The following is a 72089-nucleotide window of genomic DNA, read 5'->3' on the forward strand; positions in this document are numbered from 1 at the left end:
TTGGGACTCCAACAGTAGGCACTCTGGTGGTCAGGTGTCATGCAAGTTACAAAGGGTTAAATACAGAACAGAAACATTCTCTCTGTATCCACTCTATCAAAACCTTTCATGATTTTAAAGACCTCTATTAGGTCTCCCCTCATCCTTTTATCAAGAGAAAAGAGACCCAGCCTGTTCATCCTTTCCTGATATGTATACCCTCGCATTTCTGGTATCATCCTTGTAAATCTTCTCTGCACCCTCTCCAGTGCTTCTATATCCTTTTTATAATATGGCGACCAGAACTGTATGCAGTGCTCCAAGTGCGGTCTAACCAAGGTTCCATACTGGGTTAGCATAACTTCCATACTTTTCAATTCTTTCCCTCTAGAAATAAACCCTAGTTCTTGGTTTGCTTTTTTATGGCATTGCTAACCTGTGTCGCAACATTTAGTGATTTGTGTATTTGTATCCGAGATCCCTTTGTTCCTCTACCCGACCCAGACTCACACCCTCCCAGTAATGGAACCTCCCTATTCTTCCAACAAAATACTGTACAGGTACCTCACATTTACCTGTGTTGAACTTCATTTGCCCATTCTGCAAGTTTATTAATGTCCTCCTGTAATTTGTTGCAGTCCCCCTCAGTATCAACTATCCCACACCACCGCCTCCCCCTTCCGCAATTTGGTGTCATCCACGTATTTAGAAATTGTGTTTTTGATTGACAGTATTTTGTGTGCGATCCCCTCTGATTCGGGCTGAGTTGTTGTGTTTTTCCAGCATCTCCTGACTTTTGTTTCAGTTTGTTCAGCAACGAGCATTTCTCAACGCTACGTCTATCTCTCTGTACCATCCTGCGATCATCACAGTTTGTACGTTTTGGACCGCGGTTGTAAACCGCGATAAGACAGATCTCCGTACTGAAAGAATAAAACTACCATTTCAAGCCTCATGGAAACTTTGAGGGCTATTTTCAATGGCCTGCCGGGTGGGTCAGTACACGTACGCATAGCATGCCCGCCAGAAACAGCTGGTAGGCTACTTAACAAACAACAACAACTACAAAAGCCAGGAAGTTATACTAAACTTATATAAACCACTAGCAGGAGTATTGTGTCCAATTCTGGGCACCGCACTTTAGGAAGGATGTGAACGTTTTGGAGATTTCCAAAAGGCATTCGATAAGGTGCCACACAAAAGGTTACTGCAGAAGATAAAGGTACGCGGAGTCAGAGGAAATGTATTAGCATGGATAGAGAATTGGCTGGTGAACAGAAAGCAGAGAGTCGGGATAAATGGGTCCTTTTCGGGTTGGAAATCGGTGGTTAGTGGTGTGCCACAGGGATCGGTGCTGGGACCACAACTGTTTACAATATACATAGATGACCTGGAAGAGGGGACAGAGTGTAGTGTAACAACATTTGCAGATGACACAAAGATTAGTGGGAAAGTGGGTTGTGTAGAGGACACAGAGAGGTTGCAAAGAGATTTAGATAGGTTAAGCGAATGGGCTAAGGTTTGGCAGATGGAATACAATGTCGGAAAATGTGAGGTCATCCACCTTGGAAAAAAAACAGTAAAAGGGAATATTATTTGAATGGGGAGAAATTACAACATGCTGCGATGCAGAGGGACCTTGGGGTCCTTGTGCATGAATCCCAAAAAGTTAGTTTGCAGGTGCAGCAGGTAATCAGGAAGGCGAATGGAATGTTGGCCTTCATTGCGAGAGGGATGGAGTACAAAAGCAGGGAGGTCCTGCTGCAACTGTACAGGGTATGGGTGAGGCCGCACCTGGAGTACTGCGTGCAGTTTTGGTCACCTTACTTAAGGAAGGATATACTAGCTTTGGAGGGGGTACAGAGACGATTCACTAGGCTGATTCCGGAGATGAGGGTGTCACCTTATGATGATAGATTGAGTAGACTGGGTCTTTACTCGTTGGAGTTCAGAAGGATGAGGAGTGATCTTATAGAAACATTTAAAATATTGAAACGGCTAGACAAGATAGAGGCAGAGAGGTTGTTTCCACTGGTCGGGGAGACTAGAACTAGGGGGCACAGCCTCAAAATACGGGGGAACCAATTTAAAACCGAGTTGAGAAGGAATTTCTTCTCCCAGAGGGTTGTGAATCTGTGGAATTCTCTGCCCAGGGAAGCAGTTGAGGCTAGCTCATTGAATGTATTCAAATCACAGATAGATAGATTTTTAACCAATAAGGGAATTAAGGGTTATGGGGAGAGGGCGGGTAAGTGGAGCTGAGTCCACGGCCAGATCAGCCATGATCTTGTTGAATGGCGGAGCAGGCTCGAGGGGCTAGATGGCCTACTCCTGTTCCTAATTCTTATGTTCTTATGAGAGGGTGCAGAAGAAATTGACTAGAACGGTTCCAGGGATGAAGGATTACGGTTATGTGGAGAGACTGGAGAGGCTGGGGTTGTTCTCCTTGGAGCAGAGAAGGCTAAGCGGAGATTTAATAGAGGTGTTTAAAATTGTGAAGTGTTTAGATGGAGTAAATAAAGAGAAACGGTTTCCAATGGCGGAAGGGTCGTAACCAGAGGGCACAGATTGAAGGTGATTGGCCAAAGAACCCAAGGAGCGACATGAGGAAAAATGTTTTTAAGCAACGAGTGGTTAGGATTTAGACGGCACTGCCTGATAGGGTGATGGATACAGAGTTAGATGAGGAAAGATGGGAGGAGGCTCGAGTGGAGCATAAACACCGGCATGGACTGGTTGGGCCGAATGGCCTGTTTCTGTGCCGTATATCCGGTGTAATCCTATGTAGATTTATTAGTAGCCTTTAAAATCAAATTGGATAGCTATTTGAAGGAAAAAGAATTGCAGGATATGGGGAAAGAGCGGGGGAGTGGGACGGACTGGACTGCTCTTCGAAAGAGCACAGACTCAATGGGCCGAATGGCCTCCTGCACTGTACTCTTCTATGATTCTATGAACATGCATTTATATAGTGCCTTTAATGCAGTAAAAGCATCCCAAAGTGCTTTCCAGGAGCGTTGTAAAACAACATTTTACACTGAGCCACATAAGGAGATATCGGGGCATCTTGGTCAAAGAGGTTTTAAGGAGCGTCTTGAAGGAGGAAAGAGAGGTCGAGAGGCGGAGAGGTTTAGGGAGGGAGTTCCAGAGCTTGGGGCCCAGGCAACAGAAGGCACGGCCACCATACTTATGCACATAGACATCCTGCACTGCTTTTAGGGGTACAGTCGCATAGTGGTGATGTCACTGGACCAGTAATCCCGAGGCCTGGACTAATAGAAACATAGAAACATAGAAAATACGTGCAGGAGTAGGCCATTTGGCCCTTCGAATGAGTTCATGGCTGAACATGCAACTTCAGTACCCCATTCCTGCTTTCTTGCCATACCCCTTGATCCCCCTAGTAGTAAGGACTACATCTAACTCCTTTTTGAATATATTTAGTGAATTGGCCTCAACAACTTTCTGTGGTAGAGAATTCCACAGGTTCACCACTCTCTGGGTGAAGAAGTTTCTCCTCATCTCGGTCCTAAATGGCTTACCCCTTATCCTTAGACTGTGACCCCTGGTTCTGGACTTCCCCGACATTGGGAACATTCTTCCTGGAATAAATCTGGAATTAAAAAGCTAGTGTCTGTAATGGTGCCCATGAAACTACCGGATTGGCGGAAAAACCCAACTGGTTCAATAATGCCCTTTAGGGAAGGAAATCTGCCGCCCTTACCCGGTCTGGCCTATATGTGACTCCAGACCCACAGCACTGTGGTTGACTCTTAACGGCCCTGTGAAATGGCCCAGCGAGACACCAAACCGCTGTGACAAAGTCCGCACTGTGGGAGCACCGTCACCACACGGACTGCAGCGGTTCAAGAAGGCGGCTCAACACCTTCTCAAGGGGCAATTAGGGATGGGCAATAAATACCGGCCTTGCCAGCGACGCCCACATCCCAAGAATGAATTTTAATAAAAGAAACTTGCAATTATCAAGTACAAATTGGTTGTGCATATTATGCGCGAGCTCTTCCCGCTTGCTCATGGGCATTGAGCAGCTGAACAAGCAGTCCTTAACAGGTCACTCGTGCCAATTCCAGAAATGGCCTGCAATTTTTTTTGGGGGGAGATGTTTGTGGGTGCAGGGTGAGTGGAAAGTCTCCTGTCGGCCTCCCGAGACTATTGTGGCTCACTGCAAGTTGCCGGGCAGGTTCCCGTGCACCATAAACGTCAGCCTTGGCAGCGATGTCCACATCCCACCAATGTATTGGTACAAAGGATCCATGGAATTTTCTGCCCCTTTGTGTGACAAGCTGGATTGCACCCTCACCTCTGAGTCTGAAGGTTGTGGGTTCAAATCTCACTCCAGAGACTTGAGCACAAAAAAATCTAGGCTGACACTCCCAGTGCAGTGTTGAGGGAGTGCTGCACTGTCGGAGGTGCCGTCTTTTGGAAGAGACGTTAAACCCAGTCCCCGTCTGCTCTCTCAGGTGGACGTAAAAGATCCCACGGCACTATTTCGAAGAAGAGCAGGGGAGTTATCCTCAGTGTATATTTATCTCATAATCAACATCACTAAAAACAGATTATCTGGTCATTATCACATTGCTGTTTGTGGGAGCTTGCTGTGCGCAAATTGGCTGCCGCGTTTCCCACATTACATCAGTGACTACATTCCAAAAGTATTTCATTGGAAGTAAAGTGATTTGAGACATCTAGTGGTCGTGAAAGGTGCTATATAAATGCAAGTCTTTCTTTATTTTATGTTTTATAATGTATATCAGAATAGTATCAGGTTGCCTGTTTTCTGATGGGGAGAGTTATCGTGTTCTTTGCTGTTAGAGCTCCCTCGCCTTGATGTATGATGTAGTTGGTATTGGAGGAGCGCTAATTGTGATGCTTTTCCTGGAATTTTATGGACAAACAATTAATTACCAGAGGATAAATGCAGTAAGTGCTATGTGGAGAATTGAGACACTTTTCAGTGAAACACAACATAATTAATAGGACCAGCTAACACCATCAACCAAGCGAATGAGGCTCTCGTCATCTGACCTCTGAGACTGGGGCAGTTTCTTCATCTCACTCAGATGCAGTGGGTGTTATTTATGTTACTTGAGTGTTACATAATTCACTGCAGAAAAACTTAATTGCTGCATTCACCATGAAGTCAGTTAGCTCATACTTTCCCACTGGATACAGAGGGGACAATGTGCACACAGTCAGGCCTCACATGTCCATTCTGGAGGCACAATGAGCCACAATTGTCATCGAATCGCAGGCGGAGAAATTGGGGTCAATTGCGCCTTCTGTTTCCATGGGCTGCAAATGACTTTATGGCGTCGCTAACGAGAGGAGAGGAGATTTGATCGAGGTGTTCAAAATCATGAGGGGTCTGGACAGAGTAGATCGAGAGAAACTGTTCCCATTGGTGGAAGGGTCGAGAACCAGAGGATTTAAGGCGATTGGCAGAAAGAACCAAAGGCGACATGAGGAAAAACATTTTTACGCAGCGAGTGGTTAGGATCTGGAATGCGCTGCCTGAGAGGGTGGTGGAGGCAGACTCAATTGCGGCTTTCAAAAGGGATTTGATTAAGTACCTGAAAGATAAAATGTTGCAGGGCTACAGAGGAGTGGGACTGGCTGAGATGCTCTTGCAGAGAGCCGGCACAGGCTCGACGGGCCAAATGGCCTCCTTCTGTGCTGTAACCGTTCTGTGATTCTATGATACTACCATCATCATAGCAGTCCCTTCCACTCTAAAAGTGATTTCTCAGGTGACTGAACAGTCCAATACGGGAATTACAGTCTCTGGCACAGGTGGGACAGAGTTGAAGGAAAGGGTGGGTGGGGAGTCTGGTTTGCCGCACGCACCTTCCGCTGCCTGCGCTTGGTTTCTGCATGCTCTCGGCGACGAGACTCGAGGTGCTCAGCGCCCTCCCGGATGCTCTTCCTCCACTTAGGGCGGTCTTGGGCCAGGGACTTCCAGGTGTCGGTGGGGATGTTGCATTTTATCAAAGAGGCTTTGAGGGTGTCCTTGTAACGTTTCCCCTGCCCACCTGGGGCTCGCTTGCCGTGTAGGAGTTCCGAGTAGAATGCTTGCTTTGGGAGTCTTGTGTCGGGCATGTGGACAATGTGGCCCGCCCAGCTGAGCTGGTCGAGTGTGGTCAGTGCTTCGATACTGGGGATGTTGGTCTGGTCGAGGACACTAACGTTGGTGCGTCTGTCCTCCCAGGGGATTTGTAGGATCTTGCGGAGACATCGTTGGTGGTATTTCTCTAGCGATTTGAGGGGTCTGCTATCACTTCCTAGTGGGCAAGAAGCTTCTAGAGCCCTACTATTGTTGCGAGGTAACTCCTGAAAGGTTGTACAACAGCAACTCATGTGATATTTCCTGTGAGAAGCCACCTAACCTTCACTCAACTGAATTTGGGATTTCTGTGTTTAGAAATTGGAAGCTTGACCTCCCAAACGGGATGGATCAATTGTGATCAAAATTAAATTGCTGAATGATTCTGCTTCTTTAACGGGACATATAACACGGTTGAATTAGGATTTGCATGGTTATTGGGCACAGGGTGTGAACAGTGCATAAATACAGTTCCTTCAGAGATAAACATCGCACCCACTCGATTGCCACAATTATCAAATGTGTTCAGATTTTTAAAAAATGGTGATGCCCTTATCCATTGTTTGGCAGAGGATATTATAATACAGATAGAAGGAGTTTCCTTTAATGTGTATGCTGTATACTAAAATATGTCATATACCCTGTAAAATCTGCTGCACATCAATGTTTCCTCGAATTTGTTTGGGGGGTGCAGGCCCATTCAAATTTCTGCGTATGTGCAATTGTTCCCGTGTTTCTTTCATTTTTTTTTCCATTTGTTACCGCTAGACTTGACTACTCCAACGCACTCCTGGCTGGCCTCCCACATTCCATACTACGTAAACTTGAGGTGATCCAAAACCCGCTGTCCGTGTCCTAACTCACACCAAGTCCCGCTCACCCATCACCCCTGTGCTTTCTGGCCTACATTGGCTCCAGGTTAAACAACGCCTCGATTTAAAAATTCTCATCCTGGTTTACAAATCCCTCCATAGCCTCGTCCCTCCCTATCTCTGTAATCTTTTTCAGCCTCACAACCCAACAAGATGTCTGCACTCCTCAAATTCTGGCCTCTTGAACATCCCTGTTATTTAACTGCTCAACCATCGGTGGCCTTGCCTTCAGCTGCCTGGGCCCCAAGCTCTGGAACTCCCTCCCTAAACCTCTCTACCTCTCTGCCTCTCTCTCCCCCTTTAAGTCGCTCCTTAAAACTTACCTCTTTAAACAAGCTTTTGGCCATCTGCCTTAATTTCTTCTTTTGTGGCTCGGTGTCCGATTTATCTGTTTTGTCTGTAACACTGTTGTGAAGCGCCTTGGAACAGTTTACTACGTTAAAGGCGCTATATAAATACAAGTTGTTATTATTATTAAAAAGCCGGTGAGCAGCCTTCGCAGGCCCTCCAGAGCCCTACATGGCCACACAGGCACTCAGATTAACGGGAACATTGACGCAAATTATGTTCCCAGCTCAGTTCCTTAACTTTATAAATGCCAGGTGTGCGTTGTGTGACAGACTGCTTTCTAATTAACACACAATACGCTAACGCTTTTATGTGATACCCAGAATCGTTATGCTTTAATTAGTGTAAATGTTGCACAAACTATATTCTATCATCTGGACAATCCTTTCAGTCTAAATCTGTACCAAAGTTCTGGGTGTTGTGTAGGAAATAGCTCCTCTGTGTCGCTTGATCAGATGAAAAGCTTGCTCAGTACAAATATGGAAAAATGTACAATTCACTCACCAGCACATTTCACAGGCACTTAACAACCAAATTCATTCAGTTTGACACAGCTGAATATATTTAAAAGGAATTGATGAGATCAATTCCATCCCTACACAGTGTTAATCCCTGGCACTTTGATGGAAGGTATACCATCAACTTTAATTAAGTGAAAGTCTGTCATGTTTGGACAGAGCAGGTAGTACTTAAAGTTCGTAATTCTGCACCCCTATCCGAGGGACATGGGGATCTTCTGATTGATTATATTATTGATTAAAGAATACAATTACTCTCTCTACCAATTCATTTCTATGAAACACTTTTATGTTAACTGCAAAATAATAAGGAAAATACCTCTTTAAGGCTAGAGTTTCACAGGCAGTGCATACAATCCTTGAATGGCAGATTAATGACCCTATTCTCAGAGCGTGCCAAGGCTCTCCCAGTTGCTGGGCAAAAGAAGTAGTGGTTCTCACAAATCTAAAGCCTGCAGCATGCTTCAGTGCAAAATTGAGCCATTCATCTCTTTATCCATACACATTAATAGAAAAGGACAGACTTAGGGTCAAATTAGCTGCTAGGATTAAATATTGACTAAGTAATGGAGATATACAAGAACCCAGATGTGGAGTGACTGCCAGAGTACAGTAATGTTTGCACAACCAATTCTATTTAGTCCAACCGTATATTTTAATATCATTCTATATATTATTAATTAACCAATTTATACTATCTGTTATGATATGAAATTGGTTCATAACAAGCTAGTTAAAAACCATTAGATATAATAAGTAATATAATGACATCTCTTTACTCCAGCCTTACTAAAACATTTGTTTATTGTTAGCTTTAAGTTCCAATGAAGAATTTATACCTCAAGGGTTTACTTTTTGTCTTTACAAAGAAAGACTTACATTTCTATAGCGCCTTTCACAACCACCGGATGTCTCAAAGCGCTTTACAGCCAATGAAGTACTTCTGGAGTGTAGTCACTGTTGTAATGTGGGAAACACAGCAGCCAATTTGCGCACAGCAAGTTCCCACACACAGCCACGTGATAATGACCGAATAATCTGTTTGTGATATTGATTTAATATTGGCCCCAGGACACCAGGAAGAACTCCCCCTGCTCTTCTTTGAAATAGTGCAGTGGGATCTTTTCCATCCACCTGAGAGTGCAGAGAGGGCCTGGGTTTAACGTCTCATCCGAAAGACGGCACCTCCAACAGTGCAGCACTCCCTCAGCACTGCACTGGGAGTGTCAGCTTAGATTTATGTGCTCAGGGCCCTGGAGTGGGACTTGAACCCACAACCTTCAGGTGCAGACTGACTTGCTGTGTATTTCAAACATATGGTCTGGATTTTCGGATTGTTGCCACCTCTGTTAGCGCCCCGGAGAGGTGGCAATGACGGCGATGAGCTTTCCCGGGCGGGCGGCCAGCTCCCAACGCCCCGCCGGGGTTTTCGGGACCGGTTTTGGCGGGGCGTGGAGCGTTACCGCCCGGGAGAGGCGAGCCGGTGTACAACGGCCCCTGGTTGTGACACCGGATCGATTTTTGGCTCCGGCCTGAACCGTAGCGCCCCGTAGCGCCCTCTGCTGGGACCACCTGCGAAAGCAGGCGGCTCAGGCTGTAGCGGCCGCAGTGAGGTCAGTAATGTCCACCTCGGGTCAGTGTGGCTGGTTTTAATTTTATTTTTTGCGAATTATGTCGTGGTGGTGGGAGTTATTTATTGGGAATGTTTTTGGTGTTTTTTCCAGGTTTTTCCCCCCCAGGCCTCTCTCAGGGCGCTCCGAGGCCTGCTGTTTAGCTCGGGATTGTCCCATGCTCAGCCGACCTAGCGCCCTGAGAGAGGTGTGTAACCCCTCCCCTAGTGCCCCGCCCCGCACTCAGGGCCCCGCCCCACACTCAGGGCCCCGCCCACACTCAGGGCCCCGCCCCACACTCAGGGACCCGCCCACACTCAGGGCCCCGCCCCACACTCAGGGACCCGCCCACATTCAGAGCCCCGCCCCTGCCCCACACTCAGGGCCCCGCCCCACACTCAGGGACCCGCCCACACTCAGGGCCCCGCCCCACACTCAGGGACCCGCCCACATTCAGAGCCCCGCCCCTGACCCACACTCAGGGCCCCGCCCCACACTCAGGGCCCCGCCCACGCTCAGGGACCCAAAGGGTAATAGGCGATTCTTGATATTTTCCTTTGTGCCTTATTTCAAAAAATCCATAAATCCGTCGTCATGAATGAATTTGTTAAGATATATATGGATAAAGAAGGTGAAATGAATAAGATAAATGGTTTCAAGTAGACGAGTTAGATCGAAACTCTTAGCCCTGTTGTGCATTGTTCATAGAATTATCCAGCACAATACCAGAGGCCATTCAACCCATTGGTGTCTGTGATAGCTCTTTGAAAGAGTTAAAAAGAAAGAAAGACTTGCATTTATATAGCGACTTTCACAACCACTGGACATCTCAAAACGTTTACAGCCAATGAAGTATTTTTGGAGTGTAGTCATTGTTATAATGTGCGAAATGCGGCAGCCAATTTGCGCACAGCAAGCTCCCACAAACAGTGATAATGACCGGATAATCTGTTTCAGTGATGTTGATTGAGGGATAAATATTGGCCCCAGGACACCGGCGATAACTCCCCCGCTCTTCTTAGAATTAATCCAATTGGTCCCACTCCCCAGACTCTTTCCCCAGTGTCCTGCAATCAAATCAAATTGTCTTCTTGAGCCAAGTTGGCTTTTTATGTTTCTAAAAGTTCTTATGTAAATTAAAATTCTTCAACTAATTTAAAAACATGAAGTATTGCTTTGCACTTTGGAATTTATGCAGATTCTTTTTCTTAAAAGATGAAAAGCATCAGTGTATGAGAGTGGGAGATAATAGGACATACTTCAAATTTGACTTAAATAAGCCACGATTAACTCCCCCTCAAAGATATAAGAACACGCTTCCAGTCTTGTTATTCAAATGAGATCCACCCCTTAATAATTTGCTTTAATTGGTGTTTTAGACTGATGGCACTGTTCATTTTCAATATAAGTGGATGTCACAGTATGGCAGCTATCAAAGGTAATACCTATCTTGCTGTGCCACTATCACCGTAAAAATGTTACCGCATACAGTACGGTGCAATAATATTTATCTCCACAAAAACATCAGAAAAATAATCAACCAAAATTTATAAACAGCTCCATAATTGCAACTACATGAATTACATTTGTATTTCTCCCGAGATGTGGGCTTCCAATACTTCACAAAGTACTTCATTGGCTGTAAAGCGCTTTGGGACATCCGGTGGTCGTGAAAGGTGCTATATAAATGCAAGTCTTTCTTTCTTTCGTTCTCACTGGCTAACACTACGGTGCAGCTCTGCATCCATTGGAAAGTACAACAAATTGCTTCAAATATACAAACTCCAAGCGGGGTCTGGGAGCTAATTGCCTTTTGATTAAGTACGTCACCATCCATTACTCTCTCCCATTCACACTAGGGCTCTATATAACAATAAACTGTACAGCAATCATCTCCCTGCTCCAAGGTCGCAAACACCGGGAGACCAGCTATAAATTCCTGTCTACGTTTTCATCTTGGCCTTTACCCTTTGCAAATCCAAAATTCATAATCCGAAGGCCATCTCTGTTTAAAAGTAGCAAACAAGATATCTATTTTCAAAAATAGTTTCACAGGATATGTTTGAAAAGATATTTTTATCATAAATAGGATTTATTTTATCCTCTACTCATCATCATAGGCAGTCCCTCGAATCGAGGATGACTTGCTTCCACATCAAAAAGTTCACAGATGTTTCAATGAAGGACCTAATATTCCAGATCCCGAACTACATGTCGAAGTGTGGAAGATGCCTGTGTGTGGATTTTTTTAACGTGGGGTGGCCGTTGCACACCAGCCACCACACGGGCTTGACAGAGCGAGGTCTTTATCCAGTGGCAAGGATTAACCAGGACGACTGGAGACCAGCTCTGCTGCATGGACCTAGTGCGCACACATATCGCAGTGTGGGCTGGGCCCGTGCTGCCCCTGGGCCCTCTCCTCTCCTGGGACCCGGTCACTTCCCTGCACAGTCTCTCGCCGCTCCTTTGCCCCGACCTCGCCGCTCCTGCTGTACCTGCCCACACTCCAATCACCGACCTGGATCTTGGTGATGTCACTCTTCGCTGCCGTTGCTCTCCTGCTCCAGCATGTGCTGCCCCCTGGAGTGGTACACCGCCACACTGCTCCTTCCACTCCCCGGCCTGCTCCGATGGTGCTCCCAGGCCAGGGGCCGCTCAGCCTGCTGGACTAGGCCACCACGCTGCTCCTCCCACGCCCCCTACAAACAAGTTAATCCATCTGGGTGTGACATAGCTGCCAGAACTGTGAACCAGATAGCTGTTCTTTTTTTCTTATTTATTCAATTCCTGGGATGTGGGTGTCGCTGCCAAGGCCGGCATTTATTGCCCCTCCCTAATTGCCCCTTGAGAAGGTGGTGGTGAGCCGCCTTCTTGAACCGCTGCAGTCCGTGTGGTGAAGGTGCTCCCACAGTGCTGTTAGGGAGGGAGTTCCAGGATTGTGACCCAGCGACGATGAAGGAACGGCCGATATATTTCCAAGTCAGGATGGTGTGTGACTGGGAGGGGAACGTGGAGGTGGTGGTGTTCCCATGCGCCTGCTGCCCTTGTCCTTCTAGGTGGTAGAGGTCGCGGGTTTGGGAGGTGCTGCTGAAGAAGCCTTGGCGAGTTGCTGCAGTGCATCTTGTAGATGGTACACACTGCAGCATCTAGTAGCACCACTTAAGTATTTACTAAGAAAAAAAGAAAGACAGACTTGGATTTATATAGCGCCTTTCACAACCACGAGATGGTTGAAAGTGCTTTACAGCCAATGAAGTATTTTTTGAAGTGTAGTACGGGAAACATGGTAGCCAAAAGGACTGAATGAGCACATTGGAGGACGAACAAACTGACTGCCAGTGGGAGAGAATATTTAGCTCTGCACCCTGTCACCTGTTAAAGAAAGAAAGCTTTCTAATACCTTGCAACGCCCAACACATGCCTGTAATTGCTAACTTTATTATGTGCTTAATCATACAAAGAAAAGGGTCACATTCAAGCAAGGATTTGCAACATCTGGAAGTTAAATGAGTTAATAAGAGCCTTTACACATAATGGTCAAGTGAAGAGGTTAATGCACCTTGAGCGACTGGTGCTCAAACTCATTGCCATAAAATTGACTTGAGGTCAGCAACAGAAATATGGAACAAAAGCTTGGATGGGTTTATCAGTATCTTTGCTTCATGTCACTAAGCCAGGAAAATCAGACACCAGAAAACCCGTGTCCTGCTGCTATCCACAGTACTTCTGCACTCAAAAAAGCTCCTTCCACGCCAGTAAACTGGAAACTAGTGGTTAATGCTGAACTGAGCAGATATACTGGGCCAAAGATTGTGGTTGGAGGCTTCCCGCGGGCGGATACCCGGAGGAAGGAAAACTTGCGCTCCCAGGCCTTGGTACACAGCCCAGCGCAGGGGCCCACGTATCCCGGGAACGTACGGGCGTCCTGGGATCACATGGGCCGGACCACCAATCACAGTGTAGTATTCCCATTGATCGAAATGGCAGCTCCGAGCTCCGAGATCCCATTACTATCAATGAGAATAACCCCAAAACACAGAAACACAATAAATAAATTAAAAACTCACATATTTAAAATGAATTGAAATTGAATTAAATTAAATGTTTTAGGAAAATGTTTTTAAAATGTTTTAATAGGGTTAACAATAAACTTATCTTCATGGACAGGGTTTTAATATAAAAAAATTAGCGATACAATTTAATTTTTCTATCTGTTAAAACTCTTACGCTGGTAAACGCAGTCCTTACGCTTGCTTTTATCAGACGTAAGAGTTTGAAGGACATTCGCTGGGCAGGAGTTGGGAAAATAGCCCAAATCCCCACCCACAGAGGCCCTTCCCCCGCAGATATGCGCGATCTGTCACAAGACATTTTGCCAGTTCGCAAGTGCCGGGTTTAGGCACATGCACTTTACGGCCGAACCCCGGAACTTGCGGGGCTTCTTCGGGTGTACGCACATCGTACCCTCCCCGAGACGCCACAATTTATGGCCCAATACTGTCAGCTGCATCCCTCTGTGCCCAATGATGGGCCATTATTAGGAGCAGGCTCCCCCTTTTCCTCGGCATAACCTCCCTAACAGTCGCCGTGTGACTCACCTGACCACGGATGCCATTGGAGAAATGTCAATGGTTATTCATTTGGAGTGAGACTGAGGCCAGTCTGAGGATTTAATGTGATTGGCAAAAGCACCAAAGGCTTCTGCTACGCAGCGAGTGGTTAGGATCTGGAATGCGCTGCCTGAGAGGGTGATGGAGGCAGACTCAATCGTGGTTTTCCAAAGGGAGTTGGATAAGTACCCGAAGGAAAACAATTTTCAGGTCTACGGGGAAAGGGCGGGGGAGTGGCTGAGGGGCTCTTGCAGAGAGCCGGCACAGGTTCGACGGGCCGAATGGCCTCCTTCCGTGCTGTAACCGTTCGTGATTCATTAACTTCAACATACAAATGGAACCTATCTTGATGTGTCTCACTAGATTTACAATCTGTCCTGCTGCTTTGGATAATAAATCGCATCCTAACTTTACCAGCAATGACAACTGAACCTCTCCAAGAGATTAATAAAAAGGATGATTGGAGGCATTTCTGCAAAGAAGTTGGCGTCTCTAAATTATGCATTTTTTTTTCTCACAGCAAAGTGCCTCAGCTTCAATCTTTTCCAGCTATACGGGTGCCAAAAGGGCACTTTGCTAAACATAAGAAGGTAATTGTAAAATATTAAACCGATTCAGTCGGGTGAACAGTTAACTCACGAGCATCATTTTAAAAGCTAGCAAATAGCTGTACCTGGTCAATCACGCTTCTGTGATCAGAGAGCAGCCTGGGAATCACTTACAGGCAGCTGTGTGATGGAACCAAACTTCATTATCAAACAAGAAGGGAGGATGTTTCCTCTGGCTGGGGAATCTAGAACCAGGGCTCACAGTCTCAGGATAAGAGGTTGACCATTTAGGACTGAGATGAGGTGAAACTTCTTCACTCAGAGGGTGGTGAATCTTTGGAATTCTCTACCCCAGGGGGCTGTGGAGGCTCAGTCTCTGAGTATATTCAAGGCTGAGATCGATAGATCTTTTGATATTAAAGGAATCAAAGGATATGGGGATCAGGCGGGAAAGTGGAGTTGAGGTCGAAATTCAGCCATGATCTTATTGAATGGTGGAGCAGGCTCGAGGGGCTGAATGGCCTGCTCCTGCTCCTAATTCTTATGTTCTTATGTTAAGAAGCTAATGGATAAATTCACCAACCATACGCTTGCAATGGAGAGCCACATTCAGAGAGAGCCCCGATTGGAGAACTGGTACCAGACTGTCATGGTCATGTGTCTGGCTTATGCTACCCTCGAGTATGGTTCCCCACTCGGCCAGTTCACCATTAGTGCAGCCAACCTGTAAAGTTACAAGGAAAAGCAACTAAAACTCTATCCAGAGAAACATGCGATCAGCAGCAATTAAAAATAAATACATCCATTTTTATTCATTCCTAGGATGTGAGCATCGCTGACAAGACCGGCATTTATTGCCCATCCCTAATTGCCCCTTGAGAAGATGGTGGTGAGCCATCTTCTTGAACCGCTGCAGTCCGTGTGGTGAAGGTGCTCCCACAGCGCTGACTTTGTCACAGCGGTTTGGTACAACGGAGTGTCTCAATGAGTGTCTCGCTGGGCCATTTCAGGGGGCAGTGAAGAGTCAACCCCATTGCTGTGGGTCTGGAGTCACATATCGGCCAGACCGGGTAAGGGCGGCAGATTTCCTACCCTAAAGGACATTATTGAACCAGTTGGATTTTTTGGACAACCCGATAGTTTCATGGTCACCGTTACTGACACTGGCTTTTTATTCCAGATTTATTTAATTAACTGAATTTAAATTCCCCAGCTGCCATGGTGGGATTTGAACCCATGTCTCCAGATCATTAGTCCAGGACTCGGGATTACTAGCCCAGTAACACAGCCACGATGGTACAAATAATTTTTTTAATATTTTAAAACCGTAGAGGATTTGTTAACCCTTTGACTGCCAACAACATTGGAGGCCTGGTCTTCTTGGAAAACCTGTTAAAGTCTTGTGTTCGCGCACTGTGATGCCCAAACACACCAAGTGTACCATCGGTGGAAGCGTAACCTTCAACCCATCAGTTTCCTGACATTGCTTCGAGAACTAATGACCCTGGATTTCCTTTTCTAATAGGAATTTGTTCAGTCCTGTGTAACATGCATGGTTTTGAATCCCACCATCTCATAGAAACATAGAAACATAGAAAATAGGTGCAGGAGTAGGCCATTCGGCCCTTCTAGCCTGCACCGCCATTCAATGAGTTCATGGCTGAACATGAAACTTCAGTACCCCCTTCCTGCTTTCTCGCCATACCCCTTGATCCCCCGAGTAGTAAGGACTTCATCTAACTCCCTTTTGAATATATTTAGTGAATTGGCCTCAACTACTTTCTGTGGTAGAGAGTTCCACAGGTTCACCACTCTCTGGGTGAAGAAGTTTCTCCTCATCTCGGTCCTAAATGGCTTACCCCTTATCCTTAGACTGTGACCCCTGGTTCTGGACTTCCCCAACATCGGGAACATTCTTCCTGCATCTAACCTGTCTAACCCCGTCAGAATTTTAAACGTTTCTATGAGGTCCCCTCTCATTCTTCTGAACTCCAGTGAATACAAGCCCAGTTGATCTCCCCTCGGTTAACCTGATCCATAATTCTATCAGCTTCTTACTAAAATATGTTGTCTAAATTTGCTGTTTTCCTTTGCCACCCTTGACTTTAAATTGTGTTTCATGGTCCTCGAATCCTGTGTCCACTAAAAGAACTTCCGGGATCTAAATTATCCAGAATATTTTTAGTGTGCCATTTGTAATGTATTTGCTTCATGGGTTCTCTGCTTAAGAATTCATAGCAACACATTACTATTAAGAACTAGTTGGTTTATTAGCAAAGGTTTAACAACCACACGACACATTACCAGTTCATCCACCAGGCTCACAACCACCTGTCTCATCGTGGATCCCCCGAACCCAACCGGCTGGGGTTTTATTGAGTCTTGCGAACATCACGTGACTGGCTAAGCCACTTCCAACTCAACAGCTCCACAAATCTGTGAGCCTGCTCGGGGGCATACATTACAACATTCATCAAAAATGAAACCGATTTAAACATTTCTGTTGCTCTGTCTTCTCTTTCCTGCATTTTTTTCTTTCTCTCTCTCCTTTGATTGGCTGTAAAGCAGCTTGCAAGATTTAGTTTTCAGACAATTCAGACACAACTAGATCAGCTTTGATGTGATCAGCTCTGAAGGTTCAAGCCCTTCCCCAGAATCTGAGCAGGTAGTTTACGCTGACACTGCGAGAGATGCTGGACTTTCCGATGAGGCGTTAAACTGTTTGGGTGGATGCGAAGGATCCCATGGCACTATTCGAAGAAGAGAAGGACAGCTTCCCCCTGTATCCTGACTAACATTTATCAACAGCTCCACCAAAACAGATTAACTCGACATGTATTTGTCACTTGTCTGCAGGACTTTGCTGCGTGAAAGTTGGTTTCTGCTTTTAGCTACATAACAGTAACTATAATAAAAGCAATTCATTGGCTGTGAAGTACTTTGAGATGTCCTGAAGGAAAGAAAGGTGCTATATAAATGCCAGTTTGTTCTTTCTCCAGGGACTTGAGAAAATTCTAGGCCACAGTAAATGGGTAAGCCATTTAGGACCGAGATGCGGAGGAACTTCTTCACCCAGAGAGTGGTGCACCTGTGGAATTCTCTACCACAGAAAGTTGTTGAGGCCAATTCACTAAATATATTCACTAAATATATTCAAAAAGGAGTTAGATGAGGTCCTTACTACTAGGGGGATCAAGGGGTATGGCGAGAAAGCAGGAAGGGGGTACTGAAGTTGAATGTTCAGCCATGAACTCATTGAATGGTGGTGCAGGCTAGAAGGGCCGAATGGCCTACTCCTGCACCTATTTTCTATGTTTCTATGTTTCTATGACTCTCTAGTGCAATGCTGAGGGAGGGCCGCACTGTCAGAAGGGTAGTGCTGAGGGAGCGCTGCATTGTCGGAGGTGCCGTCTTCCGGATGAGACGTTAAACGGAGGTCCCGTCTGCTCTCTCAAGTGGACATAAAAGATCCCACGGCACTATTTCGAAGAAGAGCAGGGGAGCTCTCCCTGGTGTGCCGGCCAATATTTATCCCTCAATCATCACAACCAAAACAGATTATCTGGTCATTATCATATTGCTGTTTGTGAGAGAACATAAGAACACAAGAACATAAGAAGTAGGAGCAGGAGTCGGCCATTCGGCCCCTTGAGCCTGCTCCACCATTCAATGAGATCATGGCTGATCATTGACCTCAACTCCACTTTCCTGCCTGATTTCCATATCCCTCGATTCCCCGAGACTCCAAAAATCTATCGATCTCAGCCTTGAATATATTCAGAGACTCAGCATGCACAGCCCTCTGGGAGAGAATTCCAAAGATTCACAACCCTCTGAGTGAAGAAATTCCTCCTCATCTCAGTCTTAAATGGGAGTTTGCTGTGCGCAAATTGGCTGCTGTGCTTCCTGCATTACAACAGTGACTACACGCCAAAAGTTCTTCATTGGTTGTAAAGCACTGTGAGACATTCTGAGCTTGTGAAAAGCGCAAAATAAATGCAAGTTTTCTTTCTTTTCCCATGGTTCCCAATACTGCAAAATGAGTGTCTACTAAGTGACTAAAGAATGACCCAGAATTAGCTCCCATTCAAACTCCTTCCCATTCTTCACGTGGGAAAAGTACATGGGCCCCCACTCCGCATCCCATCGGGGTGAGAGAGGTAACTTCAACAATAATGGTTGAAAATATAAAATAACCTTTGGCCCTGAAGCACAAAATATTGAGAACAATCACAAGTACGGGAAATCTGACATAAAAACTGATAACATTGGCAATGCAAAGTGGATCGTTCAAATGGTCTGAAAGTTAAGTTGACGTTTCATCACAGGCCTCACCGGAAACTTTAATCTGTCCCTTCTCTTTCAGATGTTGATTGACTTGCTGTGCATTTTCAGAATTTTCTGTTTTTATTTAAGAAAGTATGAATAACACCAAAAAAATGTAATCTAATTTTAATGATAAAAATTTGCGGTAGCTTCAAGATATGGATAAATAAAATGACTCCCTGTGAAAGCCGGAATAATGAATTTGTTTAGTAAGCTCGAGGAACATCTTACTCATCATTGGATTAGGCACTATACAGCCTTCCGGACTCAACATTGAGTTCAACAACTTCAGATCATAATGCTCCTATTTTATTGGACAGCAGTTGTTGCTAATTCTGCTGTTCTTATTTACACCCGCGCTAGACTCATCTTTTGTTTATTCACTTGTCCCAATTCATCTCCTTTTGCCTTGGCCCATCATCCCTTTTGTCTCTAATCTCTCCTGCCTCCCACCCAATCACAGACCTTCCCTTTTGTTCATCCCTCCCCTCCCCCTCCCCCCGCCCCCCCACCCCCGACACTTGCTTAAATCCTGTTACATCTCTAACTTTTTCCAGTTCTGACGAAGGGTCATCGACCTGAAACGTTAACTGTGTTTCTCTCTCCAAAGATGCTGCCTGACCCGCTGAGTATTTCCAGCATTTTCTGTTTTTATTATTAATGAGTTTATTTCCCTGGTTGAAAAAGCCCCCCACTGATCTGTCACTTGCGATGGGTGTAGGAGCATAGGAACAGGAGTAAGCCCTCACGTCTGATCCACCATTCAGTTAGATTACGGCGGATCTGTATCTCAACTCCACCGACCTGCCTTTGCTCCTTAACTCTTGATACTTCATGCTAAGAGAATATAGTTATTTGTCTTTTGCAAATCCAAAGTGGATAACTTCACACTTCCCCACATTATTAAAAATGGTGAAAAGCTCAGGCCCCAGCTCAGACCCCCGTGGAACACCACCCTTCAATCAGAGAATGAACCCTTTATCCCTACTCTCTGTCTCCTCTCTCCCAACCAATTCTTGACCCTTGTCACAAGATTACCTCCTATTCTGTGTGCTCTCACTTTTGTTAATAATCTCTTGTACCGAACGTTACTGAATACCTTCTGGCCATCCATATAGACATCAATATATACTGCACTGTCCACCATGCTAGTGACCTCCTCTAAAAATACAACTAAATTAGTCAGACATGACTTGCTCTCCATAATCCCATGCTGACTCTCTTTGATCATTTCTTGTCTAAGTGCTCAGTTATTCTGTTTCTGATGATGTATTCCAGTAACTTCTCCACAATTGATGTTAAGCTAACAGGTCTGTAGTTACCCGGGGCTGGATTTTGCAGAGGTGTCGGGGGGCGTGAGGGCCCGGGGAGTGGGGGGATCAGCCAGCACAATCGACGGTGGGTCGGGTGGGAAAGTGTTTCTCCCCCAGCGGGTCAGGATCCCGCTGTGAACCCCACCGCCATGCGCCTGTACCAAATGTTGGGTTTGTCAGCGCTGAGCAGACCTGACACGCAGCAGTGGGGAGGCAATTAAAATCATGAGGGGCTTGTTTACAGCCACTTATCAATGGCTTTTCCCCCCAGCTTTTTGGATTTGACAGGTCGCCCACAGATTTACCGCCAGTGCCTGGACCTCATCAATGAAGCTGAGGCGGGAGATCAGTGGCCATTGTATCAGCTGGTGAGTTGACAGCTTCAAATGTGAAGTCAAAGCTCACAGCTGATTCAGAGCAAATTCATTTCAGAGGCCGGGATGGAGCCAGCAGCGGGGTCAGGAATCACCACCAACATCGCCCGCCACGGACCTGCCCAGGTTCATAAAATCGCGGTGCTGCTCTCTGTCTCCCTCCCTTATTATGGAGCGACATTTGCAATTTTCCATCTATAGGACACAATTCCTCAATCCAGTGAGCTTTGGAGAATTGTGAGTAATGCATGTGCAATTTACTCATCTATTTATTTTAATACCTTGGAGGTGGCAACCATCAGGTCCTGCAGATTTGTATATCTTCAGTCCCATTATTTTCTGATGTGCAGAAACCATCCATTCTGGGCTACACTATAACTGATTACCATCATTCTAGGTGACAACTACATTACAATAGTTTAAGCTACTTTATTTGTCAAGTCTTTATTCCTTTGTGTTGTTGCTGAAAGGCATTTAGTTCACTCACCTCTCATCTAATTAAGGTAAAAAGAGATTTATGCTGTGTTTTATACCAAGCCAAACTGAGAAAGGCATTGCTAATTGGCTTCTCCTTCCCTCATACCACTCGTGCTTTGATATTCAGTCAGAAAGCCTCCTCATCTATCAAATTTGAACCAAAATCCTATTAATGCAAACCATGTGTCTATAATAGTACAAAGCTCGGCATTGAAACCTTCAGCAACAGAGGTTTCATTCTCAGTCTGTTCCCTCTGTGCTGTGGGCTTCCTCAGAACCTCAGGCAATGGATATTAATTAGATCAATGTGATGAATTTGCTGCATTTGTGATCTTTCCAATGTTCACAAGAGGTGTAGTGATTGGGGATAGCAAGAGACATATTTGTCAATTGAAAGAATTACCCAGGTGCTCAATAAATAAGGAACATAACTCAAAGACCAAATAGTAAATGCAGCACTTAACCCAGAAGGTTTAGAGTTGACCACCAGCCTTTGTATGGAGTACATTTACATTTTTCCGTATTCACGCGAGAAGTTTCCTCATAAAACGCCCAGCCTCGCCTTGGTAACAGTTTGAGGCTAAACAATTAACGTTATATTTTTGGGGCGGGTTCACAATGTGCTGGAGAATTCAACAAAATGTTCCAAGCTTTTTTTTTCTGTTAAGTTAGTAATTAAATTAATAGTTAAATTTAAAATAAGTGAATCAACGACCTGTCTGAGGTAAATTGCTTTTGCAAACGGTGCACACCCTTCAATAAAAAGCAGAGAAGAGGCCCATATATTGTTAGAGGTAATTCTGGAGTATTTTATGAGGGGATAAAGATGATTTGGAAATATCATTACAAGAATGCTTGACAAAATTATGGAATTTAAAAAAATTTAACTCATAAGACAGATCTACATATCTAAGGCACAAGTCAGGAGTGTGATGGAATACTCTCCACTTGCCTGGATGAGTGCAGCTCCAACATCACTCGAGAAGCTTGACACCATCCAGGACAAAGCAGCCGCTTGATCAGCTCCCCATCCACCACCTTCAACATTCACTCCCTCCACCACCGGCGCACCGTGGCTGCAGTGTGTACCATCTACAAGATGCACTGCAGCAACTCGCCAAGGCTTCTTCAGCAGCACCTCCCAAACCCGCGACCTCTACCACCTAGAAGGACAAGGGCAGCAGGTCCATGGGAACACCACCACCTCCACATTCCCCTCCCAGTCACACACCATCCTGACTGGGAAATATATCGGCCGTTCCTTCATCGTCGCTGGGTCACAATCCTGGAACTCCCTCCCTAACAGCACTGTGGGAGCACCTTCACCACACGGACTGCAGCGGTTCAAGAAGGCGGCTCACCATCACCTTCTCAAGGGGCAATTAGGAATGGGCAATAAATGCCGGCCTTGCCAGCGACGCCCACATCCCAGGAACAAATTTTAAAAACTCACTTGTAACTTAGTCACCTGTGAGTATTGAACCACGCCTCAATCAAGTAATAAATACATTACCCATTCCCAACAAACTTTATACATCTGAAAATTCAATTGATCAATATGAAACATACATTAAGAATACTTTAAGTTACATTTTTTCTCCCCCTTTTACTGTGGGGTTCGGGAGGAATATTTGACCATATTGTGGCATGTTAGCCATGATAAGAAAGAAAGAAAGACTTGCATTTATATAGCGCCTTTCACGACCACCGGACCGACCCAATGCACTTTACAGCCAATAAAGTACTTTTGGAGTGTAGACACTTGTAATGTGGGAAACACAGAAGCCAATTTGTGCACAGCAAGCTCCCACACACAGCAATGTGATAATGATCCAGATAATCTGTTTTTTCGTGATGTTGATCGAGGGATAAATATTGGTCCCAGGAGACCGGGGATAACTCCCCTGCTTTTCTTTGAAATAGCACCTTGGGATCTTTTACACCATCTGAGAGAGCAGACGGGGCCTCGTTTTAACGTCTCATCCGAAAGGCGGCACCTCCAACAGTGCGGCGCTCTGTCAGCACTGCACTGGGAGTGTCAGCCCGGATTTTTGTGTTCAAGTCCCTGGAGTGAGACCTGAACCCACAACCTTCTGACTGAGAGACGTGCAGTGTGAGATGCGTTGTCTTAGCTTGGCAGATGGTTAATTTCTTCTTTGGTCAGATGCCAGTGCAATAACATCCAAGGACAAGAAACTAACAGGTAGGTAAATGTATAAGACAAAGCTGTAGTATTGCAGTGACAGAATGAAATAACTGCTTTGAGGGCGAGATCAGAACGGGTTGTGTAGGGCCCAAGAGGAGCAGAAATACTAGCCGGCTGTGCTTTCAGGTTGCCTGGATCGGGGCCGGTGAGTGGCAGAGCATGTCCTCGGGGTGTCCAGCTCACCGGCAGCACAGTATTGAAGCTCAGCCCTCGGCATAACTTGGACCTCGCTCCAACTGGACCAGAAAAGCCTGCCCATTCCATGCCTGGAGTCAAAGTCGATACCCTATAGGATCTGTATTACATCATTACCAATTGTAGCATTAGGAAAACCTTACATCAATCGTGACATTTGGTGACGTGCTACATGCCAATCTACAGTAGGACATCATTTTATCCAAATAAAAATACTGAAACACCCATGCTGGAAAAGAATGTCTGAAGTTATTACGGCTCTACAATTGTTCAGTTCTATCCATGTGGTGTGAACGTTTGACCCTCTGTAAATTGAGGTGATCCAAAACTTGTCTGCCCCGTGTCCTAACTCGCACCAAGTCCCGCTCACCCATCACCCCCTGTGCTCGCTGACCTACATTGGCTCTCGGTTAAGCAACATCTCGATTTCAAAATTCTCATCCTTGTTTTCAAATCCCTCCATGGCCCTCGCCCCTCCCTATCTCTGTAATCTCCTCCAGCCCCAAAACCCCCCGAGATGTGTGCGCTCCACTAATTCTGCCCTCCTGAGCAACCCTGATTATAATCACTCAACCATCGGTGGCCGTGCCTTCTGTTGCCTGGGCTCCAAGCTCTGGAACTCCCTCCCTAAACCTCTCTACCTCTCTCCTCCTTCAAGACGCTCCTTAAAACCTACCTTATTGACCAAACTTTTGGTCACTTGCGCTAATTTTTCCTTTATATGGCTTGGTGTCAATTTTTTATTTTATAACGCTCCTGTGAAGCATCTTTTACTTTGTTAAAGGCACTATATAGCTCGTAGGGTACAGTAGCACAATGGTTATGTTACTGGGCTAATAATCCCAAGCCCCGGACTAACAACCCAGAAACATGAATTCAAATCCCACCGCGGCAATTTTCAAGTTTAAATTCAAGTCAATTCAAAAGCTAGTCTCAGTAATGGTGACCTTTGCCGGTGTTCAGAGGCTGGGATTGGAGCTGGACCAGCTATGAAATTTGAAATGATTGGCAGTGGGTTGGGACCCTGCTGTCAACCCACCTCCATGTTACTTTCCCAGGTGTCGAGTCTGTCAATGCTGAAATAGACGCGACACGCAGCGACGGGGGAGAATATTTAGGTGCTTAAGACCTTGCTAAGAGGTAATAATGTAAATTTTAAGCTGAACTTAGCATTTTTCCAGGTTTTTCATGAGATTCCTACTGCACGGAAATCACGTCAGATAAGAACATCGAGAATTGTGTGACCATGAATTCATTTCTATACTTGACGCAGCAAATGTCCTATAAACTCTCCCATCTCACAGCTGTTTACTTTACAAGACCAGAAGACCTTGCTTATTGCTTTTGAAAGGCACATTGAGCTATATGGAGGCTGCAAGTGTTTGGAGCAAACTCTCTATCCAGTGTTACCTCATTGGAACAACCTCTCTCACCATTGACAGATCGCTTCTGTCATCTCAAGTTCACCTGTCACCTATTCCATCAGCATCGGTGCCCTTGAAACTATCTCACCTTGGTCCTCAGAATCCCACCATGATCAGCCTCAACACCAGCAGCACCAGGCACACCAGCAGCACCAACAACCACACCAACCTTCTCCGCAATCACCTGATGCTGCACAGGACACAGGGCATCAGCACCTGACCACGTTGCTGCCCGGGACGCCAGGGAAGGCCTCACCATGGCCACATTTACTTCACGTTACGCTGTACACCCTGGCTGCCACGTGATATGTCAGGTTGGCACCACTCCACATCAGCATCATAAAGCATTCCAACAATGCCCAACCCATTCCTTTCACACTCATGACCATTGCGGGGGGGGGGTAACGTTACGTTTCACCATTCACTGCAACTCACTAAGTCACTTCCAAAGGTGCACACAGATCTGTCCAAGAGCGCAAAGTGTTGAAAATAAAGGTTTGAATGTTTGACACCACAGTAACAGAAACTTTACATGAACATTGCAGAAAACACCCAAGTGCCTACCCTTGTGTGCTGTTAGTTAGTATGCTTGCACTAGGATGATGGTGAGTGTGAGGGGTGACTCATGAGATTGGGAAATGATAATATAGATGGAGAGGGATGGGGGAGGTGCAAGGTAAGTTGGTGTGAGTAAGGATGTGCAGGAGTCGGGTAGGGAAGGCAGAGTGATGGGGATGTGATGAGTGGCACAGCAGGATGAGGTTGAGTGTGGCTTTGCAGTAATGTTTTGTGATCTACTGAGATCATTGAAAGGTTTGAGTCACTGCAGCCTGGTCCTCCTGACTACATCCCTGCTTGTGTCCTCCTGAGCAATGTGCAACCAGGCTGCGTTGGTCTCCTGGGGAGGTCTCTTCCGCCCATTGGAAGAGAAGAGAACCTCCCTGCTTGCTGTGACTCCCTCCATAAGTTGATGGAGGGAGTGATGGGAGAGCCTGGGTGCAGCTGTGCCCCTCTGTGCCGTGATTGGCAGTGTTTGCAGCACCTCAATGTTGTAGAACACTGACAGCACGACTGTCAAAATCAATGTGGCCACAGTCCCTTTAAGGAAACCAACTGATGACATGCCATCAAACGATGTCATCAGACCCACTTCATTTTAAGTTGCCGGGAAACGTGCTGGGCCCATATGGAGCCAGCAGCGGGTTCCACCCCGCTATTGATGTCGCTCGCCTCACCCCGCCTCACCACCCGCCTCGGTAGGCGAAATCGCAGCCCATTGTTGTAAAAACCCATCTGGTTCATTAGTGTTCTTTAGGGAAGGAAATCTGCCGCCCTTACCCGGTCTGGGCCTATATGTGACTCCAGACCCACAGCAATGGGGTTGACTCTTAACTGCCCCCTGAAATGGCCCAGCGAGACACTCATTGTATTCAAGAAGGTGGCTCACCACCACCTTCTCGAGGGATGGGCAATAAATGCCCACGTCCCGCGAATGAATTTTTAAAACGCTGTTGTATTTAGCAAACGTATACATCTCCCTGTGTACAGCTGCCCGAGTGATTACATAAGTTCTGTAGCACGAAGTCTAGTGATATACATACCACAATCTATAGACAAGTATAGAACACGGGGCTGGATTTTGGGCGTTGATGATTTCGGGGCGGTAATGGCGGCGGGGCGGTAAAGTTAGCGCCCGGGAACAGTTAGGGCCTCAGTGGGTAAGTTTGGGCAGCTGGGCCCTGAGTCAGGGGGCGCAGCGCTAAGGGAGGCGTTGTACCCCTCTCTCGGGGCGCTAGGATGGGAAACTCCCGAGCTAAAGAGCCGGGCCGGGAGCGCTCCCGGAGACGCCTGGGGGGGCGGCTGGTGGGGGGGGGGGGGGAACATAAACATTCCCAAAACATTGCCCACGCCTCCACAACACAAATCGTAAAATAAAATTAAAAGAAAAAACAAGCACATTTACCTCAGGAGTCCATCACTCACCTCTTCGCCGACAGGATGGTGGGATCGCCCTGGTTTCCCAGGCGGTCACTGCAGGGCAGGACGGACGGGTCGGGCAGGAGCTCAAAGCCCACACTGGTGTCGCAATCGGCTCTTCTGAGCCACGCCGCAAAACCGGACCCGCAGTTCGCCGCGGGGCACTGGAGGCTGGCCACCTGTCCAGAACGTCTCACCGCCGCCATTGCCGCCACTCCGGGGCGAAACACGGAGCGCAGAGGAGACGGAAAATCTAGCCCCCAATGTCTTGAGGAATTCAGGCAACGTGGTTACATTTGTCGAATTATTGGGTGAGTACTGGAGCAGCAACTCGTGGTATATTGTAGCAAGAGGCTGTGAGCAACTGGTATTGCTTTTCTCTGCTGTCTCAGAATTATAGAGTAAGTGGGACACTGCTTGAGGCAATCTTCTGATTTACTGCTCTATATCCACTCTTATTGTTTTCACAGAAAAGTGACAGATTTAGGTGCCTTATAATAGGCCGTTGACCAATGCGACAGATTTATGACGCAGGTTAAGCAAGGTCCTCCAGCAGTTGGCTCAGGACTTAAAAAAACGTCCGTCTCCTGGTCTATTGAAGTGGGGCAGCACACACGTTTTCAATTGCTGGAGCTTTTTCTTGCATACTTTTTTTGCGCGATCTGGTGCTTGCTGAAACTGCAGCACAAGACACCTGCGGGCGTTTTCCACAGGCTAATTCAAAAGGACTTAATCGAGGAATTAATTGGCTGCCGCTCTGCTCTGGGAGGCCACCGTGAATTCGCCCAAGCCTATTTTGTAATCCATGGTTTTTTTGACTGCAGCCGTATACAATGTTCCCGTTAAATTGCTTGGAGATGCATGGTCCCTTTAAGGGTCAGCGCAGCCCATTCAAAATACTGCGCGTCCGTGGTTTGTCCGATTTAGAAGCCGGTGAGCTGTAGCGTGCTCTGTGGCCGTGCAGCGTACAACAACAACAACTTGTATTTATATAGCGCCTTTAACACAGTAAAATGTCCCAAGGCGCTTCACAGCAGTGATATAAGATAAAACAGATACATTTGACACCAAGCCACTTAAAGGAGAAATTAGCGCAGGTGACCAAAAGCTTGGTCAAAGAGGGAGGTTTTAAGGAGCATCTTAAAGGAGGAGAGAGAGGCAGAGAGACGGAGAGGTTTAGGGAGGGAGTTCCAGAGCTTGGGGCCCAGGCAGCTGAAGGCACGGCCACCAATGGTGGAGCGATTATAATCAAGGATGCTCAAGGGGACAGAATTAGAGGAGCACAGACATCTTGGGGGGTTGTGGGGCTGGAGGAGATTACAGAGATAGGGAGGGACGAGGCCATGGAGGAATTTGAAAGCAAGGATGAGAATTTTGAAATCGAGGCGTTGCTTAACCGGGAGCCAATGTAGGTCAGTGAGCACAGGGGGTGATGGGTGAACGGGACTCGGTGCGAGTTAGGACACAGACAGCCGAGTTTTGGATCACCTCTAGTTTATGTTGGGTAGAATGTGGGAGGCCGGCCAGGAGTGCGTTGGAATAGTCAAGTCTGGAGATAACAAAGGCAGGGATGAGGGCTTCAGCAGCAGATGAGCTGAGGCAGGGGCGGAGACGCGCGATGTTACAGAGGTGGAAATTGGCAGTCTTAGTTATGCTGCGGATATGTGGCCAGAAGCTCATTTCTGGGTCAAATATGATGCCAAGGTTGTGAACAGTCTGGTTCAGCCTCGGACAGGAGTTGGGGAGAGGGATGGAGTCAGTGGCCAGGGAACGCAGTTTATGGCGTGCTCCGAAAACAATAGCTTCAGTCTTCCCAATATTCAACTGGAGAAAATCTCCGGGGAGAAACTTAAGGGGAACCCACTGGCCAAGTGGCCATTCCCACGTCACAGCCATGTACTGTACTGCCATCGCAAATAAACCTTTTAAAGATTAGAGGGCTGATCTTAACTGTCGGATGTGGCAGGGAACAGGATACAGTAGATCGGTCGTTTGTTACACACCCTGACTGATTTTCCTTGTTACTGACTTCAGTGGAGGTTGGACAGGATGTATAACGGACAGCTGATCTTCTACCGCCTGGTTTTTGTCACCGCGGAAAGCTGAAATCAAAGAGACGAAAATCGAATGGGTTCTACGATGGTCGGATCATCAGTTCTACCAGATTACCAGCCAGGCAGTGAAGGTGAAAATTACCCCCTACGTCACTCTCCTTCACTGTGGCTGTCTCTTTCTATCTGTCTTCCTCTGTCTTTGTCTGAATGTCTGTCGCTGTCTCCTCCTCCTTTGACCCTCTGTCTCTACCTGGGAGGATAGATGCACCAACATTAGCATCCTCGATCAGGCCAACATTCCCGGCATCGAAGCCCTGACCACACTCGACCAGCTCCGCTGGGCGGGCCACATTGTTCGCATGTCCCGACACAAGACTCCCAAAGCAAGCGCTCTACTCGGAACTCCTGCATGGCAAGTGAGCCCCAGGTGGGCAGAGGAAACGTTTCAAGGACACCCTCAAAGCCTCCCTGATAAAGTGCGACATCCCCACCGACACCTGGAAGTCCCTGGCCAAAGACCGCCCTAAGTGGAGGAAGTGCATCCGGGAGGGCATTGAGCACTTTGAGTCTCATCGCCGAGAGCATGCAGAAACCAAGCGCAGGCAGCGGAAGGAGCGTGCGGCAAACCAGACTCCCCACCCACCCTTTCCTCCAACCACTGTCTGTCCCACCTGTGACAGAGACTGTAATTCCCATATTGGACTGTTCAGTCACCTGAGAACTCACTTTTAGAGTGGAAGCAAGTCTTCCTTGATCTCGAGGGACTGCCTATGATGATGATGATGACCTCTGCCCCTCTCACCTTCTCACAATCCTCCTCGCCCTCAGACAAGTGTGTGCCCACTCGCTCCCTGTGTCCCAGTTTCCCTCTCTGAAATAAAAATAAGAGCTTGAAGATACTTTAGCTTCTTCGAAAGCCATTTTATACACTGAAGTTAAGTCGCCTCATCTGACAGAGTGCTTGATACCAAAAGAATATCAATCCAACCTTAGACTTTTTGTAGATGCTGTAAGAATAAAAGTGTTTATTAATGATAAAATTGATTCTGTGTATATATAAATGTTAAAAAATGAGATTATATGAAAAGACAATTTTGAAAGAGACAAAATGGATGCTCATAGGCTTCCAGCATGTTCTGTGTGTATATTGTCTTCTGCTGGACAGAGCTTAAAGGTGTGTATTGGAAAGCCATTCCTAATCAAGGAATGGCACTGCCCCTCCAGACAGGCACATGTGTGAGGAGAGCCATTAAGGAACTGCCCTGGAACCAAGATCCAATCCTGAAACTTTTGGTGGAACAATGGACTTAAGGGATACAAAAACCCAAGCACAGACTGCTCTATCTCTCCTTCTCTCCTGGGCACACGGCAAAACGCCCGCTCAAAAACCAGCCGAAACAGCAGACCGTATGCTCAGCCAGCCAGCCAGAGGAAAGTGACGTTAACATTTTCATAAATCATTATTGTAACATTGTAAAAGTTGTAACGAAGTAGATCTGTAGGATAGCTGACGACTGCTGATAAATGTGCATGTGTGTCCCTTTAATAAACTATTCTGAAAAAACGAATCAGCCTTGCTGTTAATTTAATGCCAGAGATTTAGAATTCTTACAATGCTGAAGCCTCCAAATTAAATGGTAATGAAGTATTTTGGTAATAAAAATATTTGTTTATTGGTAAGTTGATTGATGTTAATATGAAATATTGGGCCTGAAATCCCGGGGCTGGGCTTCCCGCGGGCTCTCGCCTGAAAATAGGGAAAAAGATGCGCACCTACCCTTAGCTCCTGCGCCCTGCAGCGATCCCGGTCGGAGGCTCCTCTCCCCGCGCATCGGAGCGTGTTCACATCCTGGAGAGGCGCAGGGAGAAGCTGCAGTCACATGGCACTGGACAGCCAATCAAGGTACAGTATTCTCGTTCATAATAATGGGAACTCCGTAAGTAGGAAATCCCATTATTATCAATGAGAAACCCCCCCCCCACAAACACCCAAACACAACACAAAAATAAAAACACCTCACATATTTAACATTAATTGAAATTAAAGTTAATGAAATGTTTTAGAAAAAATATATATTTTTTGGATTTTTCTTTTTTTTCTAAGTGCTTTAATTAGGGTTTAAAATTAACTTACCTTAGTGGACAGGATTTTTTAACATAAAAATGTTTTTTAAATTTTATTGTTATATGTTTTAAAACTCTTACGCTGGTAAAAGTAGGCTATGCGCTTGCTTTTACCAGGCGCAAGAGCTTTAAGGACACTTGTTGGGCAAGAGTTGGGCAAATAGAGCAATCTCGCCCGTGTGAAGGTCCTGGCTGTGGAGATGCGGAAGATCTGTCAAACTAAAACTTGACAGATCGGAAAAGCTGGTATTTGGCGCATGCGCATTGCGCGCTGAAAACCGGCTTCTGCGGGGCCTGGCCGGGTCCTTATCTATTCCCTATAGACCCGGGGAGGCCGGAATTCTAGCCCCAAAGCCTTTCCACCATCTACAAGGCACAAGTCAGCAGTGTGATGAAATACTCTCCACTTGCCTGGATGGGTGCAACTCCAACAACACTCGAGAAGCTCGACACCATCCAGGACAAAGCAGCCGCTTGATCGGCTCCCCATCCACCACCTTCAACATTCACTCCCTCCACCACCGGCGCACCGTGGCTGCAGTGTGCACCATCTACAAGATGCACTGCAGCAACTCGCCAAGGCTTCTTCGGCAGCACCTCCCAAACCCACGACCTCTACCGCCTAGAAGGACAAGGGCAGCAGGCCCATGGGAACACCACCACCTCCATGTTCCCCTCCCAGTCACACACCATCCCGACTTGGAAATATATCATCTGTTCCTTCATCATCGCTGGGTCACAATCCTGGAACTCCCTCCCTAACAGCACTGTGGGAGCACCTTCACCACACGGACTGCAGCGGTTCAAGAAGGCGGCTCACCACCACCTTCTCAAGGGGCAATTAGGGATGGGCAATAAATGCCGGATGTTCGGCCTTTTGGCTAAGATCATGCGTAACTGACCTGACAGGGGAGTAACCATGACCCCAAAGTGGTTCTCCCTGGATCAGGAAGGTGGTTCTCCTATGCTTTTTGGAAATAGGAGGTGGGTGGGGTGGCTTGACCCATCCACCTCCATGGCACGAACCTGGTATTGCAGTACTTCCAGGAACGGTGCAGTGGCTCTCGGCCTTTTGGCTAAGAGTATTGGCGCAGAGTGATCCTTGATGTGTGCAAGGTGACCTCTGGCGTTTGTGATTTGACAAAGAATTGGAAAGATTGGCAACGAAAATTTTTTTTAAAAAAATTTTAAAAATTAAAAAATAAATGCCGGATGTTTTGGAGTTCATTGGTTTATGATGTCATTTGAAGCTCTCAATGAGATTTCTATCTCACGTCCAGATATTCATTATCTATATAGTTTTTCAAATCTAAAGACTGAATACACTTACCCATCGCTGCTATTTCGAGGTCCTTGTAAGGGTTAGACTGGAGAAGCTACACAATGATATCTATTTCTGCCTAGCTGTTGAATTATACATTTTAGTGCTGTTAATGCACATTGAAGCATGATTGACAGTTACTAATACATTAAATGCATGAAATAAAATGTTATTTTTGCAGCTTGTAGTAACTTGTGAGGCAAGATACTTAGCAATTAGCCACAGTGGGAATGTGCTATTCTACCCCACATCAGAATAGTATGCTGCACTAGCTAATGTTTTTATTATTTGTTCCTGGGATGTGGGAGTCGCTGGCAAGGCCGGCATTTATTGCCCATCCCTAATTGCCCCTTGAGAAGGTGGTGGTGAGCCGCCTTCTTGAACCGCTGCAGTCCGTGTGGTGAAGGTGCTCCCACAGTGCTGTTAGGGAGGGAGTGCCAGGATTGTGACCCAGCGACGATGAAGGAACGGCCGATATATTTCCCAGTCAGGATGGTGTGTGACTGGGAGGGGAACGTGGAGGTGGTGGTGTTCCCATGCGCCTGCTGCCCTTGTCCTTGTTACATCAGGTATAATTTTTTTTTTAATTACAAAATACAACAACAACTTGTATTTATATAGTGCCTTAATGTAGTAAAACGTCCCGAGGCGCTTCACTGGAGCATTAAGAGACAATAAATTGGACACCGAGCCAAATAAGGAGAAATTACGGCAGATGACCAAAAGCTGGGTTAAAGAGGTAGGTTTTAATGAGTGTCTTAAAGGAGGAAAGGGAGGTGGAGAGGCAGAGAGGTTTAGGGAGGGAGTTCCAGAGCTTGTGGCCCAGGCAACAGAAGGCACGGCCACCGATGGTGGAGCGATTATAATCAGAGATGCTCAGGACGGCAGAATTAGAGCAGCGCAGATATCTCGGGGGGTTGTGGGGCTGGAGGAGATTACAGAGATAGGGAGGGGCGAGGGCCATGGAGGGATTTGAAAACAAGGATGAGAGTTTTCAAATCGAGGCGTTGCTCAATTGGGAGCTAGTGTAGGTCAGTGAGTACAGGGGTGGTGGGTGAGTGGGACTTGGTGCGAGTTAGGACACGGGCAGCTGAGTTTTGGATGAGCTCAAGTTTAAGTTGGGTAGAATGTGGGAGGCCGGCCAGGAGTGCGTTGGAATAGTCAAGTCTAGAGGCGTATAACTGAAGCAGGCAACATTATAAAAAGACAGAATAAGATTTTGATGTAGCCAACTCAGATTCCGAACATGAGTGATGAATTTTATTGAACGGGGAATCACTGGAACATGTAATGACAGTGCTCAGCAACCCTAGAAACTGCTGCTCACATATATCATCATGTCTTTAACTAGATGTTGGCTGATGAAACGTCACATCTGATGTGATGCAAGGTTTGGCAAAAGAGGTGAGATCGTGTGGTGGGGGAGGATAAGGACAAATGGCTAATGCAAAGTGACAGGTGACAACGAGCACAGATTGACCCCTGGTGATCCACCCAACTGATCCACAGGAAGAACGCATGACAAAACACATCGGGCAGGGAGGCTCAGGATTTGCTAGCTGAGCCAGCTGAATCAGAAGATCGTGGGGTCAAGTCCCACTCCAGAGACTTGAGCACAAAAAGCCAGGCTGTCACTCCCAGAGCAATGCTGAGGGAGTGCTGCACTGTCGGAGGTGCCAGCTTTTGGATGAGACGTTAAACCGAGGCCCCGTCTGCTCTCTCAGGAGGACGTAAAAGATCCCATGGCACTATTTTTAAGAAGAGTCCACTGGGCACTTTGTGAGGGCCCAGTGATCTGGGTGAATATTAACACACTCATTCACACACAAACAGGGGAGTTCTCCTGGGGCCAATATTTATCTCTCAATCAGCATCACTAAAACAGATTATCCGGTCATTCTCACATTGCTTTCTGTGGGAGCTTGCTCTGCGCAAATTGGCTGTTGCATTTCTTATATTACAACCGTGACTACACTTAAAAATAAAAAGTACTTCATTGGCTGTAAAGCGCTTTGGGACGTCTGGTGGTCTGGAAAAGTGCTGTAGAAATGTATTTCTTCAGGGCCATCCACAGTCGTCCCGAATATCACCTCACTCATCTGCTGCAGTTTCTAACATCAATTAAAAGGAGACTGAGAGGAACCACAGCCATACTTCAAACATACAAGATTCTGAGAGGGATTGACAGGGTAGATGCTGAGAGGATGTTTCCCCCGGGCTGGAGAGTCTAGAACCAGGGGTCACAGTCTCAGGATAAGGGGTCGGCCATTTAGGACTGAGATTAGGAGAAACTTCTTCACTCAGAGGGTGGTGAATCTTTGGAATTCTCTGCCCCAGAGGAATGTGGAGGCTCAGTCGTTGGGTATTTTCAAGGCCGAGATCAATAGATTTTTGGACTCTCGGGGAATCGAGGGATATGGGGATCAGGCGAGAAAGTGGAGTTGAGGTCGAAGATCAGCCATGATCTTATTGAATGGCGGAGCAGGCTCGAGGGGCCAAATGGCTGACTCCTGCTCCTAATTCTTCTGTTCATCTATTCATCAAAGACCCAAGTACATAAATATTCCTGTCAGCAGTACATTTCATTTCACAACTTAAATCCTGTAGACAAGGCTAGGCAGATGTTTTTATTCTTGTCCCGAACACACAGGAGGAGGCAGTGACTTCATGAAGTACCAGTGTCCATCGAGACATTTGTTTGATGACCACATGCAGCAAAGCCAACCCAAATATGGGGGCAGTCAGTGCTCTGCAAATTCAGCTGGAAATATTGTTGACAATAACATAGCACGATTAAAGCAAATTAAAGGCTTGGAAAAATGGGCAGTTGTCATTCACAGAGTGGGAGTTTAGGGAGGAAGTTTGAGACATCAAGGATGAGCTCATACAGTGGAAGGAAAGGGGAGATAAAGCGGGTGAATTACATCAATGCCAGCAGGAGATATCTGGATGACCCAGCGAGCTCGGTCATGATGGAATTACAGAGAATTTTACAGTGCAGAAACAGGCCATTCAGCCAGTGTTTATGCTCCATATGAACCTCCTCCCACCTTACGTCGTCGAACCCAATCAACATATCCTCCTATTCCTTTCCCCCTGATGTGTTTATGTTAAGCCGTGGCTCAGTGGGCAGCACTCTCTCCCGCCTCTGAGTCAGAAGGTTGTGGGTTCAAGTCCCACTCCAGGGACTTGAGCACAAAAATCTAGGCTGACACTCCCAGTGCAGTGCTGAGGGAGTGCTGCACTGTCGGAGGTGCCGTCTTTCGGATGAGACGTTAAACCGAGGCCCCGCCTGCTCTCTCAGGTGGACGTAAAAGATCCCACGGCACTATTTTGAAGAAGAACAGGGGAGTTATCCCCGTTGTCCTGGGGCCAATATTTATCCCTCAATCAACATCACTAAAACAGCTTATCTGGGTCATTATCGCATTGCTGTGTGTGGGAGCTTGCTGTGCGCACATTGACTACCACGGTTCCCACAATACAACAGTGACTACACTCCAAAAGTACTTCATTGGCCGTAAAGTGTTTTGAGATGTCCAGTCCTGGTAAAAGGCGCTATATAAATGCAAGTCTTTCTTTATTTAGCTCGCCCTTAGATGCATCTATGCTATTGACCTTTGAACTGACCATTACTAGTCTTAACCAGAAGTGAGTTTGTATCAAGTTTCTTCATTATTGTGATGAAGAATTGTGGAACAGTGGAGTTGAGGTCGAAGATCAGCCATGATCTTATTGAATGGCGGAGCAGGCTCGAGGGGCCGAATGGAAAACTCCTGCTCCTAATTCTCAAATGACAAAAGATAAGATGGTGCGAGGCGAAAGGAGATGGTAATGGGACGAGTCAAGAAACAGAAGATGGGTCTAGAGGAGGCGCAAATGCGACTATCAGAATCATTAGCGACAGCTACCGTCCGAAAACATGAGGGTGGAGGTTATAATCTGAGATTGTTGAATTCAATGTTGAGCCTGGAAGGCTTTAAAGTGCCTAATAGAAAGATGAGGAGCCCGAAATTGGTGAAGGCCCCCGCCCGCCCAAGTGCAGCCGAGGATGGAGTTGGGCCCACGGAGGGTCGAAGACCTGCAAAGAAAAATCATCAGCAAAAAAAAAAACCATCGGAAAACCTTCAGGGGACCCCACTGAAGCCATTGTGAAACAAGAAAAAAATGTTCACTTACCTTTTTACGGGATCTCCAGACACACCGTCGGGGACAGACCAGCCTCCAGCCAGCGGCCCGCCCCCGTTCTACCTCCGAATCCCGCCGACTCCCGCCCGCCCGCAGGAATCTGGGAGCTCGGCGGGCGGGAGCTCAGTTGCGCCACTCGGCCGTCCGCTGACGTCAGCGGGCGCTTCCCGGCGGCTCTCCGCTCCCGCCCGCTCCAGGCCACCCCGAACGTGGCACTGGGCGGGTCTTCAGGAGCAATGTCAGCGGCAGTCCATCAATTTCAGGCCCAAGGTGCCTATCCTCGAGCTTACGCTGAGCTTCATTGGAAAGGTGTAGGAGACCACGGCATTTGTATTTTGTGTCACATGCACCAGGTAATTAAAGTAGCTGCAAACCTTCTTCGGGCTATATTGTGTTCTGCCACCTGTAAATTATAAACAAGAATGAATTTTCTGGATCCCAAGTGTACATTCTATTCGAATAGAAGTGTCTCCTTCCTATTTGATGGTCTTATTTTGAAGATTTGGCATTGGAGTCACAAGCCATGGATGCAGACTATACCCCAAGAGAGAAAGAATGGCATAAAAATATTGAAGCAATGCTCAGACATCCCCAAGGCAATTATTCATCTTGGAGCTAGCCGCCTCTCAGTTCTCCTTCCTGAATACCCCAGTTTTCTCATCATTTGTGAAGGTTTGTGAGTCATGGTTGCAACCACTGCACTTGGTGTAAACATTGGTGATGACTTTCCGAGAAGGAATCATCTGCCATCTGTGTCTTTATGAAGTGAAGTGTTTTGATACTTGTCTACCTGCAATAGACGCGTGTGGAGTTAATAACCGCAGGGACACTGGGAAACTGCCCAAGCAGAGGAAAGCTGTTTGATTGGCAGTTGCTGAGAAGTGGATGTACTGAGTGAGCCCCGTAACAGCAACCTGAAAAATCACTTTGCGCATTGTTGACTGATCGTAGCGTTTCCAAATGGGATGTGACCAAATATCGAGACGGGTGAGGCCAATGGGGGGAATTGCAGTCAGAGACTTCCGTCGGGCCAACACCTCCGACAAGAATTTATTTTAACGAAAATACCTGGTGATCCCGGAGAAAGGTAGGATTGCGGTCGGAGGCCTCCATTCACAGCCCAGCACACGGGAACATGTCTTCCAGGAGCGTATTCGTATCCTGGGATCTCGTGGGCCGGGACCACCAATCGCCATGCAGTATTGATAATAATGGGGACTCTGTTACGATCAATGAGAAAACCCCCTAAAACACCCAAACACAGCACAATAAATAAATAAAACACCTCACATATTTAAAATTAATTAAGATTGAATGTAATTAAATGTTTTAGAAAAAACATTATCTTTTTAAAAAATTTTTTAAAGGGTTAAAAAATATTAGTGATTAAATTTAATTTTTCTATGTTTTAAAACTCTTACACTGGTAAAAGTAAGCTATATGCCTGCTTTTTTTTAACCAGGCGTAAGAGTTTGAAGGACATTCTCTGGGCAGGAGTTGGGCAAATAGCCCAAATCCCCGCCCCACGGATGTCCTTCTCCCGGGGATGCGTGTGATTTGTTTTACAGATCGCAAAAGCCGGTTCTCAGCACACGTGCATCGCACCAAGAGCCCACATCTGCGAGGTCTTCTCGGGTGAGTGCGCACATCGTAAACGTGGAGAGGCCGCAATTTTCGACCCATTGTCTTTGGTCCCTGCTACAAACTCTGTTTGCTGGCCACCGTTTCCATCCCTGGCGACTGTCTGAAGCTGAGCCAGACTGTTCACAACCTCGGTGTCGGGTTTGGTGCCGAGATAAACTTCCGACCACATATCCGCTCCATCACCAAGACCATTTGCTTCCACCTCGGTAACATCGCCTGACTCCGCCCCCTGCCTCATCTCATCTGCTGCTGAAACCCTCATCCATGCCTTTGTTACCTCTTGACTGAACTATTCCAATGCTCTCCTGGCCGGCCTCCGATCTTCCACCCTGCATAAATTTGTGCTCATCCAAAACTCTGCTGTCTGTATCTTAACTCGCTCCAGGTCTTGTTCACCCATCACCCACTGTGCTCGCTGGCCTACATTGGCTCCCGGTCCGACAATGCCTCAGTTTTAAAATTCTCACCCTTGTTTCCAAATCCCTCCATGGCCTCACCCCTCCTTATGTTTGTAATCTCCTCCAGCCCCACAAGCATTCGAGATCTCTGCGCTCCTCCAATTCTGCCCCCCTGAGCATCCCCAATTTTAATCGCTCAACCATTGTGGTTGTACCTTCAACTGCCTGTGCCCCAAGCTCTAGAATTCCCTCCCTAAACCTCTCCGCCTCTCTCTCCTTTAAGACCTACCTCTTTGACCAAAGGTTTGGTCATCTGTTCTAATAATTCGTTCTGTTGCTCGGTCACAGAATGTTTTTGTTGATATAGCTCTTGTTAAGCGTCTTGGGACGTTTTACTATGTTAAATGCACAATGTAAGTTGCGATTGTTGTGACATTGGCAGTGTATAATTCATGGGAGCAGAAAGGCACCAAATCCTTTCACCACTCCCCAGTCAGTGCCTGTTTGGTGAATCTGAATATTTAAAGCCAGTATGTGCCAGACTAATCAATAAAGCTTATCTGACATGTGTAGGCCCTGAGCCTTTCTTGGCATGACCACGATGGTACCACCAGTACCATTCTCCATTTTGCGACTTTCAACGCAGTATGCACAGAAGATCATAAGAAATAGGAGCAGGAGTCAGCCATCTGGCCCCTCGAGCCTGCTCCGCCATTCAATAAGATCCTGGCCTCAACTTCACTTCCCTGCCCGCTCCCCATAACCTTTGACTCCCTTATCATTCAAAAATCTGTCTATCCCCACCTTAACTACATTCAATGAACATGACCTGTGCTTATACAGCTGGTGAAATTGGGCAATTAGCATCTGCAAATAATTGAATAAAACAATTTAAAAAAAAGAATGCTCATTGCAACTCCTTTGCATAAATGCACATTATCATAAAAATGCACTCATCGAGCAGACAAAGCATGGAAATGACAACATTAAGGTTCAAATTATGGCACAATATTCACAATACGATGATGCATAATTGAATCAAATCAAGCTCACACAAGTAATAATCCAGTCCATGCTTCCATTAATTGTGAGGTGTGCAAAAGTTCAGATATAGACGGGACTGTTTCAGATTTATTACTGTTGGTCATCACACTCCACATTGGGCTTTCCCAGAGCCAAGTTTGAGCATCGATTATTCAAATTGAAATTTATATTGTCTGAAAAGCCAACATTATAATAATCCTGAGGAATCAAATTATCAGACATCTGGCAATTTCTACATTTTTGAATCAATTTTATTTTATTCATTGGATCACAAGTTTTTAATTACATATTTTTTGCCCTTTCGATGGAAAAACGCCTGTTTACTCCTTTGATGCAGGAAGCCAGAACGAAATAGCGGACGTGGTTTGGTCATTTTCCGTTGTGCTTTTGTAAAATCTACATTTCTTTTGTGTACATTTTGCTCTATGCGTAACACGTTCTTTAAACTAGAAGGGTAAAGCTAGTTGTGTACGCAGAACTGTAGACCAATCCTTGCCCTCATTGCTCTTTGTTCAATCCTCAGTAAAGGTTTGTGTCCCTGCAAGAGTTCATTGCAATTGTAATGAGAATTTTTATTTTAGCTAGAGGATTACATGTGGCATCCCATGAGATTCTGCACAAATATCTTCATCCAATGAGTAATGCAACTAGTTTACAGCCAACTGTAAGCCTTGGCTCAGTGGTAGCCATCTCACATCTAAATCGGAACATAAGAACATAAGAAATAGGAGCAGGAGTCGGCCATTTGGCCTCTCGAGCCTGCTCTGCCATTCAATAAGATCATGGCTGATCTGATCATGGACTCAGCTCCACTTCCCTGCCCGCTCCCCATAACCCTTTACTCCCTTATCGCTCAAAAATCTGTCTATCCCAGCCTTAAATATATTCAATGAGCCAGCCTCCACAACTCTCTGGGGCAGAGAATTCCACAGATTTACAACCCTCTGAGAGAAGAAATTCCTCCTCATCTCAGTTTTGAATGGACGGCCCCTTATTCTAAGACTATGTCCCCTAGTTTTAGTTTCCCCTATGAGTAGAAATATCCTCTCTGCATCCACCTTGTCGAGCCCCCTCATTATCTTATAAATTTCAATAAGATCACCTCTCATTCTTCTGAACTCCAATGTGTATAGGCCCAACCTACTCAACATATCCTCATAATCAACCCCCACATCTCTGGAATCAACCTAGTGAACCTTCTCTGAGCAGCCTCCAATGCAAGTATATCCTTCCTTAAATTCTGCATTTCATTGGCAGTCCCTCGAAATCGAGGAAGATTTGCTTCCACTCCTAAAGTGAGTTCTTTGGTGGCTGAACAGTCCAATACAAGAGCCACAGACTCTGTCACAGGTGGTACAGATAGTCGTTGAGCGAAGGGATGGGTGGGACTGGTTTGCCGCACGCTCTTTCTGTTGCTTGCACTTGATTTCTGCATGCTCTCGCCGTTGAGACATGAGGTGCTCAGTGCCCTCTCGGATTCACTTCCTCCACTTAGGGCGGTCTTGGGCCAGGGACTCCCAGGTGTCAGTGGGGATGTTGCACTTTATCAGGGAGGCTTTGAGGGAGTCCTTGTAGCGTTTCCGCTGCCCACCGTTGGCTCGTTTGCCGTGAAGGAGCTCCGAGTAGAGCACTTGTTTTGGGAGTCTCGTGTCTAGCATGCGGACTATGTGGCCTGCCCAGCGGAGCTGTTCGAGTGTGGTCAGTGCTTCACTGCTGAGGATGTTAGCCTGGTCGAGACGCTGATGTTGGTGCATCTGTCCTCCCAGGGGATTTGTAGGATCTTGCGGAGACATCGTTGGTGATATTTCTCCAGCAACTTGAGGTGTCTATTGTACATGGTCCATGTCTCTGAGCCATACAGGAAGGCAGGTATTACTATGGCCCTGTAGACCATGAGCTTGGTGGCAGTTTTGAGGGCCTGGTCTTCAAACACTCTTTTCCTCAGGTGACTGAAGGCTGCACTGGCGCGCTGGAGGCGGTGTTGGATCTCATCGTTGATGCCTGCTCTTGTTGATAGGAGGCTCCCGAGATATGGGAAGTGTCCACGGTGTCCAGGGCCGCGCCGTGGATTTTGATGACTGGGGGGCAATGCTGTTGTAAGAGGGAGATGGGAAGGCTTCCACTCCCACAAGCGGGCCCACTGATATAGAGGGTCGATGCTCGCCCCAGCCCACGTAGCAATTCTCGAAGTTAGCAGACAGAGACGGATGGCAAAGTGTAACCATCTTTATTACGAACGTCCGGGAACACCTCTTATCACAGTCGCCTGTGAGTGGAGATGCTCCCCGAACAGCACAATCATACAACTCTTATACATTTCAAAACCCCTCTGTTCCCGGACAAGACCTCCCTAGATTTCTAATTGAACTACCTTATTAGTGCTACTTTGGATTGACAGGCCAAGACCCTCGTGACCGCTTTAGGCCGTGACTAGAATGACTTCATTAGGTCGGAATTTGTTATACATTTCCTTGGTGCCTGTGAGTCCGCCTCGAGCCTCTTCGCAAGGTCTTATCAATGTCTGTTTAGGTTCTCACATCGTATCCTGTCGGAATATTATTGAATTGATAACTTCTGGAGCCTTGGTACAAGGCCGAAGAGAGGCCTTTTACCTCCTTATGGGCCATTGCAGGAACCAGCACTTTAACCCTTGTCCTGCTGGTACCCCTAATGCCAAATTTCTCTTACAATTCCCCCCTTTTGGCCCTTGGCTATACGCCAAGCTGGCCATATTTCCCGATAACTATCTCCCTGTAGGCAAGTTCCAGATAGGTTCGTTCACTGGGTGGCCATCTCCCAAGCTTCGGGACCTCCTGAAACCTTATATAAGGTAAGTCCTTCCTGTAGGACTACTTAAATTTTCATCCCTTATGGCCTTAATCATAGTGCGTGCCCTGACGTATCGTTTGACCTGTTTAATTCGTGCACATGTTAATCCCATCATGACCATCAGAACCAGGCCCTGTATTATCAAGTCCAATGTCCCACAGCTTTGAATACCAGGGCTGATCAGCCAGCATTGCGTTAGTGTCTCTCTGTAAGTTGTCTATTTCTTCCATCAGCCGGATATACTGTCATCTTTGATTCTGGATTCCTTGCACCAGACGTAATTGTTCCTCATTTAATTCCGGTATTGTTCCGTGGATGATTTCCGTTGTCTCAGGATGTATATGGTTAAGTTGGCTGCCCCCGCGCTCACGCACCACTCTCCGTTCCCTTGCGGGGCAGCGATGGTCTCCAGATCGTGTTCGAGAGGAGTAATACTCAGCATACATCTGTTTATCTGGTGGAATCCGCAATCATCATTCGTCATTCGTGACATACCTCGACATAAAGCCACTTGGTTATTTTTATAACAGTCGGTTATGGCAATGCCTCGGGTACTATTGTTAACTTTAATCACCCGTCTGGCAGGCTGCTGGTAACGCAACCAAGTTTGGTTTCTCACTTCACCGATATTATTGATCTGGTATAAGGGGTCTCCCTTTGTTACATCATATGGGCCACCTGTAACAGTTCCCCTTCCGCGCCATCTCCCCACCACTCATGTAGGGCTTGGTTATCCAAGTCCCTCCCCAGTAAACCCCTCCAGACTACGCCATTAAGTTGTTAGCCCGGTCAGGTATTGCATACAGGTCTATGGAATTCATCGTCGTAACCCCTGCTGCATCTCAGGGTCGTGGATTCTGGGCCTTCGAGGATCCGTTGTGCCAGGTTCTGGTATAGACTTTATAGTTTCATTCCCACAGAAGCTAGGAAGGATGATATCCATTAGATTTAGGTTAAGTAGTCGCTGACGCATCCTAATTATATCCTTTCTTTAGATTCTTTTATTACTAGCCAACCTTTGGCTTCAGTCTTTATGGACGGGCTTATGGGGGGACTTGTGTGGTTGTGCTGGGAAGATTTGTTGTCCCCAGGGTGGTTGTTGGGGCAGTGGTAGGGCTTCACACTCCATCCGCCCCACTTTTTGTTCCGTTCTCTTCCCACCCTTCTGTTTCTCTTGCGGGGTGGATTGGGCTGCTTGTTTTGCAGCTTCATCCGCCCAGGCATGAGCTTCTAGAACTGGAATTCCATCCAGTTGGATTTCTGCGCCCTTCCCCATACTGGCGCCCATAGCATCGGCAGCCTGCTGCATTACAACCTTACTTAATACACTATACATAGCCATGTGTTAAAATAAGTTCTGTCCTTGCTCCAGTCCTTGGCTGCTGGGATGCATATTTCGGCAGTCAAATTAAACAAAGCTAGTTCATGTAGTTGTGTCTTTCCTGCGTGTGCTATATCTCTCGTAGTCCATCTGTATTATCCAGTGCCTGCGTGGGCCTCAAGGTCCCCAGCATCCTGAGTCTCCAGAGTCAAAGCAGCCGCTGCGGTCCCATCTCGGTGAGTGTTTTATCTGCAAATTTTAAACAGATAGCCTGGTCGTCACCAGGTGTTAGGCTCTTTTATCCATGCATGTTGAGGTCACTGTGAAATCGGAGGTAAGGTTAGGTTGGGTTTGTGGACTACACTTATCCACCGTGGGCTCTATTGCCATCGGTGATGGTGCTATGGCTGCGCACTGCACTATCCGTCTGGTCCCATTTTAAAAAAAAATCTCTTCCAGCTTATTTATCTTAGCCTTTAACTCTTGAATTTGTTTTGTTTGAATATCTTTCTTTTATTTGTATCAGGCGAGTATTATTACATAGGCTAGTTCTGTTTTTATTTTTATTCTGACTATCCCACCATTTCCTCTATCTGTCAGGTGAGCCTTTTTTATTCTATTTAGAAATCCAAATGAATAATGTCCAGTATAAAACAGCTGTCAATGGAAAGGGTTAACTCCTTTACAGGTTTGTGAGAAAGCCTGATGTCATTACGTGACTTCACGTAATCATCCAAAAAATTATTTTTTAAGTCTTTGTGCCTTCAAAACTTGCTTAGAAATTAGGAATCCATTAAAACAGCAGAAATCATTAGTAAAGCCGTCATAATAACAGTCTTCTCATCAGGAAAGACAGCATTTTAGATTAAACTCCAATTTTTTTTTTAACTTCTAATTCAAGTACTTGCAAAAAAATTTTTTTTTTGATTTAAAACAAGACCACACATTTTTAATAGCTATTTTGTTTACTGAAATCCAATTTTCACACAAGCTGTATACATTCCAACATTTCGTTTTATTTTACGGTCCCGTTCGCTGGGCAAATCTTGTGTTTTATTTCTCTCTCTCTCAGCACAAAATCTAAACTTCCGTGCCAGTTCCATAAGAATTTAAAAATTCAGTAAGGTTCTCTAATTCCCAGTTTTCCTTTCTGTGCTGAGTTCACATAGCTTAGATCTTTTCTCCTCGTTATTTTCAAAACCCTCCTGCTTGTTTAGACTGTTCGGGACTTTTCTTGATAAACAACGTCCATCAATGGAGAGTGTCTTTTACCTCTTCAAATTTTTTTTTTTCCAATTAAACCAATATTCTTTTCACAGCCGATATCAACTAGTATGTCTTTTTCCATCGCAAACACCCCTTTTTTTTGTCAGCACCTATTTAATACGTTACGTCTTTTTTTTTCAGATCTCCTTTCTTCAAATTAGGTTTTGTATTTTACACGGAGGGCTGCTTTTCGTTATCTCAAATTCCAGTTTCAAGGTCGTTACAAAGTCTCTTCTAAACTGCTAAAGCTTGCTGTTTTCTGCTCAACAAACCTATCCTTTGTGCATTTCCTAGCTCCATAACTTACCGAATAAATCCACACCTGCGTTTCTAACTTAAAATGTCTTAAAACTTCCCACATACAGGACAACACTACAAAGGGTTAAAAAACTTTCACTCTGTTTGGAAAACATGAAAAGTTCATTCCGCAGTCAAAAAATCACACAGGGACTCTCACTCAATGACAGACATTCACAAAAATCTCTCTTCATTCAACAAAGCTTATTAATTGGTTGGCCGGTTCTATTTTTGGATCCATATGTCACTTAAGATAGTCATTATCAGCTTTTTTATGGCCTTACGTAATTACGCAAGTTACAATTAATGATTGGTTTTATTCGCCTTTTTACTAGCCGTGTTACCCATCTTCTTCGGGCTATGAGGGTCTTGGATACTCTTAAATTCGTGTCAGCTATGCAGGCGCTATTTATATGTCTTTCCTTGGCGCCATGCACTCGTACCACTGCACGCTTTGGGTCAATATATCCCGTCACTGCTCAGGAACGTTGTCTCCATTCCCTCTCTCTCTCGTCCCAGCACAGTGCGCTCGTACCACTTCGGGTCAATAGACCTCTCTCTCCCTCTATATCTTCCCTTGCGTCGTACCCTCGCACTGCCGTTCTCCCATCCCAGCACCGTGCGCACGTACCACTTCGGGTCAATAGACCTTCCTCTCCCTCTATATCTTCCCTTGCGTCGTACCCTCGCACTGCCGTTCTCCCATCCCAGCACCGTGCGCTCGTACCACTTCGGGTCAATAGACCTCTCTCTATATCTTCCCTTGCGTCGTACCCTCGCACTGCCGTTCTCCCATCCCAGCACCGTGCGCTCGTACCACTTCGGGTCAATAGACCTCTCTCTATATCTTCCCTTGCGTCGTACCCTCACACTGCCGTGCTACCTCCATGCGCCCGTTTTAGGATGCACCTTTTGACCCCCTTTTACCCCTAGATCATCCTTGGCCACCGTCTCCGTCCCTCCGGGACCCACTACAGATGGTTCTTTTGTACGGATGTCCTTCCCTTGCGGTTTACAATGCCACAGCTCTAACTTGAAGGTGGTAAATTAAAACATACTCACCCCATCAGCTGGGTCATTGTTCTGTTCGGGAAGTCCGTGCCCTGCTCGCTGCGCCAAATGTAAGGGGGAGATGGGAAGGCTTCCTCTCCCACGAGCGGGCCCACTGATATAGAGGGTCGACGCTCGCCCCAGCCCACGTAGCAATTCTCGAAGTTAGCAGACAGAGACGGATGGCAAAGTATAACGATCTTTATTACGAACGTCCGGGAACACCTCTTATCACAGTCGCCTGTGAGTGGAGATGCTCCCCAAACAGCACAATCATACAACTTTTATACATTTCAAAACCCCTCTGTTCCCGGACAAGACCTCCCTAGATTTCTAATTGAATTACCTTATCAGTACTACTTCTCTAATTGGACTACCTTATTAGTGCTACTTTGGATTGACAGGCCAAGACCCTCGTGACCGCTTTAGGCCGTGACTAGAATGACTTCATTAGGTCGGAATTTGTTATACATTTCCTTGATGCCTGTGAGTCGCCTCGAGCCTCTTCGCAAGGTCTTATCAATGTCTGTTTAGGTTCTCACATCGTATCCTGTCGGAATATTATTGAATTGATAACTTCTGGAGCCTTGGTACAAGGCCGAAGAGAGGCCTTTTACCTCCTTATGGGCCATTGCAGGAACCAGCACTTTAACCCTTGTCCTGCTGGTACCCCTAATGCCAAATTTCTCTTACACTGTGCAGTGAGGACAGGCTGGAGGACCTTTGTCTTACGGATGTTTAACGTAAGGCCCATGCTTTTGTACGCCATAGTAATACGTTGCCTATGTCCTGGAGTGCGGCTTCTATATGTGCACAGACACAGGCATCATCCGCGTACTGTAGCTCGACGACAGAGGTTGGGGTGGTCTTGGACCTGGCCTGGAGTCGGCGAAGGTTGAACAGGTTCCCACTGGTTCTGTAGTTTAGTTCCATTCCACCGGGGAGCTTGTTGACTGTGAGGTGGAGCATGGTGGCGAGAAAGATTGAGAAGAGGGTTGGGGCGATGACGCAGCCCTGTTTGACCCCGGTCCGGACATGAATTGGGTCTGTGACGGATTCATTGGTAAAGATCAAATGCGGAGACCAAAACTATACACAGTACTCCAGGTGTGGCCTCACCAATACCCTGTACAGTTGTAGCAGGACTTCTCTGCTTTTATACTCCATCCCCCTTGCAATAAAGGCCAACATTCCATTTGTCTTTCTGATTACTTGCTATATCTGCATACTAACCTTTTGTGTTACATGCACAAGGACCCCCAGGTCCCTCTGTACTGCAGCACTTTGCAATTTCTCTCCATTTAAATTATAATTTGCTTTTCTATTATTTCTGCCAAAGTGGTTAATCTCACATTTTCCCACATTATACTCCATCTGCCAAATTTTTGACCACTCACTTAGCCTGTCTATATCCCTTTGCAGATATTTTGTGTCCCCCTCACAATGTGCTTTCCCACCCATCTTTGTATCATCAGCAAACTTGGCTACATTACACTCGGTCCCTTCATCCAAGTCATTAATATAGATTGTAAATAGTTGAGGGCCCAGCACCGATCCCTGCGGCACCCCACTAGTTACTGTTTGCCAACCAGAAAATGACCCATTTATTCCGACTCTCTGTTTTTGTTAGTTAGCCAATCCTCGATCCATGCTAATATATTACCCCCAACCCTGTGAACTTTTATCTTGTGCAGTAATCTTTTATGTGGCACCTTATCGAATGCCTTCTGGAAATCCAAATACACCACATCCACTAGTTCCCCCTTTATCCACTCTGCTCGCTATATCCTCAAAGAACTCTAGCAAATTTGTCAAACATGATTTCCTTTTCATAAATCCATGCTAACTCTGCTTGATTGAATCATGCTTTTGCAAATGTCCTGCTACTGGTTCCTTGATAATGGACTCCAGCATTTTCCCAAAGGCAGATGTTAGGCTAACCAGTCTATAGTGTCCTGCTTTTTGCCTGCCTCCTTTTTTAAATAGGGGCTTAAGCACATAATCAGGCTAGCACTCCAATGCAGTACTGTCAGAGATGCCATCTTTCAGAGGAGAGGTTAATCCAAGGTCCCGATAATTACAGATGAGGAAGGCCATTCTGCCCGTTATAATTCATCCATCCAATGAGACCCAAATGTGCCTTCATTGTTGTAATGTATGCACCTGTGAGTATGCTCACAGGGTTTGTAGAGCTGTTGATCGACTGGTAAGCTCGCGGCCTTCCGGGAGAGGTGGGCACTGGAGGGACTGGAGTGCATTATTACCCCTGGCAAGCAAATTTTAATTTGATTTTATATGTTTTAAAGTTTCATTTGTTTTAATTGCCAGTTTTAGTGTCCCCCTCCCCTTTTATAGGGGGCACTTGTAAAATATATGGTTTTAATGCCCCCCAAAAAAATCATTAAAAAAATAGACAAAAAAAACAAAAAAAAACCCCAAAAACATTTTAAAAAATAAAGGGGCAGTTAAAAGTGTCTGGAGGGGGGCACTTGATCTAAGGTTTATTTTGTTCCCCCCCCCCCAAAAGAATTGTAGAGATGTTGATCTCTGGAGATGGAGCACGTGAGAGGTGGGCACCCGAGGGACTGGAGTGCATCATCAGCCCCCGGCAACCAAATTTTAATTTGCTCTAAGTTTCTGTTAAAGTTTTATTTGGATATTTTTGGGTTCTGGAGCCCTTGCCAAAAGGGGGCACTTGATTTAAAGTTAGAATTACATGAATTGTAGAGCTGTTGAGTTGGGAGTGGCTTAGCCAGTCACGTGATGTTCATAAGACTCAATAAAACCCCAGCCAGTTGGGTTCGGGGGATCCACGATGAGGCAGGTGGTTGTGAGCCTGGTGAATGAACTGCTAATGTGTAGTGTGATTGTTAAACCTTTGCTGATAAACCAACTAGTTCTTAATAGCAATGTATTACTATTAATTCTTAAGCAAAGAACCCATGAAGCAAATACAATACAATTGTAGCACCTAATCTTTTCATCCTAGGATTTTTGTCTCTGCTACTCTATGTGTAAGTCCATTCCATACATTAATCACTCTGTGAAAAGGAATTTCCGAATATTATTACGAAAATTATCTTTCACTAATTTGAACCTGTGTCCCTTTGTTCTGTACACGGAGGTACGGTAGTGTAGTAGTGATGTTACTGATCTAATAATCCTGAGGCCTTGACGGATGATTGAGAGACGTGAGTTCATATCCAACCATGGCAGCTGGGTAATTTAAATTCAGTTCATTAAATAAATCTGGAATAAAAAGCTAGTCACCATGAAACTACTAAATTGTCATAAAACCCCATCTGCTTCACTATTGTCCTTCAGGGGAAAAAAAATCTGCTGTGTTTACCTGATCTGGTGTTGGATAGAAACATAGAAAATAGGTGCAGGAGTAGGCCATTCAGCCCTTCGAGCCTGCACCACCATTCAATATGATCATGGCTGATCATTCCCTCAGTACCCCTTTCCTGCTTTCTCTCCATACCCCTTGATCTCTTAAGCCATAAGGGCCATATTCAAATCCCTCTTGAATATATCCAATGAACTGACATCAACAACTCTCTGTGGAAGAGAATTCCACAGGTTAACAACTCTCTGAGGGAAGAAGTTTCTCCTCATCTTGGTCCTAAATGGCTTACCCCTTATCCTTAGACTGTGTCCCCTGGTTCTGGACTCCTCCAACATTGGGAACAGTCTTCCTGCATCTAACCTGTCCAGTCCCGTCAGAATTTTATATGTTTCTATGAGATCCCCTCTCATTCTTCTGAACTCCAGTAAATACAAGCCTAGTCGATTCAGTTTCTCCTCATGTGTCAGTCCAGCCATCCCAGGAATCAGTCTGGTGAACCTTCGCTGCACTCCCTCAATAGCAAGAATGTCCTTCCTCAGATTAGGAGACCAAAATTGAACACAATATTCCAGGTGAGACCTCACCAAGCCCCTGTACAGCTGCAGCAAGACCTCTCTGCTCCTCTACTCAAATCCCCTAGCTATGAAGGCCAACATGCCATTTGCCTTCTTCACCGCCTGCTGTACCTGCATGCCAACCTTCAATGACTGATGTACCATGACACCTAGGTCTCGTTGCACCTCCCCTTTTCCTAATCTGCCACCATTCAGATAATATTCTGCCTTCATGTTTTTGCCACTAAAGTGGATAACCTCACTTTTATCCACATTATACTGCATCTGCCATGCATTTGCCCACTCACCTAACCTGTCCAAGTCACCCTGCAGCCTCTTAGCATCCTCCTCACAGCTCACACCACCACCTAGCTTAGTGTTATTTGCAAACTTAGAGATATTACATTCAATTCCTTCATCTAAATCATTGATGTATGTTGTAAAGAGCTGGGCCCTGCAGCACCCCACTAGTCACTGCCTGCCATTCTAAAAAGGACCTGTTTATCCCAACTCTCTACTTCTTGTCTGCCAACCAGTTCTCTATCCACATCAATACATTACCCCCATACCATGTGCTTTAATTTTGCACACCAATCTCTTGTGTGGGACCTTGTCAAAAGTCTTTTGAAAGTCCAAATACACCGCATCCACTGGCTCTCCCTTGTCCACTCTACTAGTTACATCCTCAAAAAATTCTAGAAGATTTGTCAAGCATGATTTCCCTTTCATAAATCCATGCTGAATTGGACCGATCCTGTCAATGCTTTCCAAATGCGCTGCTTTTTCATATTTAATAATTGATTCCAACATTTTCCCCACTACTGATGTCTGGCTAACCAGTCTATAATTTCCTGCTTTCTCTCTCCCTCTTTTTTTTAAAAGTGGTGTTACATTAGCTACCCTCCAGTCTATAGAAACTGATCCAGAGTCGATAGACTGTTGGAAAATGATCACCAATGCATCCACTATTTCTCGGGCCACTTCCTTAAGTACTCTGGGATGCAGACTATCAGGCCCTGGGGATTTATCGGCCTTCAATCCCATCAATTTCCCTAACACAATTTCCTGACTAATAAGGATTTCCTTCAGTTCTTCCTTCTCGCTAGACCCTCGGTCCCCTAGTATTTCTGGAACGTTATTTGTGTCTTCCTTAGTGAAGACAGAACCAAAGTGTTTGTTCAATTGGTCTGCCATTTCTTTGTTCCCCATTATAAATTCACCTGATTCTGGCTGCAAGGGACCTACATTTGTCTTCACTAATCTTTTCCTCTTCACATATCTATAGAAGCTTTTGCAGTCAGTTTTTATGTTCCCTGCAAACTTCCTCTCGTACTCTACCTTTGACCTCCTCTTCTGAATTCTAAAATTCTCCCAGTCCTCAGATTTGTTGCTTTTTCTGGCCAATTTATATGCCTCTTCCTTGGATTTAACACTATCCTTAATTTCCCTTGTTAGCCATGGTTGAGCCCACATTCCCCATTTTATTTTTACTCCAGACTGGGATGTACAATTGTTGAAGTTCATCCATGTGATCTTTAAATGTTTGCCATTGCTTATCCACCATCAACCCTTTAAGTATCCTTTGCCAGTCTACTCTAGCCAATTCACGTCTCATACCATCGAAGTTACCGTTCCTTAAGTTCAGGAGCCTAGTCTCCAAATTAACTGTATCACTTTCCATCTTAATAAAGAATTCTACCATATTATGGTCACTCTTCCCCAAGGGGTCTCGCACAACAAGATTGCGAATTAGTCCCTTCTCATTACACATCACCCAGTCTAGGATGGCCAGCTCTCTAGTTGGTTCCTCAACATATTGGTCTAGAAAACCATCCCTAATACACTCCAGGAAATCCTCCTCCCCATATTGCTACCAGTTTGGTTAGCCCAATCAATACGTAGATTAAAGTCGCCCATGATAACTGCTGTACCTTTATTGCACGCATCCCTAATTTCTTGTTTGATGCTGTCCCCAACCTCACTACTACTGTTTGGTGGTCTGTACACAACTCCCACTAGCGTTTTCTGCCCTTTGGTATTCCGCAGCTCCACCGATACAGATTTCACATCATCCAGGCTAATGTCCTTCCTTACTATTGCGTTAATTTCCTCTTTAACCAGCAATGCTACCCTACCTCCTTTTCCTTTCTGTCTATCCTTCCTGAATGTTGAATGTTGAATACCCCTGGATGTTGAGTTCCCAGCCTTGGTCACCCTGGATCCATGTCTCTGTAATCCCATTATATCATATTCATTAAGGTGCAGTTAATTCGTCCACCTTATTACAAATACTCCTCGCATTGAGGCACAGAGCCTTCAGGCTTGTCTTTTTAACACACTTTGCCCCTTTAGAATTTTGCTGTAATGTAGCCCATTTTGTTTATTGCCTTGGGTTTCTCTGCCCTCCACTTTTACTTTTCTTCTCTCTATCTTTTGCTTCTGCCTCCATTTTACTTCCCTCTGTCTCCCTGCATAGATTCCCATCCCCCTGCCATATTAATTTAAGCCCTCCCCAACAGCACTAGCAAACACTCCCCCAGGACATTGGTTCCGGTCCTGCCCAGGTGCAGACCGTCCGGTTTGTACTGGTCCCACCTCCCCCTGATCCAGTTCCAATGTCCCAGGAATTTGAATCCCTCCCTGCTGCACCATTGCTCAAGCCACGTATTCATCTGAGCTATCCTGTGATTCCTACTCTGACTAGCACGTGGCACTGGTAGCAATCCCGAGATTACTACTCTTGTTGATAGGAGGCTCCCGAGATATGGGAAGTGGTCCGCGGTGTCCAGCAATGTGGTTGACTCTGAAATGACCGAGTGAGACACTCAGTTGTATCAAAGGGCAATTAGGGAGGGCAATAAAGACTGACATTGCCAGCGACACCCACATCCTGTGAATGAATTAAAAAAACATTTTAAAGTAATATTCTGGGTTAATTTTTGTTCTATCATTACTCAACTTATAAACCTCTATAAGATCACCTCTCGGATGCATCATTTCTAGAGTGTGATGCTGAAGCCTATCCAGTCTTTGCTTATAACGCAGAACCCTGATAGTAGGGCGTGTTTCTTCTCTGCAGTTCCTTGGTGACCAAAACAGAACATGGTATTCTAGCTGCAGCCTGACCAGTGCCCTATAATGTTTGATCACTACCTCCGCTGACTTTTATTCTACGGTTTTGGCTATGTAGTTTAACATCCTATTCTCTTTGTTGATTGCTACTTTGCATCAGTTCGACATGTTTAATATTAAGTTCACGAAGACTTCTAAGTCCCTCCTTAGATATTTCGCCATTCCTTCCTCAACCAACAATACCTGGGACATTTTGTTAATATTTAGTGTGTGCAAAATGGCTGCTGTGTTTGCCAACATAATGCCTGTGCTTCTAAATAACTCATTTGGCAAGTGCCGTGAAAGAAATGTACACAGAATTTTACAGCACAGAAGCAGGCCATTCAGGACCCCCTTCTGTCTATACCAGTGTTGATGCTGCACACCAGCCTCCTCCTCAGTAAGAGACTAAATAACTACAAGTTTCCTGTTCAGGTGAGCATCTTGCCACAATGGAAACCCTTTCAGATATTCCTCCCTATCTGCCATAGTGGGGATCTTTGGTGATGCTCTACGAAAGAAGAGATACGATTTAATCCTGACTTCCCAGGGCAATCCCTATGCCACACAATACTCACTCTTCTGTGGACTGTCGGTAATGTGTCTTCAGCACCAACAACAACAATCTGTATTTATATAGCGCCTTTAACGTAGCAAAACATCCCAAGGCGCTTCACAGGAGTGTTATAAGACAAAACATTTGACACCGAGCCACATAAGGAGATATCAGGGCAGATGTCCAAAAGCTTGGTCAAAGAAGTAGGTTTTAAGGAGCATCTTGAAGGAGGGAAGAGAGGTAGAGAGGCGGAGAGGTTTAGGGAGGGAGTTCCAGAGTTTGGGGCCCAGGCAACAGAAGGCACGGCCACCAATGGTGGAGCGATTATAATCAGGGATGCTCAAAATGGCAGAATTAGAGGAGCGCAGACATCTTGGGGGGGTGGGGGGGTGCTTGCGGGAGGGGGCGGGCTGGAGGAGATTTCAGAGATAGGGAGGGGCGAGGCCATGGAGGGATTTGTAAACAAGGATGAGAATTTTGAAATCGAGGCTTTGGTTAACCGAGAGCCAATGTAGGTCAGCGAGCACAGTGGGTGATGGGTGAGTGGGACTTGGTGTGATTTAGGTCGCGGGGCAGTGAGCACAGGGGGTGATGGGTGAGCGGGACTGGGTGTGATTTAGGTCGCGGGGCAGTGAGCACACGGGGTGATGGGTGAGCGGGACTCGGTGCGAGCTAGGACACGGGCTGCCGAATTTTGGATGACCTCAAGTTTACATAGGGTAGAATGTGGGAGGCCAGCCAGGAGTGCGTTGCAATAGTCAAGTCTGGAGGTAACAATGGCAGGGATGAGTTGAAAAAAGGACAAATCGTTTGTTCAATTGACAGTTGAAGTATCAAATAATAAGAACATAAGAATTAGGAACAGGAGTAGGCCATCTAGCCCCTCGAGCCTGCTCCGCCATTCAACAAGATCATGGCTGATCTGGCTGTGGACTCAGCTCCACTTACCCGCCCGCTCCCCGTAACCCTTAATTCCCTTATTGGTTAAAAATCTATCTATCTGTGATTTGAATACATTCAATGAGCTAGCCTCAACTGCTTCCTTGGGCAGAGAATTCCACAGATTCACAACCCTCTAGGAGAAGAAATTTCTGCTCAACTTGGTTTTAAATTGGCTCCCCCGTATTTTGAGGCTGTGCCCCCTAGTTCTAGTCTCCCCGACCAGTGGAAACAACCTCTCTGCCTCTATCTTGTCTATCCCTTTCATTATTTTAAATGTTTCTATAAGATCACCCCTCATCCTTCTGAACTCCAACGAGTAAAGACCCAGTCTACTCAATCTATCATCATAAGGTAACCCACTCATCTCCGGAATCAGCCTAGTGAATCGACTCTGTACCCCCTCCAAAGCTAGTATATCCTTCCTTAAGAAAGGTGACCAAAACTGCACGCAGTACTCCAGGTGCGGCCTCACCAATACCCTGTACAGTTGCAGCAGGATCTCCCTGCTTTTGCACTCCATCCCTCTCGCAATGAAGGCCAACATTCCATTCGCTTTCCTGATTACCTGCTGCACCTGCAAACTAACTTTTTGGGATTCATGCACAAGGACCCCCAGGTCCCTCTGGACCACAGCATGTTGTAATTTCTCCCCATTCAAATAATATTCCCTTTTACTGTTTTTTTTCCCAAGGTGGATGACCTCACATTTTCCGACATTGTATTCCATCTGCCAAATCTTAGCCCATTCGCTTAACCTATCTAAATCTCTTTTCAGCCTCTCTGTGTCCTCTACACAACCCGCTTTCCCACTAATCTTTGTGTCATCTGCAAATTTTGTTACACTACACTCTGTCCCCTCTTCCAGGTCATCTATGTATATTGTAAACAGTTGTGGTCCCAGCACCGATCCCTGTGGCACACCACTAACCACCGATTTCCAACCCGAGAAGGACCCATTTATCCCGACTCTCTGCTTTCTGTTAGCCAGCCAATTCTCTATCCATGCTAATACATTTCCTCTGACTCCGCGTACCTTTATCTTCTGCAGTAACCTTTTGTGTGGCACCTTATCGAATGCCTTTTGGAAATCTAAATACACCACATCCATCGGTACACCTCTATCCACCATGCTCGTTATAGGTCATTGTAACTAATTAATCAGGAAGAACAGACATTCTTGAGCTCCACCACTGGAGCAGTGCAATTTAAATGGTCTGTGGGCAAATAAATGGCTCTAGTACTAATAAATAAATCACCTTGGGATGGAAATTCGCTCATGCCTATGTTGCGGTGTTAATCCAGGCGGAGCGATAAATTTTGCACTGGGAAACGGTTTGCGTCTCCAGCCACAAAATTCATCAGCTGGGCCCTGAGTGTGAGGCGGAGCGCTAAGTTAGACACCTCTCTCAGGGCGCTAGGCCGGCTGAGCATGGGAAAATCCCGAGCTAAACAGCTAGCCTCGGAACGTTCTGACAGAGGCTTCCCTGGGAAAAAAAAATCTGAAAAAAACTCATCAAAAACATTCCCAATACTTTCCTGAAGTCACATCCACTTGAATTACAAAAAAATATAAAAACACAATCACACTTACCTGAGGTCGACGTTCCTTCCCTCACTGCAGCCACCCCAGCACGGGCTGCCCGTTCTCCCAGGCGGTCCCACCAGGGGGCGCCACTGTGCACTACGGATCGGGCCGCCCGCTTGCACAGGCAATCCCACCAGGGGGCGCCACTGGGTACTACGGATCGGGCCGCCTGCTTGCACAGGCAATCCCACCAGGGGGCGCCACTGGGCACTACGGATCGGGCCGCCCGCTTGCACAGGCAATCCCACCAGGGGGCGCCACTGGGCACTACGGATCGGGCCACCCGCTTGCACAGGCGGTCCCACCAGGGGGCGCCAATGGGCACTACGGATCGGGCCGCCCGCTTGCACAGGCGGTCCCACCAGGGGGCGCCACTGGGCACTACGGATCGGGCCGCCCGCTTGCACAGGCGGTCCCACCAGGGGGCGCCAATGGGCGCTATGGATCGGGCGAGTTTCAAATTTCGAGCCGATGTCGCAACCAGGGGGCGTTGCACACCGGCTCGCCTCTCCCGGGCGGTAACGCTCCGCGGCCCCCGCAAACCCGGCAACAAATGGGACGCTGGAAGCTGCCCGCCCGCCTGGAAATGCTCACCGCCGCCATTACCGCCCCTCCGGGCTGCAAACAAAGGCAGCAAGAAACCGAAAACCCCACCCAAAGCAGCCAAGGCAAAGAAGTAAGGTGCGAGCTATAACAAGACAAGTGAACCTCTTAGTTTCCATTTTTTTATTTGTTCCTGGGATGTGGGCGTCGCTGGCGAGGCCGGTATTTATTGCCCATCCCTAATTGCCCTTGAGAAGGTGGTGGTGAGCCGCCTTCTTGAACCGCTGCAGTCCGTGTGGTGAAGGTGCTCCCACAGTGCTGTTAGGGAGGGAGTTCCAGGATTGTGACCCAGCGACGATGAAGGAACGGCCGATATATTTCCCAGTCAGGATGGTGTGTGACTGGGAGGGGAACGTGGAGGTGGTGGTGTTCCCAAGCGCCTGCTGCCCTTGTCCTTCTAGGTGGTAGAGGTGGCGGGTTTGGGAGGTGCTGCTGAAGAATTGCCTTCTCTGCAGTGGCGGTGTATAATTTAAGGAAGCAGTACATGACCGATCCTCTTTGAGCTCTCCACACACTCAGTTGCTGATCCCTGGATCCCAGTTCCACGTAAAACGGGTCAATGCAGCTTTGGGAATCTGTCACTCCTGTTACACGAGTCAGCCACTAGTCCATTCACATTCTATAATTGAGATTTAAAGTATCTGGAACAGAGCCCTGAGGCATCACGAGACTGAGTGCGTGCTGTGGGCATCAGCATTTCCTAGAAAATAGAATTTGATCCCCATGTATGAAATTTCAACTTGTTCACCTTCCAAGGGTGCAATGAGCAGTGTATTGCATTATGGTCCAGCCTCTAGATGTCGGGGTGCCTGGGATTGCTTGCCTCATAAAATATTATGGTAGGGCACTTGTTTTTTATTAGTTCCTAGGATGTGGGCATCGCTGGCAAGGCCGGCATTTATAGCCCATCCCTAATTGCCCCTTGAGAAGGTGGTGGTGAGCCGCCTTCTTGAACCGCTGCAGTCCGTGTGGTGAAGGTGCTCCCACAGTGCTGTTAGGGAGGGAGTTCCTGCTTCTGGTCAATGGTGACCCCACCCCCGTTACCCGCAGGATGTAGATGGGGGTGGGGGGGAGATTCGCCGATGGTAATGCCGGTAAATATCAAGGGGCGGTGGTTAGACTCTCTCTTGTTGCAATTATAGAAAGAACAGTCCGGCCTGGCAGTGCTTCCTTCAAATGATAAAGTGGGGACTTAAAGAATCATGAAGGTTGAGCAGTTATGGCATTTGCTGATATCTCTGCACTCCCAGGATTTCACAAAGGAAAGTTCTTTAATTATAGGGATGTAAAACATTAAAGGGAAACTCAGCTGTAATTAGATCTATGCAAAGCCATCTAGAGTTAGTAATACTTTTCTTACTGTGAAGCCTTGGCACCAGTAATTGTAAAACTTAAAATGTTTATTGTACTTAAGGTTAAAAGCGGAGCTCTAATTTATACACAAGTGCTTCCCAATTGTTTGTCTTAACAGGTGAGTTTGTGTGTAAGTTCATAGAATCATAGAAAAATTACGACACAGAAGGAGGCCATTCGGCCCATCATGTCCACGCCAGCCGACAAAGAGCTACCCAGCCTAAGCCCACTTTCCAGCTCTCGGTCCGTAGCCCTGTAGGTTACAGCACTTCAAGTGCACATCCAAGTACTTTTTAAATGTGGTGAGGGTTTCTGCCTCTACCACCCTTTCAGGCAGTGAGTTCCAGACCCCCACCACCCTCTGGGTGAAGAAATTTCCCCTCAAATCCCCTCTAAACCGCCCCCCAATTACTTTAAATCTATGCCCCCTGGTTATTGATCCCTCTGCTAAGGGCAACAGGTCCTTCCTATCCACTCTATCCAGGCCCCTCATCATTTTATACACCTCAATTAAATCTCCCCCCAGCCTACCCAATCTTTCCTCATAGCGAAAGTTTTCCAGTCCAGGCAACATCCTCCTAAATCTCCTCTCTACCGTCTCTAGTGCAATCACATCTTTCCTGTAATGTGGTGACCAGACCTGCACGCAGTACTCCAGCTGTGACTTAACTAGTGTTTTATATAGTTCAAGCATACCCCCCTGCTCTTGTATTCTATGACTCAGCTATTAAAGGCAAGTATCCTGTATGCCTTTTTAACCACTTTATCCACCTGTCCTGCTACCTTCAGGGATCTGTGGACAGATACCCCAAGATCCCTTGCAAAGCTGCACACTATCACTCAACAACAACAACTTGCTATTATATAGCGCTTTTAATGTTGTAAAACAGTCCAATGTGTTTCACAAGTATGTTCGCACAAAACAATTGACACCAAGCCGCACACGGAGATATTCGGGTAAATGACCAAAAGCTTGGCCAAAGAGGTAGGTTTTAAGGAGGAGAGGTAGAGAGGCAGAGAGGCTTAGGGAGGGAGTTCCAGAGCTTGGTGTCCAGGCAGCTGAAGGCACTGCCACCAATGGTGATGAAAATCTGGGATGCTCAAGGCGACAGAATTAGAGGAGTGCAGACATCTGAGGGGTTGTGGGTCTGGAGGAGGTTACAGAGATAGGGAGGGGTGTAGGGCTGGAGGAGGTTACAGAGATAGGAGGGGTGTAGGGCTGGAGGAGGTTACAGGGCTAGGGAGTGTTGTAGCACTGGAGGAGGTTACAGAGATAGGGAGGGGTGTAGGGGCTGGAGGAGGTTACAGAGATAGGGAGGGGTGTAGGGGCTGGAGGTTACAGAGATAGGGAGGGGTGTAGGGCTGGAGGAGGTTACAGAGATAGGGAGAGGTGTAGGGCTGGAGGAGGTTACAGAAATAGGGAGGGGTGTAGGGCTGGAGGACGTTACAGGGATAGAGAGGGTTGTAGGACTGGAGGAGGTTACAGAGATAGGGAGGGGTGTAGGGGCTGGAGGTTACAAAGATAGGGAGGGGTGTAGGGCTGGAGGAGGTTAGAGATAGGGAGGGGTGTAGGGGCTGGAGGAGATTACAGAGATAGGGAGGGGTGTAGGAGATGGTGGAGATGACAGAGATAGGGAGGGGTGTAGGGGCTGGAGCAGGTTACAGAGATAGGGAGGGATGTAGGGGCTGGAGGAGGTTACAGAGATAGGGAGGGGTGTAGGGCTGGAGGAGGTTACAGGGATAGAGAGGGTTGTAGGACTGGAGGAGGTTACAGAGATAGGGAGGGTTGTAGGGCTGGAGGAGGTTACAGAGATAGGGAGGGGTGTAGGGGCTGGAGGTTACAAAGATAGAAAGGGGTATAGGGCCTGAGGAGGTTAGAGATAGGGAGGGGTGTAGGGGCTGGAGGAGGTTACAGAGATAGGGAGGGGTGTAGGGCTGGTGGAGGTTACAGAGATAGGGAGTGGTGTAGGGGCTGGAGAAGGTTACAGAGATAGGGAGGGGTGTAGGGCTGGAAGAGGTTACAGAGATAGGAAGGGGCGTAGAGTCTGGAGGAGGATTCAGAGATAGGGAGGGGTGTAGGGGCTAGAGGAGGTTACAGAGATAGGGAGGGTTTTAGGGCTGGTAGGAGGTGTTGTCAGAGATAGGGAGGGGTGTAGGGCTAGAGGAGGTTACATAGATTGGGAGGAGTGTAGGGGCTGGAGGAGGTTACAGAGATAGGGAGGGGTGTAGGAGATGGTGAAGGTGACAGAGATAGGGAGGGGTGTAGGGCTGGAGCAAGTGTCAGAGATAGGGAGGAGTGTAGGGCTGGAGGAGATGACAGAGATAAGAAGGGCTGTAGGGGCTGGAGGAGGTACAGAGATAGGGAGGGGTATAGTGGCTGGAGGATGTTACAGAGATAGGGACAGGTGTAGGGGCTGGAGGAGGTTACAGAGATAGGGAGGGATGTAGGGCTGGAGGAGGTTACAGAGATAGGTAGGGGTGTAGGGGCTGGAGGAGGTTACAGAGATAGGGAGGGGTGTAAGGACTGGAGGAGGTACAGAGATAGGGAGGGTGTAAGGGCTGGAGGAGGTTACAGAGATAGGGAGGGGTGTAGGGGCTGGCGGAGGTTACAAAGATAGGGAGGGGTGTAGGGGCTGGAGAAGGTTACAGAGATAGGGAGGTGTGTAGGGGCTGGAGGAGGTTACAGAGATAGGGAGGGGTGTAGGGGTTGTAGGAGGTGACAGAGATAGGGAGGGGTGTAGAGCTGGAGGAGGTTACAAAGATAGGGAGGGGTGTAGGGGCTGGAGGAGGTAACAGAGATAGGGAGAGGTGTAGGGGCTGGAGGTTACAGAGATAGGGAGGGGTGTAGGGGCTGGAGGAGGTTACAGAGATAGGGAGGGGTGTAGGGGTTGGAGGAGGTGACAGATAGGGAGGGGTGTAGGGGCTGGAGGTTACAGAGATAGGGAGGGGTGTAGGGGCTGGAGGAGGTTACAGAGATAGGGAGGGGTGTAGGGCTGGAGGAGGTTACAGAGATAGACATGGAGCCGTGTGTTAGAGGGGCATTTTAAATCAGGCGATGTTCTATCTCTTTGACCATGCTTTTGGTCACCTAACCTAATATCTCGTGTGGATCAGTGTCAGATTTTGTTGGATAACGCTCCTTCAAAGCACCTTGGAATGTTTCACCATGCTAACATAGAAACATAGAAACATAGAAAATAGGTGCAGGAGTAGGCCATTCGGCCCTTCGAGCCTGCACCACCATTCAATATGATCATGGCTGATCATTCACCTCAGTACCCCATTCCTGCTTTCTCTCCATACTCTCTGATACCTTTAGCCGTAAGGGCCACATCTAACTCCCTCTTGAATATATCTAACGAACTGGCCTCAACAACTCTCTGTGGTAGAGAATTCCACAGGTTCACAACTCTCTGAGTGAAGAAGTTTCTCCTCATAGAAACATAGAAAATAGGTGCAGGAGTAGGCCATTCGGCCCTTCTAGCCTGCACCGCCATTCAATGAGTTCATGGTTGAACATGCAAATTCAGTACCCCCTTCCTGCTTTCTCGCCATACCCCTTGATCCTCCTAGTAGTAAGGACTTTATCTAACTCCCTTTTGAATATATTTAGTGAATTGGCCTCAACTACTTTCTGTGGTAGAGAATTCCACAGGTTCACCACTCTCTGGGTGAAGAAGTTTCTCCTCATCTAGGTCCTAAATGGCTTACCCCTTATCCTTAGACTGTGACCCCTGGTTCTGGACTTCCCCAACATCGGGAACATTCTTCCTGCATCCAACCTGTCTAAACCCGTCAGAATTTTCTATGAGGTCCCCTCTCATTCTTCTGAACTCCAGTGAATACAAGCCCAGTTGATCCAGTCTTTCTTGATAGGTCAGTCCCACCATCCCGGGAATCAGTCTGGTGAACCTTCGTTGCACTCCCTCAATAGCAAGAATGTCCTTCCTCAAGTTAGGAAACAAAATCTGTACACAATACTCCAGGTGTGGCCTCACCAAGGCCCTGTACAACTGTAGCAACACCTCCCTGCCCCTGTACTCAAATCCCCTCGCTATGAAGGCCAACATGCCATTTGCTTTCTTAACCGCCTGCTGTACCTGCATGCCAACCTTCAATGACTGATGTACCATGACACCCAGGTCTCGTTGCACCTCTCCTTTTCCTAATCTGTCACCATTCAGATAATAGTCTGTCTCTCTGTTTTTACCACCAAAGTGGATAACCTCACATTTATCCACATTATACTTCATCTGCCATGTATTTGCCATCTCAGTCCTAAATGGCTTACTCCTTATCCTTAGACTGTGTCCCCTGGTTCTGGACTTCCCCAACATCGGGAACATTCTTCCTGCATCTAACTTGTCCAGTCCCGTCAGAATGTTATATGTTTCTATGAGATCCCCTCTCATCCTTCTAAACTCCAGTGTATAAAGGCCCAGTTGATTCAGTCTCTCCTCATATGTCAGTCCTGCCATCCCAGGAATCAGTCTGGTGAACCTTCGCTGCACTCCCTCAATAGCAAGAACGTCCTTCCTCAGATTAGGAGACCAAAACTGAACACAATATTCCAGGTGAGGCCTCACCAAGGCCCTGTACAACTGCAGTAAGACCTCCCTGCTCCTTTACTCAAATCCTCTCGCTATATAAATGCAAGTTGTTGTTCTCTAATAAAATCTTTTCAACGTGACCACTCGAAATCACTGAGAGGCTCGCTGTGCTGGTAGTGCCAGGGACTCAGCAGGTAGGGATCATGGAGCTGCAGTAAACATCTATTCTCCCACAATGTCATAACCTTTTGCCCATTATCCACGGGAATTATCAGCTCGCCGGAGATAACACTGGCAGGACATGTCACAGATACTAATGCATGCAAAAGAATAGCCAATGTCTCGATATCTTATACTTTCTATTAACTGACAAAATCTCAGTTCCATACAATTACTATCAAGTTAAATAACGTCATTTTGGATCGGAGATCAAAACGTTAAATAGATTTGAGGCTGTGGGGCATGGTAAATAAAAAAAAATTGGGGTGAAATATTCCTTGCTGATCACACGATTTTGTAGCTTGCAAACTATTTTTCCATCATTGTAGCATTTATTTTCAGTTTGCACAATTTGCTCAGTGCTCTGTGTCAGCACTTGCCTTGATAATCTCATTAAAATGAAAGTGTGCTCGGGCAAACTGTCCTTGTGCAATGTTCTGATATGTCAATAACAGAAAAAAATGTATGTGTGTCATTTAGACCATCTCTGAGCTGACAGATAATGGAACTCAGCGTAGGAACTGGGAGATTTCCTACACTGCAGTGTCAGCCGTGGCTCAGTGGGCAGCACCCTCGCCTCTTGAGCCAGAAAGTTGTGGGTTCAAGTCTCACTCCAGGTGCTTGAGCACAGAAATTCAAACTGACTACTCCCAGTGCAGTGCTGAGGGAGTGCTGCATTGTCAGAGATGCTGTCTTTGGGATGAGACGTCAAACTGAGGCTCCGTCTGCTCTCTCAGGTGGCAGTGAAAGCTCACATGGCACTATTTGAAGAAGAGCAGGGGAGTTCAGATTATTTGGTCATTATCACATTGTTGTTTGTGGGAGCTTGCTGTGCGTAGATTGGCTGCTGTGTTTCCTGCATTACAACAGTGACTACACTCCAAAAGTAATTTGTTGGCTGTAAAGCGCTTCGAGACGTGCGGTGGTCGTGAAAGGCGCGATAGAAATACAAGTTCTTCTTTCTTTCCATGACCAGCGAGCGGCAGCAGGATGCCTACCTCACACCTGCAGCTTGCCAGTGATGGTTAAAGGCCCGAATCCCCGAACCAGAGTTCGGTCAGGGTCACATGCTAGCACCAACTGGAACTGGCAGACAGAGCGATTGCTTCAGGCAGCAGTGAGATTTCTTGGCCCGTGTCTTGTTTTTAATATAACTTTGACACTTTGAAGTATGACCACATAGGATATACGGACCAGAAACAGGCCATTTGGCCCAACCAGTCCATGCCGGCGTTTATGCTCCACTTGAGCCTCCTCCCGTCTTTCCTCATCTAACTCTATCAGCATAACCCTCTATTCCCTTCTCCCCCATACGCTTGTCCAGTCTCCCCTTAAATGCATCGATACTATTCGCCTCAACCCCTCCCTGTGGCAGCGAGTTCCACATTCTCACCACTCTCTGGGTAAAGAAGTTTCTTCTGAATTCCCCATTGGATTTCTGGGTGACTATCTTATATTGATGGCCTCTAGTTATGCTCTTCCCCACAAGTGGAAACATTCTCTCTGTATCCGCTCTATCAAAATCTTTCATCATTTTAAAGACCTCTATTAGGTCACCCTTTAGGATTTTCTTTTGCTTCAGCCTTTCCTGAAAGGGATGACCTGCAGTTCTGGTATCATCTTTATGATGGATGCTCCTAAAAGTTGATGCGAAGGAAGATATATTTGGCTCTTGTTGACGCCTGTAGTTTTAATTTCCTTTGTACGCTATTCTTAGCCCTCTGGTTTCGGCACTGGTTAACCTCCTGGTGTATATTTAAGTTTGTGCTGTTCTGATGAAGTCATTAAGTAAATGGGTCAACATTAGAATAGTACAGCCATGAGTTTGTGCAAGTATTTTAACACACAGAGGAATATTGATGTCATGGGCTGCGTTATTATGGAACGTGGAATGAACGTGTTCTTTGCAAAGTGAATTGGTATTCATTCCCCAAACACAAGGCAGCAATAATGTCACCAGCTACTTAAACGCCCAGAATCCTGTCACCAGCTCTTTGGTGCAGTTCAGAAAACGAGATTCAATCCGAGTCTCCAACCCGTAGCAATCACACGCCTTCAGAATACTGGCAATGTGTTTCGGGACAACTTGCTGTAATTAGCTACTTGGAACATATCTGGGCCCTTCATGGCTTGCCATGCCCTTTATAGCCACATATAAAGTCTATTTAATGGCCCTTTTGGAAGAGAAAATAGATTTTTCCAGCCAGATATCAATCTCGGTGCCTGTCCCTGGTCCAGGGTGGTGCTCTACGAGAATTAGTAATACATGTGACAGCCTCATACACCAGTACTTTGGCAGATAATAATCTGTAAAAGACAACATCACTTAGCTGTCACCGCATGTTCTCATTCTGGCTGAAGAAGAGGCCAAAAATGAATCTAAACATTTGTTGGCCATATGAGTTCGACAGAGCGGGTTTTACATGAGTGGCTGAATGTCTTCTGTTGATGTACCTTCGTCTACTGTTAGCACTGTGTTGGGAAGAAATGTTGAGGACTCAATGTACTGAAGTAAGTTTAGGAAACTTCTTACTGTCTTCTTCTTTTCTCAGGCAGTCCCCGGAGTCGAGGATGACTTGCTCCCACACTAACACCAGTTCTCAGGTGACTGATGAGTCCAATGTGGGACCTCCAGTCTCTGTCACAGGTGGGGCAGACAGTGGTTGGAGGGACGGGTGGGTGGGGGGCTTGGGTTGCCGTGCGCTCCTTCCGCTGTTTGTACTTGGCCTCCGCGTGCTCCCGGCGAAGAGACTCAGTGTTCGGGGACTTCCCGGATGCTTCTCCTCCACTTTGAGCGGTCTTGGGCCGGGGATTCCCAGGTGTCGGTGGGGATGTTACATTTTTTCAAGAAGGATTTGAGGATGTCCTTAAAGCGTTTTCTCTGCCCTCCTGGGGCTCGTTTGCCGTGACGTAGCTCGGCGTAGAGCGCTTGCTTTGGGAGTCTAGTATCGGGCATGTGGACAATGTGGCCATCGGAGCTGATCGAGCGTGGTCAATGCTTCAAGGCTGGGGATGTTGGCCTGAGCAAGAACACTGATGTTGGTGCGCCTATCCTGTGAATGGATTTGCAGGATCTTGCGGAGGCAGCGTTGGTGGTACTTCTCCAGTGCTTTGAGGTGTCTGCTGTACATAGTCCAGGTCTTACTTAAGGAAGGATATACTAGCTTTGGGGGGGGGTACAGACACGATTCACTAGGCTGATTCCGGAGATGAGGGGGTTACCTTATGATGATAGATTGAGTAGACTGGGTCTTTACTCGTTGGGAGTTCAGAAGGATGAGGGGTGATCTATAGAAACATTTAAAATAATGAAAGGGATAGACAAGATAGAGGCAGAGAGGTTGTTTCCACTGGTAGGGGAGACTAGAACTAGGGGGCACAGCCTAAAAATTCGGGGGAGCCAATTTAAAACCGAGTTGAGAAGGAATTTCTTCTCGCAGAGGGTTGTGAATCTGTGGAATTCTCTGCCCAGGGAAGCAGTTGAGGCTAGCTCATTGAATGTATTCAAATCACAGATAGATAGATTTTTAACCAATAAAGGAATTAAGGGTTATGGGGAGCGGGTGGGTAAGTGGAGCTGAGTCCACGGCCAGATCAGCCGTGATCTTGTTGAATGGCGGAGCAGGCTCGAGGGGCTAGATGGCCTACTCCTGTTCCTAATTCTTATGTTCTTATGTTCTTATGTCTCTAAGGCATACAGGAGTGCGGGTATCACTGCTGCTCTGTAGATCATGAGCTTGGTGCGGGGTTTGAGATCCTGGTCTTCAAACACTCTCTTCCTCAGGCGTCCGAAGGCTGCACTGGTACTTCCTTTAACTCAGCTGCGATAAGCAGAATGCAGATTTGGTTTTGCCCGTCTCATTTTTGGCTGTTCGTGCAAAATTATAGTTGACGAAAGAATTGCGAGTTTGGTCTCTGGTTCTAACCAGTTTGTATTTTGGTTTTAGTATTTTTTTATTCGTTCCTGGGATGTGGGTGTCGCTGGCAAGGCCGGCATTTATTGCCCGTCCCTAATTGCCCCTTGAGAAGGTGGTGGTGAGCCGCCTTCTTGAACCGCTGCAGTCCGTGTGGTGAAGGTGCTCCCACAGTGCTGTTGGGGAGGGAGTTCCAGGATTGTGACCCAGCGACGATGAAGGAACGGCCGATATATTTCCAAGTCAGGATGGTGTGTGACTGGGAGGGGAACGTGGAGGTGGTGGTGTTCCCATGCGTCTTCTAGGTGGTAGAGGTGGCGATTTGGGTTTTAGGAGATAGAGGCTGAACATTTAGCAGAGCTAGCTCTTTCACATGAGGTGTGTTATTGATTGCTCGAGGTTTCATCGAACTAGCTGCCTTGTTCACAGCCAGTTAGCCTCTATTTTTCCCTGTGAATTATTCTCTATACTGCAAGCATTTTACCTCAAAGGCCAGTATCATCTTTCACATTGGTTACCTAAATACACCTGCTCCAAATGTTGTTTGATAATAAGTCTGGCCTGCCCAAATAAAGAATAGACTTGCATTTATATAGCGCCTTTCACGGCCACCGGATGTCTCAAAGCGCTTTACAGCCAATGAAGAATAGTCACTGTTGTAATGTTGGAAACGCGGCAGCCAATTTGCGCACAGCAAGCTCCCACAGATAGCAATGTGATAATGACCAGAGAATCTGTTTTTGTTATGTTGATTGAGGGATAAATATTGGCCCCAGGACACCGGGGAGAACTCCCCTGCTCTTCTTCAGATTAGTGCCATGGGATTTTTTACATCCACCTGAGAGGGCAGATGGGGTTTAACATCTCATCCAAAAGACGGCACCTCCGACAGTGTAGCGCTCCCTCAGCACTGCACTGGGAGTGTCAGTCAAGACTGATGTGCTTGAGTCCCTGGAGTGGGACTTGAACCCACAACCTTCTGACTCAGAGTGGGGTGAACTACCCACTGAGCCACAGCTGACAGACAATTGCATCGCTCAGGGACAGCCTCCTGGGCAATGGGATCAGCAAAGGTATGTGAACTTACTTTGTTCGGCTGCCCACAAGTTGTATCGTGCTGCATGCTTGGTGTCTTCTGGGAAATGTGGGGCATTACAAATCCCACTTTTGTCAGGATAGAAACATAGAAACATAGAAAATAGGTGCAGGAGCAGGCCATTCAGCCCTTCTAGCCTGCACCGTCATTCAATGAGTTCATGGCTGAACATGCAACTTCAGTACCCACTTCCTGCTTTCTCGCCATACCCCTTAATCCCCCGAGTAGTAAGGACTTCATCTAACTCCCTTTTGAATATATTTAGTGAATTGGCCTCAACTACTTTCTGTGGTAGAGAATTCCACAGGTTCACCACTCTCTGGGTGAAGAAGTTTCTCCTCATCTCGGTCCTAAATGGCTTACCCCTCATCCTCAGACTGTGACCCCTGGTTCTGGTCTTCCCCAACATCGGGAACATTCTTCCTGCATCTAACCTGTCTAAACCCGTCAGAATTTTAAACGTTTCTATGAGGTCCCCTCTCATTCTTCTGAACTCCAGTGAATACAAGCCCAGTTGATCCAGTCTTTCTTGATAGGTCAGTCCCACCATCCCGGGAATCAGTCTGGTGAATCTTCGCTGCACTCCCTCAATAGCAAGAATGTTCTTCCTCAAGTTAGGAGATCAAAACTGTACACAATACTCCAGGTGTGGCCTCACCAAGGCCCTGTACAACTGTAGCAACACCTCCCTGCCCCTGTACTCAAATCCCCTCACTATGAAGGCCAACATGCCATTTGCTTTCTTAACCGCCTGCTGTACTTGCATGCCAACCTTCAATGACTGATGTACCATGACACCCAGGTCTCGTTGCACCTCCCCTTTTCCTAATCTGTCACCATTCAGATAATAGTCTGTCTCTCTGTTTTTACCACCAAAGTGGATAACCTCACACTTATCCACATTATACTTCATCTGCCATGCATTTGCCCACTCACCTAACCTATCCAAGTCACTCTGCAGCCTCATAGCATCCTCCTCGCAGCTCACACTGCCATCCAACTTAGTGTCATCCGCAAATTTGGAGATACTACATTTAATCCCCTCATCTAAATCATTAATGTACAATGTAAACAGCTGGGGCCCCAGCACAGAACCTTGCGGTACCCCACTAGTCACTGCCTGCCATTCTGAAAAGTACCCGTTTACTCCTACTCTTTGCTTCCTGTCTGACAACCAGTTCTCAATCCACGTCAGCACACTACCCCCAATCCCATGTGCTTTAACTTTGCACATTAATCTCTTGTGTGGGACCTTGTCGAAAGCCTTCTGAAAGTCCAAATATACCACATCAACTGGTTCTCCCTTGTCCACTTTACTGGAAACATCCTCAAAAAATTCCAGAAGGTTTGTCAAGCATGATTTCCCTTTCACAAATCCATGCTGACTTGGACCTATCATGTCGCCATTTTCCAAATGCACTGCTATGACATCCTTAATAATTGATTCCATCATTTTACCCACTACTGAGGTCAGGCTGACCGGTCTATAATTCCCTGTTTTCTCTCTCCCTCCTTTTTTAAAAAGTGGGGTTACATTGGCTACCCTCCACTTGATAGGAACTGAACCAGAGTCAATGGAATGTTGGAAAATGACTGTCAATGCATCCGCTATTTCCAAGGCCACCTCCTTAAGTACTCTGGGATGCAGTCCATCAGGCCCTGGGGATTTATCGGCCTTCAAGCCCATCAATTTCCCCAACACAATTTCCCGACTAATAAAGATTTCCCTCAGTTCCTCCTCCTTACTAGACCCTCCGACCCCTTTTATATCCGGAAGGTTGTTTGTGTCCTCCTTAGTGAATACCGAACCAAAGTACTTGTTCAATTGGTCTGCCATTTCTTTGTTCCCCGTTATGACTTCCCCTGATTCTGACTGCAGGGGACCTACGTTTGTCTTTACTAACCTTTTTCTCTTTACATACCTATAGAAACTTTTGCAATCCGCCTTAATGTTCCCTGCAAGCTTCTTCTCGTACTCCATTTTCCTTGCCCTAATCAAACCCTTTGTCCTCCTCTGCTGAGTTCTAAATTTCTCCCAGTCCCCGGGTTCGCTGCTATTTCTGGCCAATTTATATGCCATTTCCTTGGCTTTAATACTATCCCTGATTTCCCTTGATAGCCACGGTTGAGCCACCTTCCCTTTTTTATTTTTACGCCAGACAGGAATGTACAATTGTTTTAGTTCATCCATGCGGTCTCTAAATGTCTGCCATTGCCCATCCACAGTCAACCCCTTAAGTATCATTCGCCAATCTATCGTAGCCAATTCACGCCTCATACTTTCAAAGTTACTCTTCTTTAAGTTCTGGACCATGGTCTCTGAATTAACTGTTTCATTCTCCATCCTAATGCAGAATTCCACCATATTATGGTCACTCTTCCCCAAGGGGCCTCGCACAATGAGATTGCTAATTAATCCTCTCTCATTACACAACACCCAGTCTAAGATGGCCTCCCCCCTAGATGGTTCCTCGACATATTGGTCTAGAAAACCATCCCTTATGCACTCCAGGAAATCCTCCTCCACCGTATTGCTTCCAGTTTGGCTAGCCCAATCTATGTGCATATTAAAGTCACTCATTATAACTGCTGCACCTTTATTGCATGCACCCCTAATTTCCTGTTTGATACCTTCCCCAACATCACTACTACTGTTTGGAGGTCTGTACACAACTCCCACTAACGTTTTTTGCCCTTTGGTGTTCTGCAGCTCTACCCATATAGATTCCACATCATCCAAGCTAATGTCCTTCCTAACTATTGCATTAATCTCCTCTATAACCAGCAATGCTACCCCACCTCCTTTTCCTTTTATTCTATCCTTCCTGAATGTTGAATACCCCTGGATGTTGAGTTCCCAGCCTTGATCATCCTGGAGCCATGTCTCCGTAATCCCAATCACATTATATTTGTTAACATCTATTTGCACAGTTAATACATCCACTTTATTGCGGATACTCCTTGCATTAAGACACAAAGCTTTCAGGCTTGTTTTTTTAACACCCTTTGTCCTTTTAGAATTTTGCTGTACAGTGGCCCTTTTTGTTCTTTGCCTTGGGTTTCTCTGCCCTCCACTTTTCCTCATCTCCTTTCTGTCTTTTGCTTTTGCCTCCTTTTTGTCTCCCTCTGTCTCCCTGCATTGGTTCTCATCCCCCTGCCATATTAGTTTAACTCCTCCCCAACAGCACTAGCAAACACTCCCCCTTGGACATTGGTTCCGGTCCTGCCCAGGTGCAGACCGTCCGGTTTGTACTGGTCCCACCTCCCCCAGAACCGGTTCCAATGCCCCAGGAATTTGAATCCCTCCCTGCTGCACCATTGCTCAAGCCAAGTATTCATCTGCGCTATCCTGCGATTCCTACTCTGACTAGCACGTGGCACTGGTAGCAATCCTGAGATTACTACTTTTGAGGTCCTACTTTTTAATTTAGCTCCTAGCTCCTTAAATTCGTTTCGTAGGACCTCATCCCTTTTTTTACCTATGTCGTTGGTAAGCATTGCTCCTCATTCTTTTCTTTTTAGATTGATTGTTGTAACTGATCTGCTTTTTACATAGGATTACATCGGATATACGGCCCAGAAACAGTCCATTTGGCCCAACCAGGCCATGCCGGCGTTTATGCTCCACTCGAGCCTCCTCCCGTCTTTCCTCATCTAACTAGTAACTTGAAGCTAGTATTACTGAAATACTCAGATTCAATTTGAAATTATACTTCAATTTACTTTTCTAAAAATACAACATCAGTTCTATCTAAAAGCCATGTCATAGAATCAAAGAAATTTACAGCACAGAAGGAGGCCATTTGGCCCATCGTGTCCGCAC

General features: G+C 46.5%; 1 non-coding gene across 1 annotated transcript; it reads left to right on the forward strand.

The window, feature by feature from the left end:
- The first annotated feature begins 31941 nt into the window (after positions 1–31941).
- Positions 31942–32139, forward strand: LOC139280399 (U2 spliceosomal RNA). Its single transcript, XR_011596666.1, has one exon. It is a non-coding gene; the product is annotated as a U2 spliceosomal RNA (small nuclear RNA).
- The last annotated feature ends 39950 nt before the right edge of the window (positions 32140–72089 follow it).

The sequence above is a fragment of the Pristiophorus japonicus genome, chromosome 14 (assembly GCF_044704955.1).
Source record: "Pristiophorus japonicus isolate sPriJap1 chromosome 14, sPriJap1.hap1, whole genome shotgun sequence".
NCBI classification, from domain to species: Eukaryota; Metazoa; Chordata; class Chondrichthyes; family Pristiophoridae; genus Pristiophorus; species Pristiophorus japonicus.